At 45.2% G+C, this 72,089-nt stretch overlaps 1 long non-coding RNA gene and 1 pseudogene across 2 annotated transcripts; one reads left to right on the top strand and one right to left on the bottom strand.

Moving 5' to 3' along the window:
- Positions 1–34,451: 34,451 nt before the first annotated feature.
- Positions 34,452–69,793, top strand: LOC146193304 (uncharacterized). Of its 2 annotated transcripts, none has more exons than XR_014706435.1 (3): positions 34,452–34,608; positions 62,165–62,191; positions 69,474–69,788. It is a non-coding gene; the product is annotated as an uncharacterized LOC146193304 (long non-coding RNA). The 2 variants fall into 2 exon arrangements; XR_014706434.1 differs by lacking the exon at positions 34,452–34,608 and adding an exon at positions 60,265–60,363 and having other exon boundaries at positions 69,474–69,793.
- On the bottom strand, positions 52,969–54,215 carry LOC146193305 (uncharacterized; annotated as a pseudogene).
- Positions 69,794–72,089: the final 2,296 nt, after the last annotated feature.

Genomic DNA, 72,089 nt, shown 5'->3' with positions numbered 1-72,089 from the left:
TAAGGTTACGAAAAAGGACGTTTACCCTCTGCCCAGGATAGATGATGCCCTCGACTGCTTGCACAGTGCCAGATCATCATCATCGTCATCATCATGATCATCAGCCTGACTATACCCACTGCAGGGTGAAGGCCTATCTCATATTTCTCCATTTAACCCGGTTCTGTGCTAGCTGCATCCACTTGACCCTTGCGAAGTTCCTAATCTCATCCGCCCACATAATTTTCTGCCGCCCGCTGCTACGCTTTCCTTCCCTTGGAATCCGGTTTGTTATTCCTAACGACCATCGGTTATCCTCTCTTCGCACTACATGTCCTGCCCATGTCCATTTCTTCTTCTTAATTTCCACTAAAATGTCGGTAACTTGACAGATCGCAGTCGACGAACGGGACCGAGAGAAGACCGCCATCGTCACTCCCGATGTCCTCTACAAATTCAAATTGATGTATTTTGGCCAGTGTAATCCGCCCGCAACATTTGAGCGCATGGTGGACTCTCTTTTACGCGGCTTTAAATGGTCGACGTACTTATGTTACTTCGATGACGTCATTGCATTTCCTTCGACCTTTCAGAGCCATCTTCATCGCCTTGATGCCATTCTTGGAGTCTTCCGAAAACCTGGCCTTCAGCTGAACTCGAAGAAGTGTAGCTTCGGCCGACGTAAACTCAAGGTGCTCGGACACTTGGTCGATTCCCGCGACATGAAACACCATCCCGACAAACTTCGTGCTGTGAGTGCGTTTCCCACCCCCCCTCTACCAAGGACGTGCGTTGTTTTCTTTGCCTCAGTTCCCATTTTCGGCGGTTTGTCCCCAACTTTGCAGAGATGGCACGACCACTCACTGTTCTTCTGAGTAACGGCATACCATTTTGCTGGGGCCAAGATCAAGAACAAGCATTTTCTGCGCTCATTGCAGCCCTCCCCAACCCGCCCTCCTGGCACATTTCAACCCATCAGCACCAACGGAGGTACGCACTGACGGCAGTGGTAACGGTATTGGTGCTATTCTCGTCCAAAAGCAGACAGGTCACAATCGCGTCATTGCTTATGCCAGTCGCCTTCATTCTACAACTAAACGGAAGCATTCGATCACAAAGCGTTGGTGTTTAACCCTCGTGTGGGCCACTACTATGCTTTGCCCTTGCTTGTTCGGTGGCCCGTTCTCCATCATCATTGATCACCACGGCTGATGTTGGCTTTCTACGCCGAAGGACCCTACTGGTCGGCTGGGCGTTGGCCCTTGCGTCTTCAAGAATACACTTTTTCTGTCGTCCACAAGTCCGGCCGGCTGTACCCTGATGTCGATTGCCTGTCCCGCAACCCGGTGGATCCGCCATCTGAAATCGAGTGTGACGACAACACCTGTGTGATGTCCATCTCTGGCCTATTAAACATTCGCCATGTGCGGCGCTTGGATGCCAAGCTCTGCACCATTATCGACAGCCTTAGTACAGACCACTCTGACACTCTGCCTGCTTTGTATGTGCTCCTCAATGGTACCTTATATAGGCGCAATATGCGACCAGATGGCGCCGAGCTTCTACTCGTAGTCCCCGAACATCTGCGTTCCACTGTTCTTCAGCAGCTGCACGAGGCGCCCACTGCGGGCCATCTTGGTGTATCTCGTACGTGCGACAGCGTCCGCCTGCGCTTCGTTTGGCCAGGGCTCTACCGCTCTGTTCGTCGTTACGTGGCTTCTTGTGACCGATGTCAGCGAAGATAAAAAGCCCTTGGTTGTGCCAGCTGGATTCCTGCAGCCGATCGACATCCCAATAGACCCGTTTTCCCGAGTGGGCCTTGATCTCATCGGCCCTCTCCCTATGTGTGCTTTGGGAAATAGATGGATTGCGGTTGCCACGGACTATACAACGCGCTACGCTGTCACACGAGCAATACCCACTACCTCTGCAACTGTCGTGGCTGCGTTTCTACTCCACAATGTCATCCTACTCCTTGGTTCGCCACGCCAGCTGCTCACTGACCATGACCGTTGTTTTCTTGCTCAAGTAGTCGACGACGTCTTCCGGTATTGCTCCATTAAGCACTATTTTACCAGTGCTTACCATGCACAAACGAATGGCCTCCCCGAAAGCCTCAACCGCATGCTCACGGACATGCTATCAATGTACGTATCGGATCACCGCCATGATTGGGATATTACTTTGCCATTGTAACGTTCGCTTATAATTCGTCCCGTCGTGATACAATGGGCTACCCCCTTCTATCATCTATTCGGCCGCGACCTTCCCTTTCGTTTGACAGCGTATTGCCTCCAACCGGTAACGTCATTTCCTACATCGTGACGCCATCTCGCGAGCAGACGCCGCCCATATAATTGCTCGCCGCTGACTGGATTCCTTCCAAAAGTCTAAAAAACGACGCCGTGATACTCGTCATCGGGATGTCTACTACTATTCGGGCTCTCTCGTCTTCCTCTAGACTCTCGCTCGTCGATTTGGGCTGTGTGAGAAGCTCTTGGCGCGCTACACGGGCCCCTATTGTGTTTTACGGTCAGTCACTTCCGTTACATACGAGATCACCCCTGTGTCTCCACCCCAACAGTCAGCTTAGCCGCCTTCCGATATCTTTCATGTCACCGGTATGAATCCTTACTACTCCAACTGCAGTTCTCCGGCATAGTACGCACCGGAACTGTGCTTTTCGCGGCGGTGGTAGTGTTACATATACGCCGTCTCTGAAGGCAGAAGAAGAATGTCACAAACAGACACAGAAGAAGTGATAGCAACGATTGGTGCTAGGAGAAGGTTGACGTTACTGTGCTTCTGTGTTCTGTGTGCGATGTCATCTTGAACTAACCTTTTCGGACTAACCTTGTCGCGTAATAATATTACGGAATAACCGTGCGAGACATGTTCACTCTAATAAGATCATTCAGATTTTGTCTTGTACGGAAGATCTTACTAGGCATACAATATCCGGTACTTCAAAATGAGATATGGACAGATATACTGCCATCGGCGCCGATATGTCAACAGCTAGCTGCATCTGCCAACAGTTCTTATGTCTACTTTTATTTTGATACAAGCCAAATGTATGAAATATTCTTAAAGTATTGATTTCTGGCAGTACGACTATTCGGGTGAACGCTTACGAGAGATCGCCATTTTATGAATATTTAAGTTCGACGTTTAATTTAACCTGCAACTCTGATCGTTTCTTTATACTTCAATCCATCTCAGCATGGTTTAGCTCAATGTAAGCTTACAAGTTAAGAAGCTTGGCACAGAAATGTATATGCAACAATAATTTCCTGAAAAGTTGCAAGTAGGCCGGGGCTGGCCTGCAAGTTCCGTATTTATTTTGCACTAGTATCTGTTCCGGTAATACATATTACTGTAAGTCGTAAGATGGAAAAACCAGAATTAAACATCACAATACTTTCTCAAAATTAGTTGAAGCAGCAAAAGGAAGTCTATGCAAGGAAGTCTCAAGTCTATGCAATGATCCGTTAAGATTGCGTTTACCGACGTCAATTCTTGGGACTGCGGAAGTAATAAATAACCTAGCTTCTTCGGGCCCTTCAAATGGCGGAGACAGGTCCAGACCAGCAAGACGCTGGGTTCGCCGGCTATTTCACGATCGTTCGATCATGCTTCTGCTTTTGTTGTAGTTTATTTTTGCTGTTGTCTTGTTTTTGCAAAGGCAAGTGCTAGGAAAGAGGGAAGGAATAACTTTCTGGGACGGAATTAGGCGGGAAGACGAAAGAATGTGTGTGCTTCGCGTCTGGAAAAGAAGTTTTTTTTAATTTACTAGCATTACTTAGTCTTGGCATGAATGGGAACTAGAAAGTAATTTAAAAGTACTTGAGTTACTCAGTAAAAGTAATTGTAATGTAATTTAATTTCTTTTGTGAGTAGTATTGAGTAATGCAATTTAATTACGTTTCAGTGATTTTTCCAAAGTAATTTGTAATGTAAATTGTAACCTTTTCAGAAGTAATCTTGCCATGTATGGCGTATACAGGTTTGACTGCTTCCTCGATTTCCAAATAAAACTCAACTTCGCATAATGTTGAGAATAATGTCCCAAGTTACTTGAGGAGGCTCTGGTAGACTGATTTCTGTATGTTCTGTGTCCATATCGCCTACCACAAAAAGAGAGACAATGAAACTCTAAATGCGTTCTCCAATTCAGCAGTTATTGAAATGAGTTGAGTCCCACACAGTATTGTCAATCGACTTCACTGTGCAATTTACAGTCGGCAGGCACTCATGACATAACTTTCAGGTGAAGGGTAATAGTCTTGAAACGCACGAAAATTACAGAGAAATGTTGCAGTAGTCAAAAGGAACTTTTTCTTTTACGCGCAAAAGAGGGAATTCGGCAGTGAAAACGTTTTATTGGTAGTTATTACCTGATACTAATTAATAACCTGCAGACAATCAAAACTAAGTAAAAACAGAACTCAAAGGCGCCAGAAATTGGTGTAGATGCCCCTAATTTGGGAGATAGGAACCGGGATCACCATGTGGCTGCATTTTTCAGCATATAACTCACGCTGTTTTTGCGACTGGCAACAATGCACCTTGAGTGTCCAAGTGAGCTCTCTCCGCAGAGCTCCCTGCATGTGGAAAAGGGGGCTCCCACATATTTAAGTTTCGCAGCTGTTCCGCCAGTTATAGTTATAAGAATACACGTGCAACGGGCCAGGCAAGCCAGATATATCAAAATAGTAACGAGGAAGTTCACAACACATCCTAATCTAGTGAAAATATTATGTAATTTGAAACTTGAAATGAACTTCTCTTCAGCGCTGTTCCGAATTCCTTAGACAATTTTACACTTATCATCAATATCTATTACACACCGCACGAAAAATGAGGTTACAGCATCAAATAGCCCTGAAAATGTGTAATGACATTGTAAGAAGTGCGCTAAATATCCTGATGCCTAAAATGTCCGTATAATTATTTCTGAACTGTACAGGCATTTTCAAAAAAGCACGAAAAATATCTTTGAAATTTTGGTTTGAGAGTTTGGTTTAAATCCCAGAGCTTGCATAGCTTCGCAAAAATATGATTGTTTTGCGGCGTTCTTCCGCTTATTTCTGACCATAAATGTTAATTCACTAAATTTTGTTGAATTTACCTTATGAGCCCCAAAAGAGATATGCCAGACGAATATCTAGCTAGGAACTCACAGATTTTCCGGTATGTGTGATCTTACTGCTCGATCATACGTGCTTCTGCTGAACTATATTTGAACAATATTGTTGTAGTTTCGTCTACTTTAAGACTTTGGTGACCGTTATGCGCGTACTTTTATTTTAAATATAAGATTTAGCAAGAAGTCGGGAGATTCTTTAATTACCAGTGATGTTCCTTCCCTGAACAATAGTACTGAACACTTGAAAACAAAGTTTTAACATAGACGTTGTGCGTACTCAGGTTCACTAGCACTGCTATCATAGGGGCCAGTTGATCATATATGGAGACTTAAGCTCCACGAGCTACACGAGGAGACGGATGGAACACAACCCTCGAGGCAAGCGCTGTAGCGTGCCATGATACAGCTATCCCTCAGCTGTTATATCCTCAGCTGCACGTACGCATTCTTATTTCCTTCCATTCACTTCGCGATTAACGTAATAACTAATCCCTTAAAGTACCCCTGAAATACTACTTGCGGTAATATGTTTTATGCAAGAAATCCATAGGTGCGGTCTTTAAGAATACTCGACTCAAATTTGAAAGCTTTCTTTGGAACCTATAAAATACATATAATTCTTAAAAAGCACTCCTGGCAACCACTCGCCACCGATTTTTGCGCGCGCACCTCTCCTTGAATGCAACCGGGTCTTGCTCCTCTGGACACTCCCAAAACTCGCGGCATGGTGGAACGCGGTCACCAATTTTCTTTTTTTCTTGTTCGTCGACGTGAGCTTAGTGGAGAGGGGGTGAAAGAATCATACTAGAAAGCCCATTTGTTCAGTGCTAATGAGAGTAGCTTAATAATTTTGGGCTGCAGAGGCTTGATGAGATACGTGTTTCTCGCATGCTTTTTCTAGTTTTGGTAAGTAACTTTTCGTAAGCCCCTTAATTTGGGTCTTTATATACCACCTTTACTTATTATATACAGTACTAAGACATTGTATGTGAAGACATTGCGTCTGGCCAGGTACACACCTGCTCTTGATTAAACAATTAGAATGACGCTGCGTGCCAAAGGTGTAGCCCATCTGGCTCGGAATCCAAGGGTGTAGGTGCGTTTGATATCTATCTCAAGAAGGTACCACGTCGTCAGCTTCTGCCTCTTTTTGTGTCATGACGTCGCACAATATACAAATCAATCAGCTCCTTGCCATGACACCTGCTAAGTACCAGATTACAGAAGCATGCTCGTTATATATGTTCTTTTTACTTCGGCTGTGCCGAAAGAGACAAAAACCGAATTTTCTATAAATGTAGACCTAAACTTTATTGTACAAATGCTTCGAGTTCCCAGGGCGCGATTTAACAACCATTATTATACAACCAATGAGCACTACACACAAAGCCATGCAAAAATAACAAGACTCAGGTCACTATCATATTTGACGAAATCTCGCAGTTGACGCGGGCGAGTAGGGAAAAGTGTTAATTATGTTATGAAGCTGAATGACTAACATTCCGGCAACACTATTTGCACATGATCGTTTAAGTGGAGCTTTGGATGGCGTGCAACCAGATTTGCTGTAGGTAACCAGGTGGCGGATTCATTTTTTTGCCTTGTTGGGAGTACCTACGACTATAAATATTATCAACTTTTATGTGAATCAATGATACCCAATGGGACATTTCAGTTTATATGGGTTGCGTGAGACTTGCAGCATGAAGCTGTGAGCAACCGATTGCGTGGTCATATTTCGCAAGATGTAATCTCGTTTGCAGGCATCAGATTTTTTAGCGGTGCTCAAAAGCTGCAAATTTGACTTCTTTAGCTGGAAAATAGCATGCGTATTAACACAAAGGAATATATGGGCGCCCCGTCAGGAATCATCAGGTGCAGCAGTTGAGGCCCGTTGCGTCCGTTGAAGCTGAGCTTGATTTTCCAAGGTGGCCAGTGGCTGATTATTAACAGAAAGAGGGAAATAAGCATATTATGGTCGAGCGTTATTCGTCCACCAGCAGTACAAACGATAACGCTCGATTCGGAGTACATTATAAGGCCAAGATGTCACTATACCTTATGATATGGACTGACAAAAAACTTCAGCCAAAATATAGCGGTTCTGATGTTCTCACGTTCAAAGTGCATTTAGCAGAACGAGACGCGTGACAAAGACGAAGTATAAGAATTATTCTCTGCAGGAAATAATGTAACTGTAACCTAAAGACCACGTTTCTGTGTACAGATATGAGTGGACCGTTGCCTGTTTTCACAAGTTATGAACCTTAAACCCCCCTTTATTCAGGTTATTAGGAATTTTCACATCGTCTCGAGTGAACAAGATTGTTTTATGACAGTATATTCCGAATCTATGTGGATTTCGCTTTAATCTTAGTTTACTGCGCAAGGATAAGAGCAAGAACATCCGCAGTATCGCTGTCTTTTCTCTATGAGTAATTAGCTGATGGAAACACAAAGTAAAGGCTGTTACTACTAAAATGTTTTGATGCTCATAGTCATCTGATATTAGATTCCTATATATGATATAAATTTGTGTTGCTACTACAAAGAGACTGTCGCCTTTTTAAATGCTTGATTCTATAATTTTCTTGAGAGAGAAAGGAACATAATGTTTGTGCAGCTAGCCATTACAAATATATGGCTCCTTTCAAGGTAGTAGCGTCTACAGGGGTAAAACTAGCGTAATAGTAATGAACTGACTTTTGTGCATGGTGTATACAGAGTTGCAGCTGTCATAGAATGTGGATTTACTTCACGAATCATTTAAATTTTGTCGATATTTTTACATATCTGAGCAGTTCTTTTATTCTTGACACCTGCAGTATCTTCACATTATATGACAAAAACATTAAATTTAGAACTACAGTTTATTACGCTAAACTTATCATGGGCTTGTTTTTAAGAATAATTATATATATACATATCGGCTTAACTAAAGTAAAGCTTTATGCTACTCCACCACACCATATGTTGTTGCATAGATTATGTCGAATATTCTTGTACGGTGCTACATGTAGGTTAAAGTCACCTCTGTAGATTGTAGTTTATTAAAAAACCAAAGAAACAACTAACTATCTGTTACACATCCATGTAGCGTGGAATTATACAATAATTTGTTAAGTGTGAGTTATCTTATACATAATTTAAGTTATTCAATTATATATGACTAATGCTGCATTACAGGGTGAAATTTTATAATATTTCACATACACAGCTAACAGTAATGAACTGGGATCTACTATTATTTCCCTACAATTGCCGTAACTTTTCGAGCAGCGTCACTCTTCACAATACAGGTGCATATTACATGTAGTGTGAGGGACGCCCTTCCAGGACCCCACTTAAATTCTAGAAAGCGATGGTGAAATTTCCGGCTAGAGAAAATTAAATTCAGCAAACATGGGTTTCAAACTTTATTTACTTGTGATCGCGCTGATATGGCTTACAAATACCCGCCCAGATTGCGGCGGCGCCAATCGAGCGTTCCGAATGCACATACACCGACGCCATCAACGCAAACTAGTCAATGCGCCCCGCGGCATATCATTAAAGCGAGCTAGATATTTTTACTGCATATCAGTACCGTCTAGTACCTAGACAGCACCCAGATATCATCTAGTCGCCTTTTTTCACGTTTTTGAGAGTTCGCGGGCAGCTTATGAAATAAAAGTGGACACCACAACACCTCCGCGCAATAGCAGTAGGGTGCGCACCTGTAATCCTATATAATCTAATCGGGACACTAATATGGCTGCAATGCAGGATTGAATTAAATTATCGAAGTGAGTGGGGCTGGTCAGAGTTGCCTCGGTGCGTTAGGTAGGCACGGGCGTGGACCGGGATGCGAGGTGGGAGCCTTCCCGAGAGGGTGCTAAAGTGTTAAATTAGCAGTGAAGTTATGGAAAGGGATTCTTGCATGTGTGCAGCTCTTGAACGTAATTTCAAGGCATACTGGACGTAATGTATCCAACTATATACTAATTATTGCAAGTATAAAATTTATTTTTACAACATTTTATTCAATGTTAACTAAATAACGACTATTAACTAAAACACAGTTAGTTGAGTGCCAATATGCTAACATATGCTCTCCAAAAATACACCATTCGATGCTGCAGTATGAAAAATACGCGCGCATGTATAGAGTTCTATAGATTGAATTTGAACAATTACCACCTTCCGCTATTTGTATGGAATTATACTCGATCTAAGCTCTCCAACCATATTATGATGTAGTATAAACTTGTAGTATATGTAATATATACATAAGCTTTTTATTCACAGGCGCATAGTTCAAGGTAATTATTTAAGACCAGCAAATAGGCCAGGGGACGCCTTGTGTAATCACTGAATGAAATAGTGCTCTTTAAAATAATATTCAGGGCCTACACTTTATCTATTGCAGCTACGCTTGACAATCCAGTCCAACCAACGCGAAGGTTCAGCAGCGTAAAATTCATTTGTACTTACAAACAGCGACCAATATATAATACCTTAAAATTAAACCGATAAATTTATACTCAGTGCAATCTATTCAACGATATATACCATGATGCTGCTCCTTGATGCTGTATATTTTTAATGATTAACGAAATACAGGTATTTAATTAGGACCTACAATTTGCCCAATTTAGTTACTGTAGATCTTGTCTGTTCAATGATATATGATACTGTAGCATTGACGGCAGCGCTACAGCCAGATTATATATTGTTCTGAGGCCTCAGCAAGTCTCCTATGCAACAGAAACCCAGGGCAGTGCACTGCCTTCAGCACGGACACTGAGCACATTTTCTACTCCATGCCACATTATGAGTTAATGAAAAGCGTTCAGGAATGCATTTCGGAGCACAACGACGAAGCCGCATTTGTGCCCAGGTGTGCTGTATACGTTGGGTCATTTTAGGAAATACTCTTGTGTTAACTTAAATATTGTCATAGGTAGAATAATTGTTGTGCAGCGAACCGGTGTTCTTATCAGGCCATACCTGGCCCTCTTTCTTAGCAACATATTTCTGACCCTAAAAACAAAGCCAAGTGGGCTCATTATAGAAATATGTAGATATGCAGCTGACTATAAGGTATTCTCTTTCGAACCGGACAAGCAACGGATTGTCGTCAACATACTCAAAAGAAACCGTACCATCAAATCCTCGGACGATGCTACAAAAGTTTTCATTTTACACCTTAAAATAATGTACGTTGGTACCCACACCTTCCCGCATCATCTTACATAAGGGGAAAGTTCTGTCAGTTACTTGCGCCTATTATTCTTCAATGCCGTTAGGTGTCTAATTGTCATTGTAACGCACATATCTGCTAATCACTTGTAGAACCTTTAAAGAAAACACAGAACGCAGCATGAGCGCTGTGTTCCTGTGAAACAGTTATAAATGTATAGCATTGCAATGAATCCACCAAGGAAATGAAATTTTAGCTGTGCGGCACGATGCCCAGCCTGGCTAACAAAAGTTCTGCATGGGGCTTTTGCTTTATACCACATGCAGCAGCAATGCTCAGGCTTTGCGCAGTGCAGATACTGCAGTGTAGTATGAATTTTTGTATCTGATTGCCCCGACGATTCCACTGGTTGCACTGTTGCACATCTAAGACGTTGCCACTTCCCGCGATTCCAACTTGGGCTCGGGCTGACAGTCAGTCAGCAATTAGACCATTGCCGTTTATTGTCCGCTGTCATAACATCACCAGTATTGTGTACTGTCTTACCAGAGCATAAAGAAACTAGCTATCACTAGTGTGAAGGACAACAGCTTTTTCGACAGCTGGCAGCAGCTTTCCGGTGACTTTGGTTGCCATTAGTTGTGTGTTTACTCTTCAGGGCAGTTCCAATGTTTGGCCGACGACCTCTACACCAGACAATGTGTCCAGTAATGCTTACAAGTTGTGGATTAAGAACACTATTGTCCTCCACTTGCGAACATCACAGAAGCCTTCATAGACAATTAGTCTTACGAAGCGCTACATATTGTTAGACGTTGTTGTCCCATTTATATGGGTCCATTGCAGATGTAGGGCTACTGCCGGTGGTCGGCGACAACGGCAACGTAACGAGCAGGATAACAATAAAGAAAATGGTGCTAGGACCGAAGGCTCCGACGAAGCCTTTTCTGGGACAGCCGGCAATTCGCTTAAGCGTCTATAAGACTTCCGAGTGGTCTGAGTGGAATTCAGTCACCGCATATTCGCCTCCGGGTTTAATGAGCGAACTCAAGAATCTCATATACGTACATATGTGCGAACACCGCGAAGCATGCCCGACCTCCGCGGAGCGTCAGCGCATCCGGCGAGGCCGCGCATAGAAGCAAAGTGGCCCAAGCGCACAGGGGCTTCGGGGAAGTGCTTCGTGTTGTCTCCTACAGAACGGAATTGCACCGTATTTCTTTACCCTGAAGCGCACATAACTGTCTACTGGCAGCGGCCAAACGTGCCGAGATGGCGTTGACGCGGTTTATTCAAAGCAGCGTTTGCTCAGTCTTATGGAAGGCTATCAATTGGTCTCTCATACTAGCTTGAGAATATGAGATTGTCTATCCGCCGGCGCGGCTTATAGGCTCCTGCAAATGAGTGCTAAGCTAAGCCGCTAGTCTGCCTTAGTGAGTGGTGCTGATGATTTGACAATGCTCTTTCCATAACATCTTTATCGTCATCGTCTGACAATCGAGACGGTATTAATTTTAAAAGTACGAAAACCAGTTTTTCATTTCTTGCTTATTAATTATGCTTTCCCTGTTATAAAAACATCAGCAGTATAAAGACAGCGCGCTTTAGCGCTGCAGCAGACGACACGAGGCACCGCCTCCAGGCCCCTGTACACCTGCGCCGATTTGATTCGATGCGCAGCCATACCGGATGTCAGAGGAAGACTGTCAAAGTGTCAGAGGAAGCTTGTTAGAAATACTACTTTGTGCAGAAGCACCTCTATGCCCATTTTGTGTCCACACGGAACCTAGTCTACGAAAGCGAGTGCTTCTATGGCCGCCACTAAGAAACCAGGTGAGTCTGCAGGTATGTGTGTGACAGAGTTACATACTTTTGCCGAAAGATGCGACAACGGGGAGATGAAGGAGCAAACCTTTCTCTACCGTTTTGTAGTTGGACTTCGGATTGCAATGTTGTCGAAAGCTCTTCAGATGGATGCAGCACTGAGCTTTCAAAGCGCTCTCACCAAAACACGCCTGACGAAGCTGTGCAGCGACAGCAGCAGGATACAAGAACTCAATGACCACCGAATAGCCTCCGAAACTAATTCGGAGTGATAAAATCTATAAGCGTTAACATGACAAAGCATGCAGCGAAATACAATCAGCGCAGCCGGGCTTGCACTGACAATGACTTCGCGTGAGATATACACGCTGCTAAGGCTGTTACACGAGCGGGTGCTCACTCTGCTAGCTTCCGCTTGCTGTCTGCAACGCACTGCACTAATAACAAAGTCGCGTGCTCTGAGCGCCCTGGTCGCTTTCCCATGCATGTGTAAAGCGTTAATCTGAAGCGATAAGCAAACCATGGAAACTTGAGTCTTGGTCAGCAAATCAGAATTCTTGTCCTTGCGCACTTGGTATATAGCGTACCCATATGTGCGTCTTTCTTGTACAGGTATCGCCACATGTTATAAGTAAATAAAAACTGCGTTGATGGGAGGGAGTGCATCAGCTCATTTAGAAGCCTTAACTGCGACTATCTCGCACGTTAGCTCCCTGCCAGCGCACATTTTTCTGCGCTGATTGCAAGCGCGACATGCTGTGCTTTGTTCACATCCATAAAAGTTATGACCTTACCTACATTGCTACAAACAATGGGACGACAAGCACGCAACATTTCTAGACTTTCAGTTTATCAGAGGAAGTCTCGAAGAAATACCACGTTGTGAAGAAGCCGCTCATTGCTCATTTCGCGGCACCCGGAACGTATTGTACGAAAGCGCGTGTTTCAATCGCCGCTACCAAGCACTAGGCGAATCTGTACGTACGCTTGCCGACAGATGCTAAAACGGGGAGGTGAAAGAGCGGATTATTCTCAACTGTGTTGTAGTTCGACTGCGAGATTCAAATTGGTCCCGAGGTCTTCACATGAATGTAGCGCTAACTTTTCAAAGTGCCCTCACGAAATCACGCCAATACGAATTTGTGCAGCGACAGCAGCTGTACCTTCCTAGCAGTTTGGACCAGAAGAGCAGAAATTTCTGACGAGTGCTGCAGTCGACACTGTTAATAGGCGTACAGAACCAGGGAGTACGTAGCAACAACTTTCGGTAGGGACATTCATTTGAGGTTTACCTGCCCTGTCAGAAGGGCATTATGCTACAGGCGCCAGCGCCACGGACACTTCGCGACTGTATGCTCATGACCACATAATAACATGCAACCCAATTCATAGTCTTCTGAGGTAGGCATTCACAGTGCTTGGGATGAGCATCCGAACAAAACGGTCCCACGTTTGTGTGAGAGATTAGGCAGTGACGTCACCCAAAGCTCGCATCGTTCAGATGGCTCAAATGGTGCAATTCGCTTGGCTAAAGTTGACACGGGAGCCGAGGTAAATGTGATTTCTGAGTCATTTCCAAAGCTGCTGAATGCACTACAGCACATCGACATGGTTCTGATGGGACCAGGCGGTCACAGATTGGACGTGGAGGGACGGTTTACTGGCGACAATCTGTTAAAAGGTTGTTCAGTTACACAGGATGCTTTCGTTGTCAGTTTCGTTAGCAACGTGATCCTTGGCGCACCCGCAGTAGAAGCCTCGGCACCGTTATTCACTTATAAGGAATGCTTTTATTGTAAATTCGCTGCGCAATATAAATCTTGGCTTACCCGCATGGAAAGTTTGGGAGTGGTAAAGTTTGTAAACCAGACATCAATTTACCAGGCGATTCCGACACGAGGCAATTCAGACATGACGAGTGGTTTGGGAACCACAAAAGCAGAATAATGTACTCGTCGTAAACGGGACGTGGTGCCCTATTTCATTCAACTGCTCGTCGCATACCCATCTCGCTGCAAGGTGGCGTATAACAAATTCTTGAAGTGATGAAAAAAAAATGAGTAGACCATAATTTTTAATGGCCTATTCACCGCGAGATCGACCTAGAGGTGGCGCCACTGTCACTCCCGTAGTATGGATCGGCAGCCGGCGGCGCTCGCAGAAACGCACGCTGCGTAGGTCTGCTTCCGAGTTTGCGGCGGTTTTGTTGGCGATGAAAACCTGTCTTCTGCAGTATTTCTGCAATGTTGCAGAAAAAAAATCCAAGGATTTCCCCAATACAGCAGAAGAGCGGATTTTAGGAAAACAATGCACGCAGCCACCAGACCTCTAGATTTACTTTGCACGTTTCTGGCGCTGTACCGCGCTCACGCGAGTAATGCTTGGGCCTGCCTAATGACAGCTTTGTTTTTCTTGTCGACTTTTAAACAGTTTGCGCGTGTCTCATGCGAGTGAGACCGGCGAAATTAGTGTCAAGCCCACGCAGATACCTGCAGTGCATTAGATTGAATCGAGAAAGCGTGGTTCATTATATCGTACTTAATTGACTCGAGGATTAAGCAGGTTAAATGTAGCACTGGCACGGCACTACATGGCGAGTTGCTTTAGACTGAGTGCACATCAATTATGGCCCAGACAACCACGCACAAGTATTCCCTGAAAATGAGATCACGCCGACACTGTAACACAGGAAACCTCGCCGCACAGGAAAGCTGATTGTTCAAGTGTACAGCGCTGAGTGGATTGAATTTGCCGAGATGCTTTTTGAGGCCACTGTCATAGAATGTGATAGTGTATTAATGCATGCGCCACTAACTGTAAATGATTTCCTGAAACCGAGGAAAGTATAAGGCATTTCTGATGTGTGTGATGTTATTATATAACGGTAAATTAGTAGCGTAATTATTTTGTTTTGTAATGCCAATAAATTTCACCGTGTGAGAACTTTTACACACTTGACAGAATTTACAATAATCAGCGAATAATTTTCAGTAACGTTAAATTGCAAGCTACGAATTACTCACTGCGAAGTCATCGTTATAAACTGCGCATGGGCACTGTCATGTTCTGGGAAGCAATTTTACAGGCTGAAAATTTCTTTATCTATAATTATTTAGCAGTGACTAAATCTTATACGAAGTAAAATATTAGGGTTGCTTCCGAAACAGATGCAGGATATAAAACTATTCCGAAAGAAATGGAGGTCAGCTTATCATGCGACTATAAAGATGTATTTATTCCCGAACTGAACACTGATATTTAAGCCCGCATGAAGCTGTTTTACTCCCCTTGTCAGAAACGACGAGTTTGTTCGGAAGACAGCACTTGGACGAAAAGAGATTATAATGTTTATAATAGGCTACCAGTAAAGTACATTAATCTAGGTGTATTATGTAATATTTAGGGTAACAATTAAGTGCAGGGAATATGTTTCCCAAACATTCGAGCATTATCTCTAAAGCAAAATGTGCTCACTAAAACTTTTACGGGTCCACAAGAGCCTTCAACAACAGAAAAAAAAAGAAAAGAAATGCATATGGGCCCGGGTTTAAGGCATGAAAGCAGCGTCGGCTATGACGGATGATCGCAGGAGCTGGTTTTGGTGTCATTTTTTTTTATTATTAACACCACATTTACCACGTGGGATTGTTTATTGTGCAGTCAAATCCCACAGCAGAGGAGCGCCTTTCGAAACGGTTGTGATTGAATCCCCCATTCTCGAAATCAGCAGTCGAGCGCCCTTACCATCGGGACACCGCGACAGAGGTTTGAAAGCAAAAAAAAAAGTACTCGCACAACTGTATCGTGCATACAGAAGGCATAGAGTGGTCTGTTCAAACAGCATTCTGCTATATGAAGCAGTCTGCGGTGGCATATGTTTTAGTAGCTGGGGTATTGTAAACAGAAACGGGAATATGCAATTTCTGAGCGTTTGCATTAACTCTTATTGACGGCTGCGACCTGTTTTGCTTTGACGTGGCGCCAACGAACGTACCACTTCGTTTGAGACACCGCGTGTGAAAGGATCTCAAGCGCCGAAGACCGCGACGGATGATGTCCATATCCATCATGACATATACTCTATACGGATCAATATTTTTTCTTGTAATGAAGCGTGGGATGATAGCCTGTTCACATGTCTCTTTGCAAGAGGCAGATAAGGAGACAAAAGCGGGCAGGAACCGCGAAACAAACAAAAAACACTCCTGTACACACCGCATGCGCGCACGTAAATTACTGCGGGCTGGCACCAGACGCGAAAACGCATCCACACTGAGTAGGTTTCGCCGCTGAGCCGCATGGTGGCGACTCTGCTCGATCTCGAGGCCAATAGAGTTGTGTGCAGGCACAGTCCGCGTCTTGAAAGCCATCTGGCAAAGTGTGAATATGTATTCACGTAGCTGACTCAATTGAACAAATCTGTGCGATGTTAAAGGCGTGTGCTTCCATGGTTGATGAGGCACTCGCGTGGCTCAGTGGTGCAGACATGTTTTCTAATCTACACGCAAACTCTGGTTCCCACCGAGTGAGGTTAGCAACTGACTGCAACTGTTCATTATTTTCATAACTCTGCTTTGCATTTATTGCTAATAACGTCTTCCAATTCGCACACATTCGGCCGCAGAGTATTTTCAAAAACAAATGTATGAGATTCTTGATGAAATTTGAAGGGTAGTGAACCTATTAGACGATATTCTTATATTTAGCTGTTCTCAGAAAGAGCATGATGATCGAGTGTTCCCCACCTTGGAACACTGTGAAAATGGCATCACACTGAACACACAAGAGTGCCTGTTCAATAACAAAGAGCTCAGTTTTATGTGCTGCCGCATGAGCCAAGGAGGCATACGCCTGAATCCAGCGAATGCAATTGCAGATTCAAAGCTGCCATCCACCGTTCCAGAAATGCGCAGATATTGGGGTCTTACTAATCATTGTTCACAATTCATTCCAGAGTTAGCTGAAAAACTACGCTTTTAAGCCAGCGGTTGCAATAGAACACTGAGTGGGCCTGGGCAGTGACTTCGGAGAGGGATTTTGGTTTGGTTTTATTCCCGAGGTTGAACGTCTCAAAGCGACTCAGGCTATGAGAGACGCCGTATTCCTAGATTCGACCCCCCCGGCAGGGTGTCGCGGGGAAATTGATTTTGATAGCGTGATTAGTGCCATCTGCTAAGGTAAGTGCATGAAAAAGTATGATGCACTACGTCCAACGATTTTTACGCGCAAGCCTTTAACGGCTCGTAGCATCGGCCACGATTAGGTCACGCAATTCCGTCAAAATATGGCTAATGTGACCTTTAATCCAGTTAGGCGGCAATTTCAAAATTTTAGTCATTAGGAGTCTCTTCAGTTAAATTGATGATGTCATCGACGTACTCAGTAATTTAATAGTGTTGGTATATATAACTATTTGGTCAAAAATTAGTATTTAATACTATATGTGCAATTAAAGATCTCATCTGCACTGCGAATCAAACCTCCATCCCTCAGCTGCTCAGCCGAGCGCTTTAACCAATGGCGCCGCGCCCGAGATTGCAAAAAGCAAATCATAATTCTTCTCCACCGTGAGGATGAGATCAGCGATGGCAATGACGTTGCGATTAGAGGAAGACAAAGACATCATTAGCAATGATAATTACTGTGCGTCCAGTTGATCATGATAATACGAGCAAACATGATGCACCGTAGGCACCGGCAATGATTAGGCTTTCGCATTCTGTAGCGTGGAATTCACAGTATTCTCGAATTTTTTTTTTATGCAGATGCGTCATCGAACCGCTTGGGGCAACGTAATCAATTAAGTGGCCAGTTTTTGTTTTTTGGTTATTGACGCCTACTGAGATGGGCTATGCGAAAATTTAAAATGAAACTTTACCAATAACAATGGCTGTAGAATGTCTAAAAACCTACGTGCATGGACTTATATTACTGCAGAAATAGATCCGAAACCTTTGGCTGCCTTGCTAGGAAAGACGCCACTTATACTGGTTCTGTCCTGCATTCAAAGCTTTAGACTACGGCTAATGAAGTTCAATATCGGGGTGCTTTATGCCCCAGGCTAAAATCTGTGAATAGCTGGTGCACTCTACATGGCATCAAGGCTAGGCCAGAACTCTTTCGGTCAATGAAGTAATGTGTTATGTTGCCGGCATGCTATCTGAATTGAAAACGTTGGAGCAGTTCGTGCTAGTAATGGAAGAACAGGCGGAAGACTAGACCTTCTGTACATTGTGTTGCTATATCTGTGACCGATGGCCTTATCTACATACTGGCCTTTTTGAAGATTTTTCGGCGAGGTTCCTTAATCTTCGCGCCACTCTTAACGATCCAGCGAGCTGTAAGAAGATACCGAGCCAGCAGAAGGAAGAAGAGAAAAAGGAATTGTGAGCTCGTGAGCGAGGACGCGGTTGTGTCGCCATCTTGACAAACCGAACAGATTAAATGCAATCTTTCTAGACACCGTCCCAGCCCCAGTCTTTGGGTGCGTGCTAGTGATCCATTTTTAAATATTTTGGTGCGGAAACTCGGGAGTCTTGCCTGGACCTTACGAGGAGCCTCGAGTGCTGCTTCCTCATGGATAGGCTGAGATCTAAGCGGACGGCTCGACGGGCTCAGGACACCCGACTTATCAATGAGGCAAGTGCTCTTTTGCCAACCGATTCGGCGACGCTTAGCCAACTGACCTGCCTGTACGAACGACTGAAGGTCAATAATGACGAGCTGAAGATGATTAACGACGAGCTCGAGGGGCACATGGGTGATGACGAATGCTTCGAACTAGAGTACGCGACGACCATCGAGAGCGAAAACAGCGCTACGGTCACGCTGACAGACCTTCTGAGCCATCGCAGCAATTTGATGTCCACAATAACATCGCCTTCTGACGCAGCTGATCGAGTCAGAGCTCCCAATTCCGAAGATCCTGTGTCAAGCTGCCTAATCTCACTCTAGCACCTTTCGCTGGGGATCTGAGACGCAGGATTGTTTTGGGAGCAGGTTGACTATGTTAATCACCGCAGTGACTGTGACAGACAAATTTAAGTACGTACGACTTTTCTTGATAGATAGTGCGGCTTCAACCATCGTGGGCCTTCCGATAGCCGAGGTGTGCTACATGGATGCCATTCCTATGCTTAAGAAACGGTTCGGCGATAAAGCACGCTTGGAGCAAGACTACTTCTCCAGACTTACGACTCTGCCAGCCATACGTTCAATAAACGAACCCACTGCTTTCCGAAAGTTCTACAAGCAAGTACTGTGTAACATTAGAGAGTTGGAGGTCTTGGGCGTGGGCAGAAAATCTTTTTCTGCGATGCTTTGCGACTTCCTAAGAACGCTCCCGCGTGCTCTCGTCATCCATTATCACCGTTCACAACCAACTGGTGTGGCAGCCGAAGTCCCTGATACCGCGGCAAGTGGATTGGAGCTAGATCGCTTGCTGGCGTTTCTCATGATTAAAATCGAGAGCTTGGAGCAGATTGTCTACAAAGCCCCTGGGGACTCGTGAAAACTGCCAGAGACACGGACGCAATATCATGCCATCAGTACAAGCGAGCTCCTGAGCAACGACCGACGTCGTCAGTTCTTCATGGTCAATCCACAAAGATGGCTGAGACCGGTGTTTCTTGCCAATCAAGCGACCATTTGACTTTCTTATGCCGTGTGACCTGCTCTTACCAGACAAGAACGTCCTGTCAGAGATCATGCGATGCTTACGTTGCACGACCAAAGACCACCATGCAGATATAAAACCCAGCTTTAAACAAGCTGTACCAATGCGTTAACGCGGCCTAAGAGTAGCGTATCTGGCTCGCGGTCTAAGGGAATCAATGAGTATGATTCCCATTTAAAAGCAGATACACAGTATGACACTACCTGCCAACTTGCCTCGGTCGTACCAGGGGGCCTGTGGCTCGCACAATCTGCCGGCGAATCTTTGCCGGACAATTCACCATCCACTACCATGTGCCAGACAGGTGTGCAGAAGTTGAGGTAGAACACCGTTACTCATGTTCTTGTACACTTCGTAAGAATCGCATCCGGACTGGGTGATGTCTTCCGTTTGCCCTCATCTACTGCTGCAAGCAACTCAGGCATGGAGAACGGACTGGCAATACCATCGGTGTCGTCTGCTGTTGGAAGTCTGCCTATGTGTGGTGAAATCCCTTCATCGCTAAAAATGATAGTTGAGGAAGGGAACACATCATGTTTTGGAAAAAAAAACTTCCGTGCCACTTCTCTGGCAAAATTGTCCGGAGACAAATTAGCAGCGAAGCATGCGGTAGTCGCTGCGTCGGGACGATGGCGACCTTATTCCGTTGCCCGGAAAGTTCGCCAGAGAGATGCATTTGATGAATTGTTATTAAACTTCTCGCACCAAGTATACCACTGCCATCGTGCTATATCCCGTTTGTACTTGCGAGCCTTAGCTGTAATATGGTTCACCCTTGTACGTGCCTGAGCTGATGTAGGGTCTCGTGAAGCTGCCAGCTCGGCTTGTCGGCGAGCAGCCCACAAGGTTAGCAGACCGATGTCAGGAACCGGTCGATCGACATCTATCCATGTACTAGTTGTAGCCTTGTCTAAATCGCATTTTATGAGGTCAACAAGCAAGCGTGACGACTCCACTGGCAGATCTTGCAGAATAGTGCGGAAACTATTCCAGTTGACCACCGGCATTTACGGCATAACCGGCGGGCTCCTGATAGATGAACACCAGTGATGATTTGGTGATGGTCATTCCCCAAGCAATCAGGTTAATTGCGCCACAAGAGAGTGCCAGGGCCAGACCACCACGTCAGATCAGTAGCATATGTGGCAGGGCTGCTGTTGCAAACAGTGCACGTTGCTGTACCGGGATTGTTCACAAGAGTAAAAACGCACCAGGGAAGGCATCCCGCACACGCCCACCACGAGGGCTCTAAGTAGGATACCCCCAATCTTGGTATGGAGCATTGAAATCGCCTCCGACTGGAATCGGGCAACTGGGGTATTTCCTACGCACAGTTCACAACCAGCTTAGATGAATACGTGAGGGAGAGCCACCTGCTGGCCTGACGTAAAAAGACACTGCCACAACTGTTGCCTTTGGCAATTTAACAGCAACTGCAACGACCTCCTGGTATGAGTTGTAAAAGTTTTCCATAGAGCTGCACATGTGAGCGAAACGTGTCTCAACATACACCGCCGCCTTTCCTGGAGGGGAAGCAGTATGCACACGGCGGTCAATCATCGATGGGGACGTGTAACCACAAAAGCCTGGAATTGTTGGCAAGGCGTTGGTCTCCTCAAGTAACAGGGCCCACACTTTAAGTTTGTGCAAACGAAGACGGATTTTGAGCTCCCTCACTTTCGTGGAGATGCCTCTGCATTTCCATTGGAGCACACCAGAAAAGCTTGTAGAAGCCATCTTTCGTTAGCAGTCCAAGCGTTGCAACAGAACATGATTATTCCATGCGCAGCGACCACATTGATACAGCCCCTTTTGTGGAAATTGCTCAAAAAAGAAATAAAGCTGTGACTCAAGACAATATTATTTTTAAAGTTGCTAAGCTGCATATCGCATCTACTGCTTCCTTGTGGCTCTAGCAGATCAATCATAAAATCTAGTGCATTCGAACTAGACCACACCAGTGAGCTCGGCCCCAGCTGACCAAGAGGTCAGTGTAGTCTGGGAGTGGAGTGGAGCAGCAAAGCTACACCCAAAGAGAATGATTGTGGCTCTTCTGCAGGCTCACTGCATGTGGTCAGCGCATACTCAAGGGGTTGTGGTGGTGCAGGGCTTCGCTGCTCCACCACGCGGTATGTCGGATTATCATTCGAAAGCGATGGCGCGCTGCTGCTAAAAGCGATACTTCAGTTCTTTTTTTTACACTGCATATACATAATATACACAACTTGCGCTTCCATCTTCAACACGGAGTTAGAGCTTGAGAAAGCAGAATGATGGGTGTCCCAGTGTACGCCAAATGTTGTTTATCTTCACACTTTTGGACGGGATGTTCAAGAAAGGTGCACTTGTAATGCATTTTCCCCTCTAGGTCTGCCAGCTTCAGGCCTACTTTGGGCATTAGAAGCAGCACCTTATGTTCAAAATCTGTGCTGATATTGATTCCTACGTGTGTCACCTGCACTGATTCAGAGCGTGCTTTATGCGAAGGAAAGAAGAAAAATTATTTTTCTTTTTTATCGTTCCTCATTTTTCTATTATGACATACTGATAATTCCCTTAGACCATTGGTATTGCTCCAGTAGGGTATTCCAGGCCATCATCGGTATGATCATCGCAAAGAGTTAAAAAGAGGGTGGTGGTTAATTACAATCGGTAAGTGTAAACCACTAGTGACTTCTGAAAGTTCTTACTGAGTGTGTGGTACTACAATTATCGAAGATTACCACCATTTGATGCAGTACCTCATATCCTAGACCCATTACGTTTGTTATATGTTTCATTCACTAAGAGGCGAAAATTGTGCAGATATCTCAATAACCTCGCTATATAACATGCTTTTTGAAAGTGTTGGGTTCTTCATGAAAAATTCTGTACCGAAATCACTGAACCCCCCAGGAAGCAAGGAATGTGGGGACCCAGTAGGTCCGACGTAGGCTAGTGGGGCTGGGGCAACCATCATAGAATCTCTATCGGTCCCCGATGGGGCAAAAGTGGGCAAGCCCCATTCGGGCTTGCCCCTGTTCCTCCTTCATGGTATCCTATAGCGGCATTGCTTCGCCTATTCCAGAGCACATTTCTGCATTCAGACCACAAGGGTCCCTTGCCGGATATTTGAGGGCAATCCAACCTAAATGTGGGCTTTTTATGGGAAAGCCCTCAGAGACCCGAAATGAGGCCACCCCCATTAAATCTTTGTGGGACCAACATCGGCTGTAGTGGGGCAAAAAAAATGGACATACCCACATGCTGCCCCAGTCGGCCCCTTGTAGGTTATTTGAGCGCAGGGGAAATATGAATAATAGCTCAATTTGGGCAAGCCCTCGGGAAGCCGAAATGAGGCAGCCTTAGCTAAACCGTTTTAGGTCATGCATAGGCTCTAATGGGGCTGGAAGGCGGGCGTGCCCACATGGTATCAAAATCGGTCCCTTGTCTAGCAGGTCTCTCACAAAAGCCGAAGTCAGTTACTCGACGACTGAGAAGGAGTGCCTCGCGATCATCTGGGCCACTTCTAAGTTTCGTCCATACCTATACAGCCGACCATTCAAGGTGGTAAGCAACCATCAGGCGCTCTGCTGGCTGGCTAATTTGAAAGATCCCTCCGGCCGCCTTGCCAGATGGAGCCTACGACTTCAAGAATTGGACTTGACCGTAGTCCATAAGTCGAGCCGGAAGCATTCCGACGCAGACTGCTTATCACGCACTCCCATCGACGCTCCCCCGAAGGACGACGACCACGACGCCTTTTTGGGACTGGTAAGCGCCAGCAGTTTCCCAGAACAACAGTGATTAGACCATGAGCTGAAAGCGCTAGCCGATTACTTAGAAGGAAAGACCGCGTCCCCTCATGGTGTGTTCAGGAGACATTTATCTTCGTTCGCGTTAAGTAATGGCCTCCTCGTCAAGAAGAACTTCGGACCCAACAGGACTGCGCAACTTCTTGTAATGCCTAATAACCTCCCGCAGGAAATTCGGCAGGCATTGCATGAAGAGCCCACAGCAGGCCGTCTCGAATTTGCGTGCACGTTGCGTCGAATCCAGGAGAAGTACTACTGGCTGCGACTGCCTGCCGAAGTTGCCCACTACGCGAAGACATGTGAGTGCCAACGACGCAAGGCGCCGCTTATAAGACCAGTAGGACTACTAAACCCGATTCCGCCCCCAGACCTGCCTTTTAAACAAATTGTCATGGATCTCCTCGGTCCCTTTCCAGCTTCGTCTATGAGTAACAAGTGGATCATCGTGGCCACTGACTACCTTACCCGTTACGCCGAAGCAAAAACACTACCAAATGGTACCGCGGCAGAAGTCGCCAAATTTTTTGTCGAACAAATTCTTTTGCGACGCGACGCCCCAGAAGTTCTCATCACGGTCAGGGGAACGGCGTTTAAGGCATATGCAAGCCATCCTAGAATACAGTCATACAAGCCATCGAAGAACAACTGCGTACCATCCCCAGACCAATGGTCTTACCTCGCCTGAACAATTCGCCTGAACAAAACGATCGCGCACATGATCGCCATGTACGTCGATGCTTAACACAAGACCTGGGACGCCGTCTTGCCGTACGTGATCTGCGCGTATAACACGGTAGTCCAGGAGACGACCAGAGCGACCCCGTTCAAGCTTGTGTACGGCACGGAGCCAACGACGACGCTCGACGCAGTGCTGCCGCACGTAACCAAAGAGGACAACCTTGACGTCGCCGCCTACCTGCAGCGTGCAGAGGAAGCCCGGCGACTCGCACGTCTGCGTATTAAAGAACAACAGCGCGCCGACAGCCGACGATACAACTTACAACGGCACCACGCAGAGTACAACCCAGGAGACCACGTGTGGACTTGGACACCAATTCGCCGTCGCGGACTACGTGCAAAGTTGTTGCCTCGATACTTTGGGCCGTACGAAATCATTCGCCGCGCAGGACTACTGTCCTATGAAGTCATTCCTGACGAAACGTCAGCATCACAACGGCGACGCGCACGCCCAGAAATTGTACATGTACGACTGAAGCCATATTACGCGTGTTAAAGAATCTGTGGTGTTTAAACTTTGCATTTTTTATGTTTAAGTTGCTTTGTTTTGGAACATCGAGGCGATGTTTTTTAAGGGGGGAGTAATGCCGCGAAACCTTCAAAACTGTATTTGTTGTTTTTTAACAGCCACCGGCATGCGGCCCTATCACTGTGTTCTGGCACGCGTATCAATTCTGTATCTCGTGTCTGTACATGCTCGTTGTCGAGATGCGACGCTTTATCAGTTTTTTTGTCGCGAAAGATGCGCCAAGATCTGTCTCGAAGATTCCGATCACTTGCGTATGGTTCCACAATGTTCCAAGGTGTACTAGCAGCAGTTCGCGACGTTATCTGGATTGTTTTGAGCAGCATTTAAATTGAGCGTTGACGAGTGTGACGGCCATTCTTTGTTCGACAATCGACGAGCACGTTTGTTGCTATCGCCGCCGCCGAGTTGCTTAGTTCTTTTGCGGGCGCAAGTCAGCCTAATAAAGAGGTAATTTCAGTACCATCAAGCCTGCGTCGTTTGGTGTCAACGGCCTTGTCACCACTGCTTGACAATATGTTCTGTCCATGGTGGCTCAATACGTACTTAGGAAGCCATTAAAATGTCATAGCTTCAGCGCAAGATTTGCAGAAAAGGTCCTTGTTAGGGAACCAATAGAACAGCAGAGAACTAAACCGTGGCTCAAACTTCTCTACAATATATACTACTCCCTCACTGGAATTCCACGCGAAACATACATCGAAACAAAATCACGTTACGTGAATATAAATGCAGGACCCCAAGCAGCACGCCGTCAGTGGACCGCCACAGGTCTAATATTGGAATATATTGGTCCCAATTATGGTCAATATTGGCATCTGATTGGGGCGCACGAAGATTCAAAATATGTGCCAACCAATTAGATTGCCTCTCTATGAAAAACAGTATTGGCATACTACCTTGCTTACTGGCATTCAATGGCACTCAATGACTACTCAATATCTACCACCCAAGCTCACTCACTGGTTGTTATATCACGGCTATCCCGCCAAGCTCACTGGCCATCTGATATCTTGTATCTATGCTTATTCACTGGATATTCACAACTAGCATTCAGCCAGATTTATCGGCTACCCAATATTTACAATCCAATCTTGCCCAGTGGTTTTGCATTATTGGCACCCAGCCAGAGCAATTGGCAATCCGGCACATTATAGTGCTGAATGTTTCAATAATCAGTACTACGGCTAGTTGCTATTTTGTGCTATAGTTAATAGGCAACTACAAAGCCATCCCATACATATGCAGTGCTGATATTTTTCAGGTAGTTTTTTATTTAAATAAAGCATGCTGAGATTATCAATGCGCAGAAAATAATACAGCTGAAATGTTAATTGCATGGTGATTTATTAGGTGTGCATGTATTACAGGGCATGGAAAAAATTAGGCACAACTCTTTGACTTCAGTGTTCCTTTTGTTTTGCGTCCCTTGGCAAGGTGTTCTCAGGTCCCAAGTTTTAGGAAGGCGCTGAGTTCATCACAGCTTCTTTTGTGGTCGGTTGTAGGGGCAGTAGCTCACAGCAGCCTTTAAAGATATGGATTTGAGCAGTGTGCATAACAATGTATTTCCTTTTGCAGATGGCACCTGGAAATAAAATCAACATTCATAAATTCCCATTAAGAGAGAAAACTTTTGGAAAGTGGAAGTACAGCTAGACCATGGAGTAAAAATGCAAAATAAAGCACCCTCTGTTGGCCCTCAGGCAACTTTCTTGTCTGGTTTACTCAGGATGAAATAAGTTGCATACTCGGTGAGGCCGGCCATAATAACTTGGTTACATTGGTCGCGACATCTGGCAGTGCACGGATTCCCATGTGGATTTGTTGTTGACGCTGGAAACATAAAACAAAATGATATTTGCCGTTATCTATTTGTTAAACGGTAGTCAGTGCTTATCCCCTTCTACTTGTAGTGCCTTTGTTATCGAAGACCTGTAGAAGAAAGACGTCGTCATAACTGCATGCTTCAAATCAATAGCTTTCCATTGAATAGTTTTCGTTAGTGTAGATTGCCGCAAGAACTAAAAGAAACTACAAAAGAAAAAAGAGACGCTAAAAATGATAGCCGCACTCCGACCGCGGCTGCTAAGATTAGTATATACCACGAAATTACTGCAAACAGAACATTTTAAAATTTGTCAAAGCTACAGCCGAAACAACGTACGACACAGATGCTTTGGGGTTTGTATGTTATACTCAAATTGAAAAAATAAAGAAATCCGTAGCTTATCATCACCTTTGGTGTGGGAACAAGTTGTACGTGTGGGGAAGTATAAGAACTATGGTAGCAACTGTAAATAAGAATCTCCTTTTCAGAATTTTTTTATAGAGTTCTTCGCGTTGACAGTAGAACATCTTGCATGTAGAAGATAAAGTGTCATGTTTCAGGCGAGCCCCTTTTCTCTGCGCGATATAACAATCTATAATTTTGAATAAGTGCATTTATGGACGAAAAGATTTTTTTTTATATTTTCGCCAATAATCAAATTTAGCTGTGAGAATAAGTGCGTCGTCAGATTTTCTTTCTGGACGCTTTTAGCTTTTAATATTGATAGTAAAAGTGCACCTGCTGGCTATTTTATGAGACTTCTACTACTCCGGATAAGCACAGGAGAAAGATCAAACACGTGATAAGCTACACGTCGTGTAGACCATTCCAAACGCGCATTCATAACGGCAAAATACATTAAATATTCGCTCGCAACTAAAAATCATGTTCCAGAAAGCTCAACTTAACTCTGAGTTTTCAATACAGTAAGTAAAAGAAACTGATCACCTCAGACACACATCAAGCGCGATGAAGTTGTAACCTCAAAAATCACTCAAAACACGCATCATGCTTTACAGGGACATATTTTTCTTTCGCAATACAAATTGGCCACCTGTGCGCCGAACATTTTGTCTTTGTGACCAGAGCTTACGCATACAAAATAGTGCGTTGAAAATACAGTTCAGAATTGACTGGCGTGGTGCGGTCGAAATAAATGACTTTCCGTTCTCGCAAGTATATCAGTTATTGACATGGTGATCAAAGCTGACAACATACAGCACCAAATCATTCAAAAAAGGTATCTTACCGTACGGCTAGAGCAGATTCGCAGACCTCAGTTGCAAAAATCCGAAATGATTGTTGCCACGCAAAGTACATTCCTATGATCTGATGCTTTATTACACCTGGTAAGAAAAAGTAGCGATCTTACAACAAGACAAAGCAAGAAATAATCTCAGAAAGCTCAATTATGAACAAACAACTTAGAATGCTGGTGGTACTCACAGATATCCTCTTTCAGGCATGGTAATTAAAACAAATTGGAACTTTCATAGGGCTTGTTTTTTGGGTTCTGCTGTCCAAAGCTGCGGCAGCTCGAGCCACTCGAGCGGGTGGGGATTGTGTGACCGGCCAGACGCCTCTGAATCAGCCGCTTGTGTCGAGTTTCGAGGCACGGTTGGAAGGGGGCAGAAGGGTCTTTATGTTTCCTCTCGCTCTCTTTTGCTTGAGATCTGTCGAAAGAGGAGGCATAAGCTCGAAAGGGAGTGAGAGAAATGAAAGAGGTCCCGTAGGACCGCGCGAGCCCAGAAGGCTGCCTGCCAGGAAAGTTGGCTCCCCTCATCCCTCCCCACGTTCCATCTCCCCTTCCCCCGGATGCCGCCACGATATTAGGCCGGCATAACCCGCGTCCGGTACCCCCCCCCCCCCCCCCCCCCCAAAGAATATCCCTCAGATCCTAGAAGAAGAAGTTGGCGGGAAGGAAGAGAAGAGTGCGGCATGAGTAGAGTGAGGGGCATTGTGAGCAACGCATGCCTAGTCGGGAAGAAAGCAAAGACATAGGCCGCTGCCCATCCGCGATGACTGCTTCACGGGGAGAAAAGGCTACAAGATATGAAGTCGAAAGTGGTTTGGAAAATTGCTTTTGTCTAGGCCCTCGGGCGGAGAGGCGAAGAAAGGACAAGGGTATGGAAACCATGTGTTCTTTGCGCCAAACGTGTGAGGAGGAATGCGCAGAGTTTTGCCCTCGGCTTCGCTAAAACAACTAGATTTGCGTTCGGAGCTCTCTGGTCGCCTCGACTGTTGCCTCGGTATCGTTTTTAGTGGCATGATAATTTCGCTACATTTTTGTTTGTTAATGCAAAATTTGTTTTACCTAAGTGTTTTATTATTATTCACATCGCTAAAACAATCTTCAGTTCTCACGGAATCGTTGTCGGTTCGAACAAATCGACATAATTTTTTACTAAAGATGGCACACAGGTTCATGACGGAATGCTCTTGAAACGTCACAACGCGCAACTGAGCGATGTAGCTGCCCGTATACTTGCTGTATTCCTATTAAGGAAAAGAAAAGCGAAAACGACCATAACTACGGGTACTTCAAGGTTAAAATTCCCAAGTTATTAATTTTTTTTTCAAATCAGGTCAACATTTAAAGCAAGAAAAAATCCGCATAGAACTAAGCGTGGGCATATACAGCAGCAAGAGATACAAAATACTCGAGGAGCTAAGATCTGAAGAACTAAATTGGCAGTTAAGAAAGAATAGAAAGAAAGCAAGGGTCAACATTGAAACTATATCTAGGAACTTGGGACAAGGTGTAGTCCTCAGAAAGAAGCGCAGTAAAATCATCTTTCAGCCCGCGGAAGCTGCGATTGTGAAAGCGGCAGAATATTTCAGAGAGGAAACCTAATTCTCTATCATGTGTCAAATACTACGAGAGGGGTGTTCTCTAAAAATGCCACAAAACTGCTTAAATAACGCACTCGCATTACTTTTAATATATATGAATTGCCATTGTTTAGTGGTTTGGAGGGAAACACCTTCGGTGCGGTGATTATATGGTTGGATAATAAGGCAATGAATGCCTGAAGAATATTTTCTGAACAGGCCTTAGGAGAACGCTGTTAAATGCTGTAGTCAAATGCATCATTATGAGGCATGTATTGCAGCTTTAGAACAAAATAACTTCCGTAAAGAGCATCGTTATTATGCAATTTCAATTTTGTTACCATATATGCTGGCGACACATGAGCGCGCATTCATTGCACTGTAGGTAATTGTTTTAAATATAATTTTTTTTCGCTTACCATTCCGCATGTAGTGCTGTTGATTTTCTTTTATTATCTGCCACATGCACACAACTTTTTGCAGTGTCCGATTTACGTCGCATTAGAATACAATCCATTCCAGGAGAGTTCAGATTTTTGTTCTTTTCAAGTGAATTAGCTAGACATAGTGTAGAATATATGTTGCTTATATTTTTCTTTGAGCTGAAATATTTTATGCAGTGCTGCACCAATGGCCAAAGTCGTCCAGTCCTTATCTGTAGGTTGCTGAAGCCCTCAGCAGAGCGCAAAAGAGTACAGGAATAAGATGCGCATTTGTGCTTAGTAAATATTAGAACTCGAAGTCCTTGAAAGCAGCCTCAACATATCTGTCTATAAGAACAGCTAGTACTGAGGCGTGTTATAGTCAGTGCTGATGCTGAATGCCGGAAACAGCTAGCGTAATGGCGAATCATGCAGTGAGTGCTTGATTGGCTAGCGCGATCGATTTGTCCCACCTTTGCATAGCTTGAACATGTAGGGTTTCTTTCGATCGCGTAAAATAAGGCGGAAATAATGATGCTACGCGTGCGTGTTTCCAATCATGGACAAACGTTTACAAGATGTGGATTCACCGGATCGTTTCTGCATTTACTATCCAAACGTAACCACTGGTGTTTGTTAAAGCGACTCACACGTTCTATTGCGTTCTTTGCATTTGAGTACCTTGCGTTTCTTGACTGCCCAGGTGTTTTTTCGCAAACACGCATCTAATAAACTTTTGCTTGTCAGATGTGTGCTCGAGCATGTGCGTATACTTGTTTACTCGTATGCGAATATATAGGCCCATGGAACGCAATCCCGGTGCGCGAGAGTTGTGCGCGAGATGTGTTCAGGATATGTGCATCGGATCTGTGCACTGATGTGTCTATCACTTTCAGTCATCCTGATTTGACGAGATGAGAAAAACAAATCGGCTCCACCGGGAATCGAACTCCTAGCCTAGCTAGCGTTTTAACAACTGCGCTAAACCCTGGATCGCGAAACTAGCACCATATATAATTCTCCTTGTCTACCATTGAGGATAGCGACGGAAATGATGCTGCAATTAGTGATAATGACAATGATGACAGTATCAATGATAATGACGCTGCGTTTAGTTGATAACGATAATGATACGTTATGCACTGTATGCAGCAGCATTAATCTCGCCTTCGCAAATTTCTGCAGTGTAAATTCCACGTGCTGTCAGAATTTTATCAACACTTGGCTAAAGTTTGCAACACTATCTGTGTTAGCTACGTCCCCGCGTGATGAACATCCGGCCCTCTAGACTGGGGGAATTGTCTCCAAAATATTATACGCAGAATTTAAAAAAAAAACAAAGAATTGTGCCTAAAATTGTAAATGAAAGAGTACTCTACCAAAATTGTCAAATATGACCACAGGTCATCCGCAACAATTAGCGAATCACGGAAAATGTATTCAGAAAAATATATTCTACATTTTCCGTGATGGGCGCTTCTTTGCATTATGTGTGGTCAGCTCAGTCAAACAATTTTAGGACAATGTATACATTAGTCCCAATAAACATCATATATATAGTGGCCCAAATTACATATGGCATATGAATATCTTCATCAGTTGAACGTAAAGTGACATTGGGGCCGTGGAAAAATTTAGTTGGGACGAAATTAGCACAAAAAATTGTCATATTGGGATACATGTACATAGAAAAATGCCTGTGTCGGTCAGAGCTGCTTCTGCTGTTTTTTTAGCGCCGCCACAGTTTGAAATGTGCAATGGTGGTCAGCCATCAAAGCTCATTAAACAATATTGACAGCTAGAAACCACGATATATACAATGTTGGGATGCCACCAAAGCTATTAGGACAATGTTGAGCGATCTATGTCAAGATATATTCCATGTTGACAAGCCATTCATACTGGCAGAACATTATTGCCCAACCTATGCCATTAGGGTGCAAAGCTGGCTAGCCATCACAGTCCATCGAACAATATAATGCAATATGTAAACATTGTTGGCAGGCCGCCATGACAGGCGGCTCACTATTGGCCAATATATGCCAAGATTAATTTATTTCTGACAAGGCAACCATAATAGCCGGACAATATTAACCAATTTATGTGATTATATGTGCAATGCTTGCCAGCCATCAAAGCTCATTAGACAATATTGACCACTATAAACCAAGATATATACAATGTTATGATGCCACAAATCTAGTGGGGCAATATTGACCAATACCTGCCAATATATATTCAATGTTGACAAGACAGCCATATTGGCAGAAAATTATTGCCCAACCTATGCCATTATATGTGCAATGCTGGCCAGCCATCAAGGCTCATTAGAAATTATCAACCAGTAGAAACCAAGATGCTACAATGTTAGGAAGCCACCAAAGTTGGTTTTACATTATTGACCACTGTATGCCTAGATGTATTCAGTATTCAGAACCAGTTGTTATTGACCGGAAAATATTGACCAGGTTATACCATGGTGTTAAAGATATTGGGAAACCCTTGCAGCTGGTTGGCCAATAATGACTAGGTTGTCTCATTTGTATACAATAATGGCAAGCTGTTCAATATGCTTGGGGATTATTGGCCGCTGTTAGCCGGTTGAATGCCAATAATGGATATGGATGAAGTTCAGTGGGCCAATACTGGTTTTGCTATAGCCTGGCTGCGCATTATTGGTAGCTCATTGGCACCATTGGGCCACTTCTGGGCCAGTAATCCCCAATCAATCCCCATTATTGGGCCGATGGCTGGTGCTGCCTGGGAAGACAGCATATAGCAACTTTTATTTCCCGAAGACCATTTGTAAATGGAACTGTTTGCAGGCAGCTGTCATGGTTATCTCACAAAATTACTCTTTCGACTCCACTTTGAGCCAAGTCACGTCATTGCACCGTTGGATACGGCATCGTTATATGCTCGCTGCTGCAGTGGGCCTTCATTCATGTGCAGTATAGGTGCGCAAATTCCACATTTCAACTTTTGATGATCTGCACTTTTGCATATGCAGGTGTACTGCGCTGGCTATTTGTTCTTGTTTTTCATATTTATTTGGCGAACAACGCAGTTGACATTTTTCTTAAATCATAAATTCTATCACTCTTTTTTTTTTGAACAGACACACAAGTGTATTTACCGCTGAATGCCACGGTATCCTGTAAGCTGTGAGACATAGAAAATACAGACATCGATCATCTACACAGACTCCTTAAGTGTTTTAACGTCCCTATCTTTTTGAAAATGGCATAATAAGAACCCAGCCCTGAATTCTCTTCATAACACCCTTATTTCTGCGCCCATAAAGGCCTCAATATAGTCCGACGTAACGCACGCGCGCGCGCACGTCGGCCTCCGCGACGTTACGTCGGCGAAAAACCGAGGTCTATAGTCGAACGTCACGACGTGATGGACGTAGCGAACGCGAGCCGACGCGGCCCAACGTCGCCGACGCGCAAATAGAATCTCGCCTATTTCTCGCCGACCGCGTCAGCCGCGTCGGCCACGCATCCCAGCATTCCTCACGCGCAGTGAAGATGGCGGCTTGCATGTAGACAGCGACCACGCGCGCATTTCAGACACTATTGCGGAAAAGCTGCTAGAAGGCATTCGAGGGCAGCCTTGCGTCTGTGATACCGAGCGGAGTGACTACAGAGACGTTCAGAGGAAAGAAAATTGCCTGGGATGCAAACTGTCAGTAGAGCGGCCGGGCACAGCGGTGAGTTCTTCGCTGCGGTGCGTGTGTCATACACGTTTTAATGCATTGCTCTAGGAGGTGTAACGATGGTGTTGTTTCACTTACCTGCAGTACATTCAGTGGAAGAATACCAAAATCTGCGGAAGCGGCTTCGCATAGAGTTGTGACCTGTACACGCCGGAATCGAAGGCCGTACTCGATTTGGCCACACGGAACGTCAGCGGCTCAACAACCAGGGAATTCGCGAAATTTATGGAATTCTACAGAAACTGCGGCAGACCGAAAAAGTGATCCTCATTACTGTGTAATCTATAACTCTTCTGTATTCGTACAGATACTTAAATTATGATCAGTTTTCAGTAAAACACGCACGTACACAATCATCGTTCCCTCTGTAGCCGTCGTCGACGCGGGCTCAGACCGTTGCTGGGCTGGACGTCTCCACGGCTGGCTGTACATGCTTTGTGCAATTTGAACATTCGCAGTAAACACACCGCATCATTGCCTTGATCACAACAATAATTAGTGCCTCGATAGGCAGCCAGTTCGTCCCTGTAGGTTACCTGTCGTCTGCTCGAAAATGCACACAGAAAACGTACCAGCCCTCGAGGGCGTCTTGTGCGCATGCGCGACGCGGCACCTGGCACGCCAGCTGCGCCAGACTGTAGAAGCGGCAGTTTTTTGACACACCCGTCGTAGCCGACGTGCCGTGGCCGACGTCGCCGACTCAGCGAGTCGCGTCGAAAACGTCGGACTATATTGGGGCCTTAAACTAGAACTTAATATTACACTGTGCTGGGTCCCAGGCCATCGGTCTATCCCAGGTAATGAGGCAGCTGATAGGCATGCTGTATCAGCTGTCCTTCGAAGCACTACAAATATTGACAAGTTAACATATCAGAACCCCAAGCCACACATCAAAACCATGATTCGACAACAATGGCAAGAGGAATGGGACACAGCAAGTGAGTATAAACTACACATAATAAAACCAAGGATAGGAACTATACTCTCGACAGAAACAAGACAGATTAAAAGTAGCTCTTTGCTGGCTGAGAATAGGTCACACATATACAATACATTCATACCTTTTAATAAACTCATAAACTCTCCTGCACCACATTGTTCGAGAAGCGTTGACTGGCTAACAGCGATCCATATTTTAATTGAATGTCCGAGTCTTGAACAGCAAAGGAGACATCATTTTCCCGAATTACAAAAGAAACAAAAATCCACAAATCCCTTCATCTTTCTTGGTGATAATCATACGTTTCCTTCAGAAAGAGTTTTTAAATGTCTATTAAAAGGAGGCTTTTTACATTGAATTTTTTTATCAACGTGGGCGTCAGGACGTTTCTTTTACTTGGATGGCTTCCTTTTAAAAAAATTGTTGCTGAGGCAGCTTAGCCTCTCAACATTAACAAATCTTCATTGAAGTTTTGCTCAGACCACTATACACCGCAATTAAATGTCTTTGTACCCTATACCCCATTGTTTTTAGATTACACACTGCGAAAGAACATTTAGGCTCTATACACAACTCTTTTTAAGTACATTAAACATCACACCTCGGAAATTTTATGGACTTCAGTTGACACTTCATCTTGTGTTTGGTTTTCTTTGGCCTAATATGCCCATGTGCCATAAAAATCAGGCCATCATCATAATCATCCTTTTGTTTCCGTTACTTTGTGCATGACGTTGCTGCTGATGCTTTTTTACTTTCATTTATATGCTACGTTATAGGTATCACCTCCCCCTAATGTAATGTCAATGGAGCTGTGGGTAAAAGATAAACAGTTTCAGCATCGCACATTTAAACCGGCCAGAATTTTGCAGGACTGCCTTGTTCTCTGGATTCAGGTTACATTGCAATGACTGCGTGAATATTTTCACTATACCTATAATGATCAGTCAGAGACGCGCTTGACAATCCGTTATTGGAAATCAGTTTTTTGTGTTTGCGGGAAATATAGGACATTATTGATCTTAATGTCCAGCTTGATAGATTTATTGTATACATATCGCCGGATGTACAGCTCGTCGGCCAAGCCATGGTAATGCCCTCACAAGACAAAACACACAACTAATGGAAAACAAAGAAAACTCAAAGCTGTTGCCAGCGATCGATAAAACTGTGGTTCAAGATAGTTGTGAGGGCTAGTTGCTTTATGCTCTGTTGAGGCAATAAACAGTACTGGTGGTGTTATCACTATGGACAACTTTAAACCGCAATGATCCAACTGCTTTCTCTGTGGCAACGCAGCCCAAGTTAGAAACTGGGAGAATGGAAATGCCTGAAATGGGCAGCTGTGCAACCAGTGGAATCGGTGAGCCTATCAGATACCAAAAATTGAGAAAGATCTGCAAAATGTGCACTGCAGAAAACTTGAGATACAGCAGCACGTGGTATATAGGGAACTTCTTGTAGACATTTTTCTAGAGAGGCTGGGCTTGTGCCAAAAATTGGCAATATCCTTTCCTTGGCATGCGTTCGTTGCAGTGCTATATATAATTATGATTGGTGTATAGGAAATGGAAGGGGCAGTATCTGTTACCGTTTTTCTGTGGACACTTGACCGCGCCGTAAAGAAAGGATAGGAGGTGTAATGAATGCGGAAAGTGGAGCCATAGTGGAGGACTACGGAGCAATTTTGACCACTTGGAAATGTTTAAGTGCACTGCCATCACTGTGCACACGAACGCCTCTTCATCTAGCTTACGTATGCTTTTGGTTGGACTCCACGAAATGGTGAACAGTTACACCCATCCATGCCAAGATCTTGTTTTATTGCGAAAGCAATACTACTCTAGGCTCCGAACCTTTAGCGTAGCGCTGCTGGTAGCCCCGTCTTACTCACCTGACGCTGTGACGTCACACCCCACGTGACACTAATCTGAGAGCAGGGCTACCACCTGAAGCGGTCGGCAAGAGCTGCCACATTGGGTGTCTCGTTTCACATGGGGCGGTTATGTCAGAATCAGCCTGCTAGGACCATGACATTCACGCTACCCCTATAGGCCACTAAAACCTACAGGGGCTCGGTTAAAGCGGGGCTTTATATGGGGGCTGAGGAAGAAGAGAAGAAGAATGCTCGGTCACCCACAGCTAATGCTTTCGCTCAATATTTGGTTCTGCAGCGTTGAACCCTTGTAATTGTTTATTCTTGATTGTAAATTGATTCATAAGAAAGGAATTGTATGAAAGAACGGAAGGTGGGAGTGAAAGATTTGAGAGTGAAAGAGCTCCCATAATGGAGGGCTCCGAAATAATTTCGGCCACCTTGGGACGGTTAACGTGCACTGTCTTTGGATAATACAGAGCTACTTCTCTCTTTAAAATAGGTTTGGGGGAGCCAGGTGGAGTATACTTTCGATGGACACCACGGAATTGTGCTCAACGGCTTTTCATTACATTGAGGCCACTTGAAGGTGAAACATTGTTTCATTCGAAGACCGGATTTTACCGAAGTGAGTGTTTTGCCTTATTTGTACATTGGTTTATAAGAAAGGAAGGGCCCACTATCTGTGTCAGGCCTTAGGCACGTCATGCGTAGCTCTGAGCAGGCAGCAGGGCAGTTGATAATTCTCTCTGTGATAATAAAGGGTAAAATTCACTGGCTTCGTCAGAGGTCCAGAGGGTGTCATTTCCGGGTATTTGGATTTTGTTAGAGGATGTGGCGAGTACACGCCGCTGGCAAGCGCCTGCGCTCGCTTCTTCTACGTCGCACACCTGCTGCTTCTTCACACACGTGGCAAACTTTGGTCGTACCTGTTCATATCTCCACAAATATACACTGAGCGACATATTGAAACCAGCTTTCCTGCACACTGCCCTCAGTTCCCTCCACCATCACTACCTGCTATCTGGCTCACCTCCTAAGACTTCCCCTTTCAAAATTCCCATCGCACGTTTCTGTCATTTAACACTGGCTGTTATGTTCTTGAGATTTGCGATAGCATTGGATAAGTCGAACACTATGCTAGTGCATTGGTTGCATTTTCATGTCCTTAGACAGGCACAGAGGAGCTAAACTACATGTAACAGTGTCTGGCCTTGCTTAATCGAGCTTCCTGTTTGTTAACTAGGTTATCTACGAGTCTAACTCAGCTTAGCAACGCAGCATAGCCAAGCATACAAAGCTCTCTCTTGCACATTGAGCTTGGCGTGCTAGGCAGCACCAATTTTTCCTCCCATTAAATATGAAATGTCATGCACATCTCGACAGCAGTTAAGCGCTGTTATTAAGCGGGATATTAGCTTCCACGAAAACATCATGCCAGTGGCGTAAGCACACGGCATAATGCATAATCTGGAACCGTGTCCTCGCAATCGCTAAATGAATATTTCAGCATATTTCAGAACGATAAAAATATTTTCTTTTAGAGCGCGCGGATGTCGTCCTTTAAGCGCGTGAGATGTCCGCGAGTATGTCAAGGTTCACTTGAAACCTCAGCTTGTTACTCAATTTCACATTCTAATAACTACAGGTTTGCGCTTAGCTTCACTTTCTTCATTATTTCTTCTAACTCTTTTGCATGTTTGTGCATTTGTCACAATTTCATTCCGTCATAATTTGTATTTGCTTGTGTTGTCCCCAACATCTCTACTCAACATGCGAGACTGAATTGATTTACACGAGGCACCAGAAACTAGGCCGAATCAGCGGAACAAGAAAATTATGTCTACATTAGAACCTACTAAACGTCCTCAGTGGCGAAATGAAGTCATCGCGCGAGTCAACTGCCACGTGTCGTCGACACATCTCGCGCAATCTCGCGGAATGCCGGCTACATATACCACGAACACGAGATTTTCACCATGAGCCTTTCACGGTTAAGGGTGGAAACGTAGCAACAATCTATAACAAACCACCTGATAGCAGTAATGGGTAAATTTGTTTTCATAAGCGTTCTCTGATATTAACAGCGCGTTTACATGTTACATGTTCCGTATGCCTAGTTTAATTGCAGACGCATCATCATCAGCCGGACTATACCCGCTGCAGGGCGAAATCCACTTCCATACTCCTCCACCAAATCCCGTCCGATGTTAGCTGCATTCACTTGACCTCTGCGAATTTCCTAACGTCATCCGCTCACCTAACTTTCTTTTGCCCCCTGCTGCGCTTTCCTTCCCGTGCGGACACATGCCGAGCAGTAATTGCGTCTTTTTGTGAATACGTTTAGTAGATTTTCGCTAGCATTAGCGTGTGTAGTTTCGTAGAAAATATATTATATTTCACTAATCCGTTGTTATTCACTAGCCTGCATATATATCCGCTCCAGGACAGAAACCCTTAACATTGTAAAATAAATAGTCGTACGAATTTATAGTGTGCACGCGTTTCAAGGCGTTGTGCGACAACGCACGTGGCTCCCATAAACGGCTCGCGTGCCAGGTGGCCTAGCCCAAAGGCTCCTCTCGCGCCACTGTCGATCTCCTTCTTCGGAATAATATGATCAAGGCTTTAAGTTGGACTGGTTCGACTTTGGTAAGCGTAATTTAAATTAGCGAACAAGACAACGCTCATGCTGCGTCCGTTTTCTGTACTGTCCTCTGAGCGAATCAAACATCTGTGCATCACAATGAAGCTTAGATGCCGAACGGTATAGGAAAATAATGCGCATAGCAACTGAGAGATCTAACTCCCCTTACATAAGATGATGGGGGCAGGTACAGGTACCATCATACTTTGCTGTAAGCTGTACAAGGGAAACTTTTGCAGAATTGGAACTAGGATTTGTTGGTTTGGTAGCGGCTTTGTCAGACGTAATCAAGCCAAGGATATTATTGTTCTGTTTAGCGAAGCCTTAAGGCCCTTACTTCTTCAACAGTATCTGTACAATAAAGAAATGCTTTTCACACATTCCCTATCTTATATCTGACGTAATAGTTTCACTAGATAGCTGACAGAAGGAACTGTTTGTTTACTTGTTACTGAGGAAACGTGGAGCTTGACGTACAAAATAACATCGCTGACGAGCCGCGCCGTGTGGCCAACTGCGAGCTTAATGTGAGAAATTATTTTTTTATTTTGCACCGACTTCGCACATCTCATGGGAGCCTTTTTCTTGGCCTAAATGTAACCATTCTTTACCTGGTAAGAATCGAGTTCTCTGTTAGTATAGCAGTGGAGCACAATGTTCCCTGGGGGACCGAAGTGTCACTGCAGTTTTTCACCTGGCCACTATATCGGTATTGACACTGTCCCTGAAGATCGCCATGTGGCATTGAAATTAATTGAGCAACTATCGCGGACGCCCATGATCCCACGTAGGAACGTTTTGTGCAAACAAGAGCAGATAAGAAACAGATGCAATCGAGCACTTTCTGGGGCCATCTCCAGCCTGTGCGCTAAATATATGTGGAACAAAAAGCTCTTCTCTATGGCAGAAAACCATGCTATTGCCGCCATTATAATAGAGGAAAATTAAAGAATGTGAATTTGTTTATACTAATAAATGTAAATCGACCATTTCACTTAAGAAATGTTCTTAGCAGGTTTCAAACTCATGCTTAGTCTGGCTGCGTAACTGTTCATGGGCCTTCCGTTCTATAGAAGGAGGCCCAGAAATGCAAGACTGTCGGCTTTACCTCCCAGAACAAAGCAAAGTGGATAGAAATGCCAAACATGGAAAGGAGTGTAACAAGTAATTAGTATACAGAATGAACGAGAGGAAGATGGCTTGCACGGTATAATGGAGAACTGAACAAGGGTAAAGTGGGTACGCCTCAGTCTGCAGGTCGAGTATTAAAGTACAGTCTACAAAGTAACGAGCGTTAGCAAATATGTATCTGTGGAAATTAAAGATAAATTTATAGAGCATCAGCTTTAGCGCATTACACAGCAAAATAGCACGCCCAAAAAGAATTAAGTTGAAGATTATTAACTCTGTTCTATGTTTAGTAAATATACTTTCATGTGATGTGCGTATATATGTGCGAACAGTATACGCTGCTCCAATTTCAGAAGGTAAAATATTCTAGTAGGAGATGTCGGGGTACCATATTATGCTGTTCCAATATTATACTGCAGCAATCGATTGAAATCTATTGAAATCTTTTATTAGTTGTCGCGTTCAACAGCCGCCAGCACGCACCTTTTTGACTGCGGTTAAAGCTCACTGAACGATCCTGTACAGGCTCGTTTTCGCAAGATGCGACTTCATTACTTTCTTTGTAGCGCGAGATGTGCTGATATTTTACCCGAGTGAGCACATGTCCAACTGCTTCCTTAACATTCCATAACTCTCTAGGTACCTTCAACTGGATATATAGAGGCTCGTTCCCCGACCTTTGCCGATTTTAAATTGAGCATGGCCTACCTCTGTGGCCATTTGCAGCCTGACGGCCCCTGGGCTCATTTGCTAGTATCAGTGACGCCGGATTGCTAAGCGTTTTAGCGGGCGCAAACACGCCTACTAAAGGGTGATTGTTTCGTGAAATAAAAGTCTCTTCGGCTGTGGACTACGACCTTTTCACTACCACGTGACATGCGGTGTAGATGCTGCCTTTGTGTTTCGGACCTTCCCTGCAAAACCAAGACAACACTCCTTTCTTTCACCCTTGGGGGACCAACATACAGGCCACCGGACAGCCGCCGACTCCAGAGCTACCGCCTGAACACGGGTTACCGCCGCACCCAAGTCAACCGCGGACGGACGCCTCAACAACCACAACATCCAAGAATCAAGCGTCTGTTTTCTTGATCTTTCGGCAGCTTCCATAACCGCCAATTTGCAATAGAGCACAGGAAGAAGCTTCGGAAGACTAGCAATTTAAATTTATTTCGCTCACAGCGCACAAAGACAGGACTAGAGACGGAACACAATTTTCCGTCTGCAGTGCTGTCTCGGCGCGCTGTGAGCTAAATGAATATGAACCAACTCGCACAAATTTCCGCTTTACTCATAGCTATGTAAAGACGAAAGAGTTGCTACAAAGAAAAGGTGAGAATGCAAAGAAGCTCCGAAACGATCTTTACACTGAATGGAGCCGCTCCGACGTGGTGTGAAGAGCATGAGTCCTGAGAAATTGTGTGGTTGGAATTGGAGAAGGAATTATTTGATGTGTTTGCATGAATTGGTGAGGAAAAAGAGAGATGAGGAAATGCTCCTTCAATCTAAGATCCAGCAGCCTAATTGTCCTCACTCACGGACACTGTTATTCCCGAAGAAAGGAGGAAGGTTTTCGAGGGGTAACAGAAACACCTTTTACGAGCCGTATCAGGAACTCCCGGAAATCAGTGGCAAGTTCATTCAGGAAGCGTGAATTTTTGGCTCCCGAACCATATTCATGACGAATAAATATCTCTGGCGAATGATAACATGTGGGATATCACACGAGAGAACGTCTGAGAGGAACTCCGCCGGCTGCTGCGATCTTCCAGAGAGCCCAGGTGGCGACTATATGAATGTCGTCCATGAGAAGATGCGTGGTCGTTATGCGACATCTCCCACGGCCCAACGCAAGACGCTGCTGATTTGATATATGCAGACACATTACGCTGATCCGCAAACCCTCCTCGACGTGGACTAGTCACTCCCGAACGACGCCCAGTATGCTTCCACTGTGGCGAGGTTCGACAGATACTTCACCGCTGCCCATAGACGGAATAGAGTGCTGGTTTCGCCACCGATGACCCACGATTGCGTCCTGGTGAGCGAGCATAAGTAACCAGACGATCGACATCCTTTGCAGGGAACAGCATGCGTGGTCAACTCACCGCCGGTCGTCTGCCATCTGGACGCCCTCAGGGTAAAACGTTTTGCAATCAAGATCCCTTGCCCCCATAGTAGAAAATGAAGACCGCAGCCCCTGTATGTCAGGTTAGTCAACAACGAAAAGACGAAGACCGTCCACCGCTGACAGCTAATGACGGTGAAGTAGCTACAACACCACCGCACCACAAGACGGCATCAACGAGTAAGCGACCAGAGTTCAATCCAATACCATCGCCCGGAAACATGGCAACATTGCGGCCCGGACGCGACCAAAGTACACGACAGGGACGAGGTCGGACATCGAAGCCAACGCGTAGTGCAAGGATATCAACTAGTCACCTTGACGTTGGTGTTGACAGTCGACAGTTATCCCTTTAGGGGACACAGGAGCCGACAAATCAGTCATCAGCGACCGTTCGCCTCTCGCTCAAGACATTTGCAGCCACTTGACATGGTCCAGAGATAAGCACCGCGCTGGCAAATTTAATACAATCTCGGGGCAATGCACTGAAAAACTGACAGTAAAAGGACTTACGCATCCTCCCGGCTTTCTGGTCCTACAAAACCTCTTGCGAGGCGTTATTTTCAGTACGGATTTTCTCTCGGAGCGTCAGATCATCATCTACCTTCGATCAAACCTCATCACACTCTCTACGGATATCATACCTACCCTTACGACTTCGACATATGATGTTGCTCTGAAAGTCCTACGCTGAGAATTCAACGTGCCTCGCATTCAAGCGTCGTCAATCGCGTGGGGAGTGCGGGAATCAAAATCATCGAAGTCGAAGGAAGCACCAAGCTGATCTTTGAATGAGGGCTCGGCACCGTAAGAAGCATCGCCATTTTTTTACAGAACAAGCTAATGTGTCGGTGATGAATGTCTCCGAAGAATACCGGCAATCTCAATAAGGGCATGAGGGTCGCTTTTCTTGATGTATTAGCAGACATTCGAGATGTATTCACCCTTCAAGTCCAATACCCTGGAAGATGCTGCGAACCAAATTCGTCAGCCTATGTTTGACATCAATCCGGATTCACTTCGATGCCGAAAAGGCCAGATTCAAAGTCTTCTTCAAAGCTACTGCAAGTGCTTCTCGTTAACAATAACGGTGCGGTAAACATTACATGCCAAGCACCGCATTTTAATTGACGAACAGGCCCGACATCTGCGCCACCTATCACTAACCACTAGGCCCTACCACGTATTGCCACGAGAACGCCAACCACTCCGCGAGTAAGTCAGTGGAATGCTTCGTGCCGACGTTATACAGCCATCAAAGAGCCCCTTGGCAGCTCCAGTCATTCTGGTGAAGAAATATTGCACAGCTTGCTTCTGCGCTAATTGCTGGCACTTGAAGGCCATAACAAAGAAGGTTGTTTACACTCTCTCCCGCACTGACGACACACTGGATCGACCCTACAACAATAAGTACTTGTCATCAATGGTTTTAAAGAATGACAATTGGCAATGTGAGGTTGACGAAAGAGATTGTTCTAATACCTAGGTCATATCAGACCGCACGTCCTTCGGCGTAAATTCGGGTTCAGTATAAATTCATTTGCCCTCCACTCTGAACAAACTACGTTACGTTCCAGCGAGTAATGGATACAGTACTAGTTGGCTTCAAGTGGCAAATTTGTCTGGTGTGCTGAGATGACGTCATTGCCTTCTCTCCGAACTCTGAAGACAACCTTAAACCTAATTTTATTAGCCTTCAAGTGTCACTCCGCATATGAAGAGTTGTTGCTTGATCATATTGTAAATAAGGGCACAGTTTCCGCCCCCCCCTCCCCTATGCAGAAAACAGCTGTGATTGCCCACTTTGTGCAGCCTGATAACAAGAACACTCTGCCCCAATTCGTTGCGCTTATGAGGAACTTCTCTCATCCAAAAACTATATCACAGCCTAAGAAGGATGACATATCTTTTAATGGGGAGCGCAGCAAGTAGAAACAGTCCACGAACGTAAGCGCAAACTACTGTCCCCTCCTCGTCTAAGCCACTGGATAAAAATGACGAAACAGAAAATCACATCGATGCAAGCAGTGTAGGCTCAGGTGCCATTTTCATTCAGAAGAGTGCTAGACAATAGAACATTATCGCGTTTGCTAGCATGTTCCTCTCAAAAGCTGACGCCAGTTATTCGACGACCGGGATGGAGTGGTTCGCGATCATCTGGGCTACTTCGAGCTCCGTTAATACCAATACGTTCGACCAATCAGAGTGTTAATTCATCAGCAGCGCTGCTGGCTGGCTAGTTTGGAAACCTTCCGGCTGCCTTGCGCGATGGAGCCTAAGTCTTCATACATTTGACATTCCTGTAGCCTACAAACCTGGCCGTAAGCTTTCCGATCCAAACTGCTTACCACGAGCCTCCACTGACATTGCCTCAAAAGGAAAAGACGTGTTCTTGGGACCGGTAAGCGTCTGCAGTTTCGCACTACAGCAATGCTCGAATCTTCAGTTGAGAAATCTTATTTCGTATCCAGAAGGCAACAACGCTTCCATACTTGCTGTCCTATGAGAGAGTTATTACACTTCACCTTCCGCACTGGTGTCCCCGTAAAGAACTTCGCACTCCATAGAAATCCTCATCTTGTTCCCAAAAATATTCTGCAAGGGTACCACGATGAGTTGAAAGCCGGGCATCTAGGGATTGCACGCATGCTTGGCTGATTACGAGAGAAATATTATAGAATGCAGGTAGCTGCTGTCGTCCGAATTTACGTGAAAACGCAGTGAGTGCCAGCCACGCGCTAAACCCCTACGAGACTGTTACTCAATTCCATACCACAGTGAGTGAACCCTTGCAAGAAATTTGCATGGATGTCTTTATCCACGGGTAACAACTAGACCATTGTTGCCACCCACTACCTTACCCGATACGCCAATGCAAAAGCACTGCTCAACGCTGCCGCAAGGGAAGCTGCCATACATTTGTAGAACAATTTTTTTTGCAGCTTCCAAATGTACTCATCTCAGATTGGGGAACAGCCTTTGCACCTGAGCTGAAGCAAGTCATCCTGGACTACATTCATGCTAGCCGCCGACAAACAGCGTACAATCCGCTGGCCAATCGACTCACACAATATCCGAACAAAACTATCGCCGACATGCTTGTCATGTATGTGCACACTGAACATCAGACATGGGATAACATCCAGCAATGCGTGATGTCAGCATCAAACAACGCCATTAAGGAGACTCCCTGGTCGATCCCTCTGAACTTGTGTACAGCAGGCAGCACATGACCCCATTCGACGCGATGTTACCTCATGTGACGGAAGACGACAGCGTCGACGGAATTGCCTACCTTTATCATGCAGAGAAAGCCAGAACGATTGCACGGCTGTGCAGTAAAGATCACCGATCACCTGACGGCTGACGCTATAAATTATGACGACGCTCAGCTGCATAAGCGCCTGCAAACACAGCATTTGTTTGGGCGCTAAATCGCCGCCGCGGTCTCACTGGAAAACTTTTATGCCGATAGTTCGGCCTGTACAACGTCCTGCGCTGAGTGGGTGATCTGGACTACAGAGTCATTCCTGACTTTGTGACAGCATCCTAGCGGCGCCCTGCGCACCAAACAATGCTGGATGTTGTGCGGCTTACGCCACTGAGGCCATTGAACAATGGCGGCAATCTCTGATAGGTAGGTAGGTTGGTAGGTTGGTTCACAGGAAGGGAAAGGCGCAGTATCTGTCACACTTGCTCTGTGGACACCTGAACCGCGCCGTAAGGGAAGGGAGGAAGGTGGGAGTGAAAGTGGAAAGAGAGAAAGGGGAACCGTAGTGGAGGGCTACGGAGTAATTTCGACCACCTGGGGATCTTTAGCGTGCGCTGACATCGCACAGCAAACGGAAATATTTATTTTCTTAGTTCTTAAAGGCATCCAGCACGCTGCCTTAAAGTAATTTTAGCGCAAAGAATGGTCTTGTTCATACTCGTTGTCACGAGACGCTATTTATCCCTTTATTTTTACTGCCAGATGCGCAGAGATTTTTCTCGAGTTTTGGCAACTAAGCCCAACTTTTTCATATAATTTCGGACTTTTCTAGGTTCATTCGGTCAATTATCTAGACGGTTCACCATCGACTTGAAATTGATCGTGCTTGAATTCTGCTAGCAATCCGTAGTCAAACAACTTCCCAGCACGCTTGCCGTTACCTTTCGCCGGGTTGATTATGTTGTTACGGGGTATATGCACAGTCTGAAAGCTGCCCGCACCACTGAGTATAATCACAGCACAGATCTCAGCGCTCGTCTGCGTCTTCTTCTTCTGGAAGTCTGTCGCACTTCTTTATCCACAGCACGACCAGACAATGCTGCTAATTAACACAACCCTCCTCGGAAAAAGCACAGTCCCTGTGCGATCTACATTAGTGAAACAGAAGGTGCACGTAGGGCTTCAGACGGGACAAATGCAATATTTCGGAGGATGGCGCTCTGAACGAGGATATCGAAGACACAGATTCAACTTCGTATGTGACGTCGGTCACGAGTTGAAAAACTCGGTAAGGGCCTATGCAACGGGGCAAATGCTTTTCGCACAACCCCACTCGACGGCACGGGAGCCACATTAAAACGAGAGATCCAGGAGTGCAGTGAAATCCCGTTGGCGACTGTTGTACCGGACGTTTTAGGAGTCTTGAGATGCAGAGAGCCTGGCACGAGCTATTCGGCGGGCATCATGAGCGCGGGCAACGTCATCTCTGGCTTAAGTACTGGTGGCGTCTGCCGCGGGCAGTGAGATGCCGAAGGGCAGTAACGGGTGCCGGCCAAATAACAGATAAAATGCAGAGTATCCAGCGGCAGACTGGACAGATGAATTGCAGGTGAATGCCACAAAGAGTAGATGAACGTCCCAATCCCGGTGGTCGTGAGATACATAAATGGCAGCATTTCTGAGGATATGATTTAGACGTTCCGCGAGGCCGTTGGTTTGGGGTGATAGGCGATGGTGAATTTGTGGCGGACGGAGCAAGAAAGGAGTTCTTGGACCACTCGCGACCGGAAGCAGCGGCCACGGTCAGTTAGTAGCTCACGAGAGGCACTATGATGTAGACATGTTTTCTAGAAGGAAGTCAGTGACATGTGGGGTGCAGCTGGTAGGGATGATCGAGTAACACCTCACTGCGTAGCGTAATCGGCGGAGACGGCCATCTATTTGTTTCCTGAGGCTGAAACTGGGAAGGGGCCAAAAAGGTCAAAGCCTATACGGGAAAATGGGCCAGTAGGTATGGGGATCGGCTACAATTGGCCTAAAGGCAAAACTGTGACCTTATTCCTAAGCTGACACAATTCAAATTCGGCAATGTACTGCTGGACGGAGTGGTAGAGCCCCGGCCAGTAGAAACTTCGGCGCAGGCTGTCGTATGTGCGAAAGGCACCCAGGTTGCCAGCCATGGGAGCATCATGGAACTGTTCAAGGATGATGGAACGCAGATGTTGAGGAACGACGAGCAAAATGTCTGCGCCATATGGTTACATATTGCTTCGGTATAGGATGTTCTCGTGGAGTACAAATAATGCTAGGGGTGTATGGGTGGTCGGAGGTAAGACGGAGGATAAGATAATGGAACGAAGGATCTATGTGTTGTTCATCGGCAAGGTTATAAAAGTCCGAGATAGACAAGATACATGCTTCATCGTGAGAGTCGCTGGACTAGGCGAGTAGGCGCATCTTGGTGAAGCCGGGCGGACTTGTACACGACGGAAAATGTATATTCTTGTAATCGAAGTGCCCAGCGCCCCAAACGGCCAGTGGGATCTTTGAGGGAGGAAAGCCAGCAGAAGTTTTGGTCTGTTATACCAATAAATGGGCGGCCAAACTAATAAGGGCGGAATTTTGTAATAGCCCAAACAAGTGCCAGGCACTGTATCTCTGTGATAGTATAGCTGGACGAGTATAGCTCCAATGCCATGACCACTTGCGTCGGTGCGGAGTTCAGTATTGGCGGATGGTTTTAAATGGGCCAAGACGGATGGAGTAGTGAGAGCAGCAATAAGTTCCGAGAAAGCTGCAACTTGTCCAGGCCTCCAAGAGAATGAAACGTCTGTCTTCGAGAGATGGATGAGAGGAAGAGAAAGGGCTGCAAAATTCGGGACGGATCGTCGGAAAAAGGAACATAGGCCAATAATGCTTCGAACATCGCTGGATGAACGGGGAGTGGGAGAATCTCTGACGGCACGAATTTTGTCGGGGTCAACCTGAACGCCGGCAGCATTAACCCAGTGACTAAGGACTTTGAATTGTCAGTGACCAAAGCTGCACTTTTTGGAATTTAGTTATTCCGGCGCGCTTATTCGCCGCGCCGGAATTTAGTCCGGCGCGGCAAATAAGCGCAATGGTTGTAGAAAGGCGAAGGAGATGGCTTTGAAACGTAGAAGACAGAACTGTTACGTCATCACGATAACACAAACAAGTGGTCCACTTGAAGCCTCGGAGCAAAGAGTCCATTAGCGTTCGAAGGTAGCTGGGGCATTGCAAAGGCCAAAAGGCATGACTTTGTATTTATAGAGGCCATCAGGAGTGATGAACGTTCTTTTTTCATTATCTCTCTCGCCGACAGAGATCGGCCACTAGCCAAAACGTAGGTCGATGGAAGAAATGTAGTTGGCTGCTTGCAAAGTATCAATCGCGTCGTCAGTACGCTGAAGTGGATAGACATCTTTTTTGGTTATCTCATTTAGGTCATCATCATCATCATCATCAACCTGATTATGCCCACTGCAGGGCGAAGGCCTCTCCCATATCTCTCCACTTAACCCGGTTCTGTGCTAGCTGCATCCACTTGACCCCTGCGAACTTCTTAATCTCATCCGCCCACCTAACTTTCTGCCGCCCCCTGCTACGGTTTCCTTCCCTTGGAATCCAGTTTGTTACCCTCAGCGACCATCGGTTATCCTCTCTTTGCACTACATGTCCTGCCCATGTCCATTTCTTCTTCTTAATTTCCACTAGAATGTCGTTAACTTGAGTTATTTCTCTGACCCACTCTGCACGCTTTCTATCTCTTAATGTTACCCCTGCCATTTTTCGTTCCATAGCCCTCTGGGTTGTCCTCAACTTAAGTAGAACTCTCTTGGTTAGCCTCCACGTTTCAGCCCCATAGGTGAGTACAGCCTCTCATTTAGGTGACGGTAGCCAACGCAGAATCTCCAACTGTTATCTTTGTTTTGACCACACAAGAGGGGATACTCAGGGGCTACTGGAAGGCCCGATTATGTCGTTCGCCAAAATTTTCTCTACTTCTGTTTGAATGGCGCGTATCTCGGCATGCGAAACACAATAGGGCCACCTGTGAATAGGACTGGCGTCTCCGGTGGCAATGCGCTGACTGACAATTGTAGTTTGACCCAATGGGTGGGTACCGAAGTCAAAGAGGTTAGTGTAGGTGAGGAAAAGCTTGTTTAACTCTGCGGAGAATTCAGACTGGAGATAAGCTGCAATCATGCTATTAACAGAATCAGTGCGCAATGTAGACGACGAGGGAGGGGTTGCAGGAACGGCATGTGGATAATCTGTGGCCAGAGTTGAAATGACACAATCGGTCATCGGGGATGGCACAGCTAGTGAAATTCTCTCGGGCAGAACTCGAGTTGACAAGCTGAAGTTAAGGACCGGAAGAGTGGTACGGTTCTGGGAGATATGCACATTTAGGTGAGGAATAGTAACGTGCCGCTGCAGGATGACGTCAGTGATGGGACACGCTAGATAGTCGCCGTCTGGAACGGGTCTGAATGAGGACATAGGGATGTAAACGGCAGCTTCAGGAGGAAGGCGGCAGAACTCTGTTGATTGAAGGTGGGGTGAGCAGGAGGGGTCTTTATAGCAGAGCAGATGGTCCAAGGGAAGTAGGCTGGTAGCGCAGTCAATGAGGACAGAGTGGGCTTTTAAAAAGTCAATGACAAGGATAACGCCTTGGGGCATTCATGTTGGACGGTGAACAACACTGGGACAGGACGTCCACCAACGGTAACTTGTACCGTACGCATGCCAGCCACGGCAGCACGGCTGCCATTGGTGACGCGAACTGTGGCGAGACGGCAGGAATAAGGACTTTCTTGCGGCGACGGCGAAATGAGGGGCTTAGAACGGACATTTGGGCGCCGGTATCAATGAGAGCAGAAAGGGGAACACCATCCACAAGGACGTCGATGCGATTATTTTGTGTGGCAGTGGTCACCAGAGGTTTTTCACTCCAGGTTACAAATGCAGCGTCACCTCCGGGAGCTGCATTGACAAGTTTTCCGGTATGTGGCGGGAATAGGACGGTGACGAACTGCGGCGAAGAATAGAACGCGAGCGTCGGGTTTGCGATGATGGTGAAGGGTTGGCAGCACGAACAGTGACACAGGGGTTAACACGTGTCTGGTTGAGGCAAGGTGAAGAATAGTGAGGGGCATAATCTCCGCGGCGGTCGACGTAGCTTAACTGACGAGACGGCATGCACAAACGGCTACGGCAGTGACGGGAAATGCGGCCCAAGCGTGAACAAGTAAAGCAGACCGAGCGATTGTTACGGGTACGCCATTCCTTCGGATTACGGTACAGATATCGGGGCGAGAAACCGGCATTGGATTAAGCAGCTGCAATCACTGGAGGGGCAGATCCGGAATCCACAGAGTCGGTGGCGCAGGTAGAAGGGAGACCCATATTAACAACCTCTTGGCGGCCAACAGCCTGAATGAGTGATATGGTAGCTAGGGTGTTGTCGGGTGTATGCGACAGTGAAGCTACAGGCGTCATTGCCTCAAGCTCTTTGTGGACGATGCGGGTGAAAGTACTGTTATTAGCAGGTGCTCGAGGAGTCGGAAGATCGACACAGGAGGAGCTGGCAGCCGTGTTCGCCATCCGGTCAAAACGTTGAGATATGTGCCTCTTTTTTCCTGCTCGAAACGTCGGCACACTTGTAGCACAGAGTCCACGGTGGAACAATCCCTGCACAATAGGATGTTAAGAGGGCTCACCAGTGCCAACGTCCATAGAAAATACATGGTAACTTTCAGAAGCTCTAGCGTGTCCAAATGCGGTTAAATTTTCATGGGGTTTGTGGCAGCGTTTTCGTCTTTAGAGAATAGAGGAAATGTTGCGGGGAAATTTTATTTTTAAGGCTTCATTTTATTTCAAATCAGAGACAAATATTCCTAAAAATTGCGTTTTTAGATATGTCGGTCTTCCTTGTCATCTCATAAAAAAACTAGGCTAAACATCAAAATTTCCTCCGCAACATTTCCTCCCTTTTTCTTTCCTGATTGTTAATCTGCAATTTTTAACCATATCGAACCTATTGTTAGCGTTTTACAGGTTCTGAAAGTTGTGAATGCATTTTCTGCGGGAATTGAAGTTCGCGCCAAATTTAACTATTTGCGTCGTGGCTCCATCTGGTGTCAAACTGTTTAGACAATACTACACTCTACCACCAACCTCTTGCTTGTCAGTGTTAGTGCGCGCATGTTTTTCTCGAAACTTTGACCAACTTGACTTCTTTCTGTCATTTTTTCTTGCTTGGGCTGTGAAGGGAGATGCCAGGCGCAGTCAAGAAGAACCCCTCCCCCGCTGCCCGAGGATATAACATTTTTCGCACCAAAGCATAAGTGACTCACAGGGCCATTTATGTGGGAGAACAGCATTGTTCCCACCCCACCAAAGGTGTGCAGTGGTTCAGGCGACCTATAGTAGGATACAAGTGAAGGCAGGAGCAAACATCCTTGGCACCTATCCATTGTGCATGTAGAAGAGGCGCGACAGGAAAGCAAAGGAGATGAGCCTTTGTTGGCTTTTGTGCCCATGATGTGGGAAGTGGGCTCTTGAGCTCTAATCACCTCGCACCCTTTCTTTAACATCCCCCTTCACACCTCCGCATGAAAAGCGAACATCCACTCCCCACAGCAAGGGGACAGAATCCTGTCTCCTTCCTTTTCCTGCCTAGCCTCTGCTGCATTGCCCACGGATCGGTTGGTAGCGCCAGCTGAAAAATTAATCCAGCGAGCCCTATGGTACCTATGGCTTCAATCAGGTTGGAAAGGTCTATACACGCTGACATCTCCCCAAGGCAAGGGGTGAAATAACCATTTCGTTCCTTTTCTTGTCTAGCCTCTGCTGTACTGTAGCTCCGCCCTCATGAGAACTGGTCGAACCGGTCCGTCGTGTAAATAACATGACCTCAAAGGCGAGTAGCCTGGCAGGAAAAATCATTTAGTTCCACTTCTGAACCGGTTTCGCTAAGTCAAGCGTTCGACCACTGCTGTTATTCTCCCATTTAGAGCCGGCTAGGTATGCGCCGCAGCTAGCAGGACCTCCTGCACCACGCTGCAAAATACACAGCGACAAAAAAAATGCAACTCGAAGTAGGGCGCCTACTAAGCCTTCCTTGGAAATTATATGAGGTAAGGAATTTCAGCTTGCAAACCAGTCGGAATTGGTTGGAAGATTTCCTTTTAGGGTTGCTGCCCCGTTTTTGCCTACAAAAGATCATACGCGGGTGGCGTGGCCACCACCCCTCTTTCCTTCTGTTTAGATTTCATTTTTTTATTTGAACAAAATAAACCAGTAGCAAGAAACCTGTTCCAACACATGATCGTGACAGTGACAAAAGGAAAGGGGAAAGATGCTCTGTAGTCAGGAAGGGTGTCCTAGACGATTTCTCGGCTGTCTTCATTTTTAGTTTTTGCATTCAAAGATCGCTTGAGTGAGCGAGTCATCTGTGCTTCGACAATGTAACGAGGTTCGCGAATTGGAAGGCCACGGCTTCTTCTTGGGTCCACGAGTTCTGGCAGCAAACAGTGCATATAAAATTTTTTGAGACGTGGCAACATCTCGTCCTCCCAAAACGATTCATGCCTGGAAATCACCTCAATACTCATGCCATTTTTAGTCCAGATTACAAACAAGCACTTCTGACGGCGAGCAATATTGAGCTGGCCTTGTACTTGGTACCAATAATTGCTGTTAGTCTTCAGCTGCTATCTTCCGTCCTTGCTTTCGACACAGCAGGTTATTTTTTTGGCGCGAACTCCTTCTAGTGGAGTAATGTCCCTCGCTGAGTACGGACACTTGACTTCGACGAGGATGTCCTCCCCAATGAGTCCGTCAAGGGAAGCGCCAAGAAAGGGGTTTTCCTGGTCAACAAACAGGCCGCACTCTTTTACCACAACGTTGCATTCCTTCTCGATTTGCTTTAGTGCTAAACACTCGTGGTCCTTTCCGTACCTTATGGCTTCAGATGTGATTTCTTTGTACAGGATATCGCCAACTGTCCGCCCACATCCCGTCGTTGCTTTCATTTTCCACACAGCGCCAAACAGTGATGCTGTCAATCTCTTTCGCCTTTCCTGCTTCCATAGAGTGGATCCACTTTGCTTTGACGTTGCTCGCTGCAGGTCTTCAGTGTTGTTTTCCGAGAGCGAAAGCGATTTCAGGAAGTTGTCCTAAGCAGTTGCAAAAGCATCGGGCTCCATGTCTGGTAGGCCGTAGTCAGCATCGGCACCAAAATGTAGCTCTTTATCTCTGCGCTGGCAGCGTGGCGTGGTTGACAGCTTCTTTTTCGGTAGCTTTCGCCTTGAATTCTTCTTGGAAACTGATGCCTTCACAAATGATGCTGTACATCTTCCAAGCTGCCCTCCGGAAATCCTGCGCGCTATTTTTTCGTGGTATGTTCCTCGGCAGTTCACCGATAAAGACGCAGCAAGACACCTTGTCTTGTACGATCCTTTAATGGAATAATTAATCCGCTTTCCGCCTGCAAATTTTGACACAACGGAGTTATGATGCTCGGCAGCATTATTGTAGACGTCCATTATTAGGCTCGCAGCGTTTGCAACCACTCTGCTCATGGCCACACAAATGTCTTCAAATATGCCTTTTTGAAGTATTTCGGGAAATATATTTTCTTCTCCCGCTTTGCCCCCGGAACAGAAGTAACCAGCGCAGTTGGCGTGGTCTCCAAACACATGATTTGGGTCGTTCTTTATATCCTTAACAAGGCGCTTTACTTTTTCAGAAAACGATGCATCTTCAGAGCCTCTAACTTTTATTGCTGTTGCAACACCATGCCGCAGGCGCACAGCTGCTTGGAGAACAGAGTTTTTTACCTTCGGGGGAAGCTTTTCCAGCCGTTTCTTCTGTGCAATCTCTCTTATCTTTGAGGCATAGTTGCGAAGTATGTGGTTCCTGCACTCAATTTTTTCAACCCGCTGGTTTCCATATGGTGCTGCTGCTATGATAGAGCGGTAAGTGCTCGAATCACCATCAGCGATAGGTTTTGTATACTTGATGCCATGCAGTTCAACGTTTTTCTTGAAGCCTTCAACCACAATAGCTTGCTCCATGCTGGTTGAGCTTCCGTGCCAGTTCTTGTGGCACTGATGCTGTTTCGGGGTGGCATCTTGTGGAGTACGAGCACACATTGCGCACACCTTGTTTTTTACGCCAAGGTACAGGACTTTTCCAGTTCTGTGACCAACGATGGCAGCCTGAAAGAGTAACACTAATATTGGTCACAAAGCTGCCCTGCTGATTGCAGTGCTTATTGCTAGAACAGATAGGTATTTCAGCTTATCATGCAAGTTGCGACTCAAGTGTTACTTTTTAATGACCTTTTTCGATCCCAGTGATACCTATCCCTGTTGTCATAGATGTTCAACATTCTTTTTTCTTAATTGTAATGTGAGTATTTGTAAAAAAAAGGGAAAGTAATATAATCATTCAGGTCCGTGTGTTTGCACGTATACACACGTAGACTCAAGCACACATAACATCGCTGGCAGCACTTTTGTATTCACAATTCTAACCATCGTACACTTGCCCTCTTCGTTGACGCTAGACGATGCAAGCGAAACCAGTTTTAGTGCTAGGTTATGGAGGTGTGGGCAGCGATCAAGACAATGGGGCAGTGGAAAAAGGTCAAGCATCTTTTTGCACTAAGTATAAAACATTTTCATGTATAAAATGGAGCGCTTTTTGTTATTATCGGAATTCAATAAATTTGTGCACTCACCACTCCTGACGAAGCGTCATATTTGTTCTTGTAGGATCTTTTTGACCACGCTCCATCTGCGATGACTGCTATCGTGGGTATGCCATCACTGTCAATGTCTCCATATTCTCTTGCCAGCCTTGCCTCTTCCGCGCCCGCTTTATTCATTTCCTCCCAGGCGGCTTGATTAATAATTTGTCCAACGTCGTCTTCTATTTTTGTGTAAGTGTCCGATGACATTCCTGGGATGTTCATGGACGCCAGCAGTTCGTTGAGGTTTGAGAAACCGCAGCCGATTGACACTATTCCACACACTGCTGCCGTGTTTATGTCGCCGCAGCCGCTGGAAGCTTGCGCGTCAGGTGCCGAGTCGGTGTGGATGACATCCTTTCTTCGGCACATCCTGCATACAAGAATCAGCTTACTTCGAAGACCTTGCTTTCTTTCAGACACACAGTCCATATCCGCCAAAGTGCAGTTGAAGGGAACATGGACGGCGGTCTTTTGCAAGCTGGTCAACAGGTGCTGAAGGTTAACAATGCGTCGCCCTTGTATACCAGCATTCGCACTGACGTCCTCTTCTGCAGTGGGTGCGGAACCTCCATTAGCAACATCTTCGTCGGACTACCCTCTTGCGCTCAATACTGAAGATGACCGGGTATTTCCTGACACCTCTACATCTTTGATGAAAGCTTCAACGTCTGCCGGCCTGGGGCTGTGCTTGATGGCTTCTGGTGACGAAGGCTCTTCAGCAGGGTGGGAAAGGTAGCTGCCACAGCGAGAATAGTGCGTTTCGCTCCTAGGTGGGTCATTATCCAGAGCTTGCCTCTTTCTGGTGTTCGCAATCAGTGCGCCAGCCCGCTTACGCTTCCCGTACCTGAAATTCTTTGCTGGCATTTTCTGCTGCCTCGTTGCCTTCTGGTATTCAAGTCACTTGATACTAATTCATTGTTCACTAGACTGAAATCACAAGTCGGGCGCAGCGTTGCGCGAAAAACTGTCATAAGATTATGATCAAGAATTGAACGAAACACACATGTCTTGTTGGTACGAAGGAGCGGAAGATATATGTGTTCGGCGACGTGAACGCTGGCAGGCAACTAGGCAAAGTAAACGGTCATACACTCGCGGACACCTCTCTGTGGCTATGTAACCGAGGCAATGCTGGAAAGGGAAGCAGACAAGATTTTGTGCACTAGGAGTTCCTTTCTTTTCTTTTATCTGGCTGAAATGGATTGTTTTCCAGTAACCAAAGGCTAATATGGGGGAAGGTTCCCTTCACGCGTTTTCAACTCTGTCAAAAGATGATTCACACCTTTCTCTCTCCCTAGTCGAAACCAGCCCTGCTTAGCACTGCCTGCCAAGAATCCTCACCCTACCACTGTAAAGAGTAGTAAACCGGTTTCTTTTACGAGTTAACCTCCCTGCCTTCCTCCTCATCTTCCTTCTCTTCCTTCGCACAAAAGATGGGAGGGGGCATAGGCGACCCAAACTGGAAAACGCTACAATGGTGCGCTACTGGAGAAAAGGACCATTCTCTGGCCCCCACTCCGGTCCCCAAGGTTTGGCAGCATATCAACTGAAAGTTCTCGGCTCTACTTTTTTGTACGCGGAAGAAGTAACACTTTCGTGTCAAGGTGTAATTTACACACCTGGACGGGGAATAGAACTTTCCTCCCTTTTGTGGTGCTTAAGTGCTGCCATCTATGGACAAAAAAAAGTTCAAATCTGAGTTGCCTCGCAGCTGGTGAGCCCTCTTAAAGGCATCGTCGGCAATGCCTTTAACTATGTGGCCGACTTAATCCTCCTCAGGCATGACGTGGTCCATGTTGCGGCACAGGGATAGGACGTTCTGTATATAAGACTCTGTAGACGTTTGGGCGTGAGAGGCTAGCACTTTTTTGACAGCAAGGTGGCTGCCAATAGGCAGTCAGAACAGGTCGTGGAGATTCTGCTTAAAGATATCCCAAGATGTGTGGTCATGTTCATTAGTTTAAAACTACACCCGCGCGGTCCCAGTCAAGTAAATGACGATATTCGCGAGCATAAATGTGGGATCTCACCTGTTGTGCTTGCTGACGCATTCGTAAGGGCCAGCCACATCTACGTCGTCGGTCTCAGAGAAGGTTCCTTGATCCCGGCGGTGGGCCATGATGACAGCTGGTGCGGCGGCCGCAGATATAACGGCGCCTGTAGTCACTGTGGTGGTACCGATGTGGCGGCCGCTACGTAGATCCAGATTGTCACAGGGATCGAAGGATTCACCTCCACAAAGAGATGTTACGGTGAAGATTCGCAGTCTGGCAGCTGTCCGCCCCACTGTCGATGATTTTTGTTGTTGTTCTCTAATTTGATGGCACATACACAGGGGGATTGGCCAGAAATTGGGGTCCAGATATATCAGATTAACACAGATCTCAGCACTCGTCTGCGTCGTCTTCTTCTGGGAGTCTGTCAAACTTCTTTATCCTCAGCACGACCAGCCAATATCGCCAAGTAACAATACCTTTTGGGGGCACCGAATGAATGAAATTTATTTCTGAGAAATACAAGTCTGTTCGATTGGACCCTACGGCCGTGTCACTACCATGTGACAATTCTTTCTTTAAATCAGGCAATATGAACTCATTATTTAGCTTTTATCGCTCTTTCCTTTTTATCCTTTGTGTTATTTTTGAAGGTTCCTTGCTTCGGAATTTCTTATACAGAATTTGTGTCCCTTTATCGAGTTTGTCTTACTATTAACCGGGTAATCGTGATCCACGGTCAAAACGTTGCGGGCTAGTTGGTTCATCGCAAGGGGGAACAGTGCAAGCTACACACAGACAAAAAGGGGAAGACGAGACACACACAGCCCTGATAAACATTTCAAATTGCCGTCCTTTTCGCATACACTAAGGCTGTCGTCCTCAGTTTAACCCAAACATCAGTTATTCGGCATGATCCGGAATTTCCCTACATTTTCTTCTATTATCCTTGATAATTTTCTTTTCCACTCTATATTATGTAGGGACCTTATCACACTCTGGTCACTACATCTCTCTTTTCCAATAATTTCCACATCCCTTGTGTGTCAAGCTTTGAGTACAAAATGAAATAGAACATTTTTGCGGGCTAGTTGGTTCATTGCAGATAAAAGGTAAAACTGATAGGAGGTAAAACTAAAGGTAAACTTGTCCTGTTTGATTCGCGCAGTATTACTTTGTATCTACCAAACGAAGCCCCTCGCATTTCCCAATTCATGCATTTCTAAGCCCACTTCCTCTTCTTCCGCTTGCTTTAAGGATACGTTCATGATTTTGTTTCTTTCCCGGAGCTCTGCTTATAAATGTCGCCTGTTATTTGAAGAATCACAAATGGTTTACGCGCCTATGTCACAGTGGTGGCTTTTAGTGGTGCACAAAGCAGGGAAAAAGACTGCACTCCTCCCTAATCGACTTTGTGTGTTTCAGATTGCAGTCCTGAAGTTGTGCCCAGCCCCATAACATGGCGGCTGGGATTCACTTGAACATCTGCTATACAATATTTACCCTCTACTTCCTATAATGCCTGCATCTTGCCTACCTCGTGATTGAACTCTTCGATCAACACAATCTACAGGTTCTTCTTTTTCTGAAGGGATTGCCGATTTTAAGGGTTGATAGAAGTTATCTACTAATTGGTTATCATCAATACGTGTATGTGCGCAATCCTGTTCAACCTTTAATACGTTCCGCACTTTTCGGATTCTCCTGAAAGCTTTTCCACCCGTTGCTCGCAATATCGTACGCCAAGTGCATTATTGTAAATCATACTTGCCAACTATATATTTACTCCTTGGAGCGCCGAATCTTAAGCCGGGTTTTGTAAGAAAAAATACACCTTATAGCGCCATCGCCTCTGTGAATAGAAAAAGAATTGCCTCACTGATCACAGATTTGTTTTTAATGCGGTTTGTATATTTCTCGTTGTTTCTAGAAGTATCAATTTTAATTAGGTTTTACTTAGCTGCTCTTTTAGATTTGTACAGTTGGCGACACGGATTGAGACGTCCAGGAATAGCCAAATATAAAGCGGCATTCTTGGTGGTAACGTCAATCAAAGACAAAAGTGGCGTTTTAAGGTAGCGACACTTTTGCGCTTAAGAATTCGGAGAGCTTAAGAGGACCTTCAATCTTCACTTACTTCCAGCATACATTTTTTTTATATCTTTGATAAGTGTGACCGGTTTCTATTTCTTGACACATTGTTCAATTGTGGTTTCATGTTGCGTTCCCGGTAGCAATAAATAAGTAGAACTGAAGCCATATTATTTCACGCCAGGGTATGCTTTGAAAGTTTTTTCACTGGCTCTTTCAGATTTAAATGTGATAAATAATTCTTCCTCCTGCCAGAAGCTGCTACCGAAGCCTAGCACGCATGATATAACAAAAAATTCATTGCCATGTCCTTAGTAACCGTTTAAAAAGAGACTCTATACTGCTTAAATACGGAAATAGCTTCTCACTAAGAGTTGTGCATTATTGATGGATCCTTGTTTCATGGTTCCAAAGGTCATCTCAGTTTTTCTAGCAATCTTTATAGCACCCTTATCTCAGATGAGTCATTATTACCTCATTTGAAACGCTGCACAGAGCTGCTATAATATGCACATCCCTCGATGGAAATAGGCATAAGAAAAAATATCGGGCCTTATTAATAATAATGCTGCCGGGCACAAATCTTGCACGCGTAATTGATCTTCATTTTGACAGCGCCTAAGTTGAGTTCTTATAACGTTCGAAGTCAAAGTTTTCGGAAATTATACAATTTGGTGCCACAAGATCAAGAAATGCATTATCATTATTACTTAATCATAATAACGCTGTGCTAGAACAGAGCTCGCAAATAAATAGACCTCCCGTCTTCTTGGCACCAGCCAGTAGCTTGGATTGTGAGAATTCGCACGGAGCTACACTAAGAAGTGCATACCATTATCATGGCATCCACTGCTATCATCCTCATTATTTTCGTCTTCCTCCTTATAGGTGAATTAATCTGCTTGACCTGAGTTGTTTATATATTACTCTTATACAGGGTATTTCACTTAACTTGAACGAATGATTTAAAGAAGCCAAAATTGTAGATGTATAAGACCAACAATATATTATTTGTCGGTGTGTTGTGCTTCTTGGAGTAATTTATGTTCATCTCAGTTAGCTAAATAAATATATAAAGTACGAAAATTTTCATTATTCGCTTTAAACCCACTATCACTTCAATAGCTTGCAGAGGGGTTAAGAAACAGCCATCGAGGTTGTTTATATTACTTACCTCCAACGTGATCCCATTTCTTCCAGCACACAAAAAAAGGCCGCGGAAGACGAAAAAGCAACAAGTGACTGGAGCCTTGCTTTGACGCATGGAAGCGTTGCCAAACGCGTTTTGAATTACGAAGCGCACACGTTCCTTGTCTCAACGTTTCTTGTTCTTTTGTTTCATGGTGCAGCGCGTAAAATGCGCGGAGGCCGCTCATATGGGCACGGAAACTCTGCAGGGTTCGTTCGTTCGAATGTAGTTGCGAGCGCTCAAATATTGTAATGCACGGGCGCAGTCACGTGCGTGGCATATTTCAAACATTTCTTAGGGCTTTCTTCCAATGCCGAAAAAAACGATCACGTCTTAAGTACGTTGGTAAAAAAACTGGCAATACTATTGCCAATACCCCCCCCCCCCCCCCCCCCCCCCCCCAGCGTGGTGGAACCCATTCGGCCCAAAAGTGAATAATAAATATTGTGCAAAATTTATCCTATTCAATATATAATCCGGAACGTGAAAATGTTTTGAGGAAAGCTACATGACGGAAATCACTATGTGCTGATTTGATCAAGCTTTGATTCGCCGCTTCTTTTAATCCTTTGTTCAGGTTAGGGTGAAGCGCCCTGTATATTTGCTAGCTGAAGGATGGTGTTCTGTTTGCTAATATAACACCCTTTTCAGTGGATCAGGCGAAAGTTAATTCAAAATTATGTTGTGTAGCCGACACACCAATAGCCGAACATTCTTACCGCGTATTTCTTTATCTTAGCTTTATCTGGCACATTACAAAACCAGCAAACTCGAACGCGTCAACACTATTTATTTATAATGCGTCCTGAACGCCGAGTCAGTGCAATAACCAAAACAAAATTCTTTAGGTTACGCTGAGAGCTCTTGGCGGCAGTATATGTAATGAAAAAGATTTTCTGAGGTGTCTAATGATCTTACTGTGTGGAAGACGTAGCAGACATGTTAAACTTCCTATATATCAGACCTAAGACACCAAGCTGACTTTTTCATAAAGACATGTGAAGTAAAGTCGCTCTATATTTAAACAGTAGTTTTATATTTCTCCATCAAAATACTTTTTAGTACCAAGGTCATTGACGGGATCCCATGATTGTAAGTTCCTGACGCGACATACTTTATGCTTACATCGAAGCGGTATCCGTGATCGCGTTATATATGCTCCTGCGGAAGCAAGCTGTGCGAATAGATCTGAGTGCACAATCCTCAAAAGCGCTAAAATCACATTTAGGTGGGCGGATTTATGAAGCCGCATGGAAAGTGTTCGTAGTAACAGCGGCTGATAAGAATAAAAAAAAATGCTTTACTTCTGCCTGCGCATTCCAAACAATTTCCACTAACCGCTAACTCCTGGTAACTAACATTCATATGCTTATTGAGAAAACAACAATCAACACAAGCCTGGACGCTAGCCAACAGTATTTCAGTACTTTATTCGAAGTATAATTAAGCATATGGCGTCTTGAGAGTAATTGGTTCTTCTTCCTTTTCCGGACACTATAGGAGCTCCAGCGCTACACGATGCAAGTGGTAAGTACCCGCTACCCTTTAAGCGTGGCGTGCCTTGAACTGTAATTGTATCCTTCCCAGACACAGAATTAAGACCTGGAAGATTACTGAAAGAAGTATTATTAGCACAATATAATTATATTAATTTTACTGAGTAGTACAAAGCAATGCTTGCGTAGATCTTCCCTTGTCAATATAGATAGATGTATTTATTGAAAGGAAAAGGCAGAGAGGTTCGCCGGAATAATTCAAATCTGGCCTGCTACTCTGCACTGGGGAAGGGGGAGGAGAGAAGAAAGAAGGTCATGATGGGTGACGATGTGGAAGAAGGCATATGAAATACATATACAGACACAGTAGCTTGTTTTTGCAAGCGCGAATCAAGTCCGCTGGCGCGCAAAAAACGGCAAAGAGCACCCACTGCCTGGACACCCTTCCCCTTGTCCTGCCAAGCACCCAGCAGCAGTTCCTCCGACAGAGGCCTCTTGTCTAAACGCTTCAAGGAAGCGGCTAGCACACTTCTTCGCACGCATACGCTGGGCACGCCAATAATATATGGTCCACAGTCTCTGCGATGCCACAAGTTGAACATTCCGGCGAGTCCATATGTCCACTTAAATGTAAGTACTTGTGCGTGAAAGCCATGTTTAAACGAAGTCTATGTAGTAAGCATGCCTGATGACGCGGAATATCACGCGGAACATAAAATTTTAATGTTTGATCAAGCCTTTTTATACGAATGTGTCGGGCGTCTGGCTGGGCCCAGTAAGCTGCTGTAGCATTCTTCATACAACTCGTAAGAAGGCACGTCGTGTCCGCTCTTGAAAAAGGCACAGCTGTTTGGAGGCCATTGATGAGTGCGATTTTCGCTTCAGCATCTGCCTGTTTATTTTCATGGAGCCCGCAGTGAGCAGGGATCCATTGAAACAATATCCTGTGGCCTTGCAGCTGGGCAGATGAGAGGAGCTCCATAATGTTTAGTGCCAGGGACTGATAGGCAGTGTGGCGCAAGAAGTTTTCTAAAATTTGTAATGGAGTCTTTGAGTTCGTGAATATACACCATTTTTGAGGTGGTTCCCCACATATGTAGCGAATAGATTCCCCAATGGCTACAAGTTCAGTAGCGGTTGATGTAGAGGTATGTCCGAAAAGGAAATGCAGAATCGTTTTCTGAGTCGGTATGACCACAGCTGCAGCGGATGCCTGTGCTGACACAGATCCATCGGTGTATACGTGAATATAATTGGGATATTCTGACCAGATGTGCGCCAGAGTAAGTTGCTTGAGTCCACTAATTGACACCACTGATTTCTTAAGTATTCCGGGAACACGAAGGTGCACCAAAGGTTTATCCATCGTCCATGGTGGTTGTGCGGGACGATATGGGAGGGCATATCCTGTCGGTACTTGCGATTGATAGCAGCGGAGTGCACTTGTAAAACTGCAGTCCGGCCTATCATCCAGAATCTTGCTGAGTGGGTGAAAACTGGTTCTTGTAAGTGCTCGTAAATATACACGAAGTGGTTCGTGTGACAAGTATATGGATATTGGGCGAGCATGTGCCTCTTCAATTGTGCCTTTGTTAGAGGTGCATCTAGGCAGTCCAAGGCATATTTTCAGTGCCTGCGATTGCACGCTCTCTAAAGTCCGCAAGCATGAAATGCTCATACTAGAGAGTACTGGAAGACTGTACCACATGAAGCCAACAAACAGAGTCTCGTAAAGCCGTATTAAGGACGGCTCAGTTGGACCCCATTTGATGCCAGCTATGTAATGGAGTACGTGGCAAAAAGTAATTAGCCTTTTCTTCACCATGGTAATATGTTTCGACCAAGATAGTCGGTGGTCAATAATTACTCCCAAGAATCTGTGCCTGGAGACGTATGGTATTACGACTCCATGTAGAGTAATCGGGTAGCGGCTCACACATTTTCCTGTAAACGCAATCACTGCACACTTTTCTGCCACTAAGAATAAACCTGTGGATGTTAGATGGCAGTTCACTCACCAGGCCAATTAGCGCAATGTTAAATAAAGTCGGGATGAGGACTCCTCCCTGTGGAACTCCATGGCCGACCTGAAAGCGGGTAGTATCTCCTTCAAGCGCAGTCATGTAAACAGAGCGGCCACTGAGATAGCTTACAATCCACAAGTACAGCCGGCCACCAACTCCCACGTCGTCAAGTGTATCAAGAATAGAATCATGGAGGATATTGTCGTAAGCTCCCTTTACAATTAAAAAGACAGCAGCTACTAGTCGACGGTGACGCTTTTCGTGTTCTACTGTCCCCACAAGGTCGATGACGCTGTCAATGGAAGAGCGTTCGCGGCGAAATCCAGTCATCATATTCGGATCATATTCGGACCTGGTCCTGATTACTTATTCAATCTTATCAAACCTAGGCAAGGATGGTAGAACTGCACTACTTAATTATTTTATTAATATATGGGCTTCTAGCACTGTTCCTGAACACTGGAAGATTAGCCGCCTGGTTGCTCTTTTGAAGCCTGGAAAGCCTCCTCTCGAACTTACCTCATACCGACCAGTTGCCCTAGCAAGCTGTGTTGGAAAAGTTATGGAGCGATTGGTGCTCGCAAGCCTTGAGTGGTATCTAGAGAGTAATAATCTTTATCATCCCTTGCCAAGTTTGCAGCTTCTGCTGGTTATCTTTAAATACGCTCCCTTTGAATTTTGGGAACTCTGTCCCCGTCTCTAGTTCCCGCATTTAAAAAATAAATGTCTTAATAGGCACAGGAACTGTATAATAAAGAAATTATTTTCGAACACTCATTGCTTCAGAGTTGTTCATAACTGCAACGAATTGTGCTTAGACGCCAGGCCTCATTTTGTATTGTGAAAGCATAAGGTTCAAAATAACAATTTGCTACACATCTGAAATTAGGACTAATTGAGGAAATTTATACACAAAACTATTTTCCTATAATATACAGTTGCCTTAAGCTTTTGTGCTGAACGCAACACGTGATAATCTTTGACAGTTCCACTGGAGTGCGAACGTAATATCTAACAGAGGAAATGTTTGCTGCGCGTAGGAAACTTCGACAATTCCTGTTATAATTCTTACGACCGTCTTAAAATAATGTAATATTCGTTTATAATAAAATGTGCTTGAATACGTCTACCTTACTTAACGAAATTGACTTCAAAAATAACTATTTCCGCTAACCTCATTAAACGGAGTTGAGCCCTTAAACTGAGGTCATTCTGACGTCTCCGGTTTCCAGCTTTACAACAATTTTTCAGTGTTTTTTACCTGTATTATTTTCCTAAAATCATCGTTAAAAGTTGACTAATATCTTATATGGATTTCTTTTTAATGCTTTCTTTACTGTAGACAAGAAAAGCACATGTTTTTGGAGATTGATTGCAGTGACAATAAAAAAAAAATATTAGACAATTGCAGAAAAAGCCTTATAAATTTGGGCATTTTTCTAAAGTGTAACGGGCAATTAGTAGAAGTTCTTGAGTCATGGTAAATAGATGGTGTAGCCTTTGTTGTTTTCCGTTCTTTTTGATGGCGGGTGTGGATGTTCACAGCTCCCCGAGATTCAGAACACCTGTCATGTACAACAGTCCACCCTACCTCCCCCAGAAGAGGGCTCCTGAGCAAACTCAGAACTTTACATAAGTGGCATTATAAGCACGTATGTTTTAAAAATGGGATTCCAGAAAACGATGTCCTTGAAATCGACATCGTTTCGTCATCCTCTACTGGGCCTTACTGTTTCGTTTCAGTATTATGCAATCAATACAGTAAGGATGCTGCGTTTTTTAAGGATTTTATGCATACGAACGCAGCTGATATTGCGCGGTTTAGCTGCCTGGTGAACTGTCCACCGTACCTTTCAATGCCACATATAGGTGAATAAAAGCAAGAAACAAATAAAAAATATAAAATATGAAACGTGCCAACTTGCTATAAAATGTTTGCACGTAGAGTGCTTTAATTTCTCAGAAATTATTGAAGCGAATTGTGCTAAAATCATAGAAGCGCATACATCTGCTCGTAAGCCGAAATTCCGTTCTTCCCTAAAAGCATCATAACGAAATATTCATATAGAAAATACTGGACGAGATTTGTTTGAATCATTCTTATTAGCTCCAAAATATTCTTCACATACTTTTAATATGCCGATACTGTGAATCTATATTGATTGTTTATTCCAATGCGCTCAGTGTGGTTTGGTTTGGTTTGTGGGGTTTAACGTCCCAAAGCGACTAGGCTATGAGAGACGCCATAGCGGAGGACTCCGGAAATTTCGACCATCTGGGGTTCTTTAGCGTGCGCTGACATCGCACAGTACACGGGCGCCATGCTTTTCGCCTCCATCGAAAAGCGGCCGCCGAGGCCTGGATTCCATCCCGCATCCTTGGGCACAGTATATAGTCGAACGCCGTAACCACTGCGCCACCCCGGCGGGTTGCAGCGTGTGACCACTGATTACATTCTTTTTAATACTTACTTCTTTTTAATAACGTTGTTTATGGCCTCACGGCATAATGGAATATGTAAAGAAATTAAAGGGGGTATTAAATGAAAGAAAAAAGGTTGGCTGTTGCAATAAAGTTCAAGAGAGAGCCATGATAAGGCCCTTGCGTCCATGCAATGTATGAATATGAGCTGTTCGGCGAAGGGCCCATTACCGTCAGGGGCCGAATTCTCGTCGGCTTGAGTGCCGGGTAGACCCACAAGTGGTGAATATCTGCCTCGTGATCTTCTGACTTGCAGACAGGACCTCCTGGACGTTGATATAAATATCGATATTGAGGCCATGTTCGTGTCACAGCTGGTGTGAGGGCAACCCAGGCCCAGATCCTCCATAGCGCAACCTCCTCAGCGCGGGTAAGACCGCTGGGGAGGGTTACCGCACACGGTGGGACAAGAGCATGTATGCGGCGCCGAAGGTGCTCCTTTCTTGTGAGAAGCAGAGTGGCATCATCCATAGTGAGGAAGCGTGTCATTGATGAAGGTAGGATCACCGGGGGATTACAGAATCTTCCGAGGTTTGCGAACCGAGTAGGTCACTTGGGACCCACTCAATTCGAATGGTTTGCGAGATGCGAGCCGCCAGACGATGTATATTCTGGCAGATTTCTGGATCGCGAGCAACTGACACGTCGGAGCAGACGTATTACTTGTAGGACGTCGGCGCGGATGAACATTTTGGCTGTAGGTAGTAAGGTCGTGGCGGAGAGAAAGCGAAGAGCCTCTTGGACAGCAGCCAGCTCAGCAAAGAAAGAAAAGGAGGTTCTGCAAATTGATATCTGGATGAGCTATTTAGCGCCGGCTTACAAGGACAATGAATTGCAGTGGTCGTTTCACATCCGTCAATGCTGGCCTCTACATATGCAATTATTGAGCCTTGGGGCAGCTTGGTATATTGCTCTGCGATCCTTTCATGAAGAGATGATGCCGCATAGATGTCGTTGGTCTATGAAGGTCATTAGGTACACTACAAATTGTTCTACTAGCAACATTAGGCTATGTGGACGGAGTCTGGAGTCGGAAATACCAATCATTCAATTCTAAACGTCCTTTCGTGCTAAAGCCCCCGCCGCCATTGATTTATGAAACCCAACCGAGACAAAGAGATAAGCTTCCCAGGCCTCTGCAGGGCACCCCTGCATCATCTCTGTAGCTGGTTTAGTCCCGGGCGAAGCTGCCAGTCTTGAAAGCTCCGCTTTAATATTGCCATCTTGATCTCATCTGAAAGATTCACTGCAATCGTAATTTGGTTGTTACATCGTAAGAAATATATTTATTAAAATATTATCAAAGTTTATACCTAAACTGTGCAGTGAATTCCTCGCTAAACATGAAAACACTTCGCAGAGCCGAGCTTGCAGGAAGCTACATAAATCAAAATTTAGATAAACGAGCGGTAAATAGTGATTACACACGCGTATAGGCAGTTAGCTAGTGTAAAACGCCGCTTAATGTATTGGCGATTTATCGCATTTAAAAGGCGACTGTAGGTAAAGAATCAAATTTACCGGCTGAGCTGTCAAATCGTTTACTATGCAAGAATTGGGCATTCTTCATTTTCATAGATTTTATTTCAGTCAACACTTCTTGACAAATCGTAACGAACAAATGAATGAGTATATGCTGGCTCAAGTTGAATGATTAATTTCACTTGAAACTGTGAGAATGCATACACAAGTGAACGAGCATACAGAGAATAAATTGACTACGAATGAAGATAAATGCCTTTTATTTAAGGTGCTTAAAGAGCCAAACTGAAGAACGAAAGTGGAATACTGCATTCATTGTTTAACTTGGACCTGTAATTCTTACTTGAACGTAAACACTGCTCCAACATAAACGCTTATAACACCACGGAGTTTCGCTCATTGCTGTAACACATAAACACCAAACCACGCTTTACCTCATTCTTCCCGGGCAAAGCAGCTAACTAGCAAATACATTTCTTCTCCAGTAAATGCTCCACCACCTCCATTGCACATCGGTACCCATCGCTACTTATTTGCCCAATAGTGTTTAACCCAGTTCCTAAAGTGCATTTTCATATGTCTAAGCAAACATTTCCCGCCGGCAATCTCCTTCATTGTGAAGAACACCACAGCAAGACGAAACACACGGGGGGGAGTACGAAAGCAACACAAGCGCTGTTGTGTCACGTCAGGAGGGCAAATAGTGTACCTGGGGTGTAAAATTAAAATCCAAGCCTCGCACGCACACACAGACACACGCACGCACGCACACACATACACGCACACACACAGACGTATGCGCTCACGCGCGCACGCACATAGTGATGATGGACCCAATGATGGAAGGAATGCTTAAGTTGAGATGATGAGAAAGAAGGCTTTTGTTGTGTCTTCGTTCGTGCGTCCCGTTTTCCCGAGCTCTATTCCACTATATTAAATGCCAACTCACACCAACCATAGCCTTAAATATCCAATCTTCTTCATGCCTTTACTTGGCCTCACACAAACAAAACGCTAGAGTCTAAAAACAGTATTATTTCTTCCGGTTAACTGCTATAAATTACAGGTTTCATTTTTTTAAACACAATAGCAAATAGAACTCCACAAGACCCATTACTATACATCATGCTCATAACATTTCATATAATGCAGCATTTATGCCCCTGAATACATCGTTTCTGCCTTTTTAATATTGTTTCTGCCTAGAAAACATTCTGTAAAATACTTTGTATTGTGGTACGCATCCTTTACGTTTCTGCAACACGCCAAATGTCTACAAAACCAAACACATATAGTCAAGAATTTTTTTTCTGTTTTTCTACGCAGTGGGACTCAATGGCTGCAAACGTCATGGAGGAAGATGTGTAGCCGAAGGGCTGTGCTTCACCAGCACAAATAAGCGCTGGATCTGTCCCAACAGAAAAGTGTGCTGTGTCGCCTTGTCCTAATATACTATCGTCACGGCAAGCACTCCGAGACTGTACAGACCTATTGACACAAGAATGAAGCTATTTTAGTGCACCTCTTTCTGCAGTAAGAAAACAGGAAAATAAAATAAAATACACCTTGCTTCACAAGCATATATAGGAACTTTCAAATTCCGGAAACACCATTCTCAATAATGGTCCATATAAAGAGGGCGGTATACATCCAATCCAGATATAACGTTTGTTTGCAACATTAAGCTTTTCAAATACCTGACTGTTGTATCAATGTTTAGAACCTGCAGGCAGCTATTTCTCTACATTTAAGGGCGAATGTATCCGATACAGATGTAACTTTTATTTGGAACATGAAGCTTTTCAAATACCTTTTTGTTGTAGCATTGTTTCCAACCTTCAGGCAGCTATTTCTCTTAATCTACGGGCAAATATATATTTGACAAGGGTTACAATGAATCCGAAAAAGTAGGCAGCTCGGCATAAGACACAAAGTCACAAATACTCTTTCTAAACGTAAATTCAAATACCGCGTCTTTGGCATATAAAATTGTTCCAAAAACATACAACTACACTGGATCAAATTAAAGGCAATACATTAATTGGAGCAAACATGTTTTTATGTTGAATGCTTCGAATGGGTTCCAAGTTGTAACAAATGAATTACCGATTATCGGTTAGCTCGGAGTCGTTCCGTTGAAAGTCAGCTATATAAGATTGGGTAAGGGCCTCAATAAAGGGTAAATAGTCAGCTATTTCAAGTGTAGCGCAATACACGGGCGCGCTTGACAGCTATATTGCAGAAATCCTAGATGAAGCGTCAGTAGCAGGAGCTAAGACCTTTTTTCCGTGAAGCGTTGAAACCTTGAGACTGCTGCAGTCTTGTCGGCACCACGAAGAACGCCTTGTGCACTGAGAACATGGCCGCGAAAGCGACAATGTTTGAGAACGAAATAAGGTTTTCGGGCTTTAGCGTTAGTCTTGCGCATTTCAGTGCTAGAAGCACAATGCGCCAAGAATAGGCGAGAAAATGACATCATCTAAGCACGACTACCAAGCCATAACTGAAACAACAATGTCCATCATAGGTTAGCACGTGGCCGGCACAGAGCAAAGACTAAATTGTAGCATCTTAAACTCCCATAGTCAATTGAGCGACATGAATGCAGTCTTTTCTAGGTCTCTCTGATCCCCCTCTATCTGCCAGTATCAGCTTTTGAGGTCTAGTGAGAAGTAGCTCATGCTGCGTAGTCCACCGAAGGCATCATCAATCCTGGGGAGCGGATACACGTCCTTTTTGGTCACGTTATTTAGTTTCCGGTAATCGACGGAGAATAAGAAAGCGCAATCTTTATTTCGACAAAGGCCATTGCAGACGCCCATAGGCTTATCGAGGTCTGGAACTCATTTTCGGCAAGCATTTCATCCACTTGCGTTTTGATGACTTCACGTGCCTTAGGCAAACATGTTTTGGGATCAGTAGTACTTGCGTGCGAGCTAGTTCGTTAGATGGCGAAATCGGTTGCAAGAGCCGAGAGAAGATTCCTCTGATCGGGCGTCACAGCCGGGCTAATTTTTCAGCTTCAAAGAACGCCGGAGCGCCAGCGGTGATGGACTCACTACCCTTGGGCTCCGCAATTTTCTTATCGTAACCACGGACAGTGCGACTCCAGCGTACTATCATCAATGCTACTGGATTCCTAACGTCATCAGGATCCTACGGACACCATTGCGAAGTACGTACATCGAGTTTTGACCATTTACGGTCGATTTGTTCCGCAACCACGCCGTATGCTCTGCTAGGCCTATCGCCCCTCGCCGCGGCTGCGCCGCCAGTTGCATCGGGCGCCAAGCCAGCCCACGCACCGCTGCCGCCATGAAGGTGACTGTGGAGGGCGTAGTACTAACGCCCGAAGCATTTGCAGCAAGTGAATGGCTAACTAAAGTGAACAAGCTCCGGGAAGCTGGAACAGTGAAGGCGACACCCGCACCCGAAGTTCCCGGCTCTCAGGATGGAACACCAGCGTCCCAAGCGACCCCCGATTCTCCGGCCGATTGTGAAAAGGTAGCAGACGCGCTTACGCCTCGCCAACGTGGACGCCATCTCGCTAGACGCTCGGTAGCTTCCAAGCAGCCCCACCTCACTAGCAACACGCTCAAGCTCATCGTCCGGCCAAGAGGAGGATTACTACTCTCCAAGACAACTACATTTCAACTGCTCGAAGAGGTCTGCACAGCAGCAAACTTCAACCGCGATTCCATCCGGCATTAGGACCTTATACAAGCCAAGTACCTACAAAATATTTTTGCCTATTGCACACCAAATGTCGAACGCGCTGAGCACCTCATACATCTTAAAGAGCTCGTTATCGACCAACGATCGTACGGGATATCAGTGTACTGTGCACTAGACGACTGTTCAGGAAGAGGAGTGATCAGAGGGGTTGATCTCCGTCTCGATCATGCAACTATTCAAGCAGAACTACTGGCAACCGAAACACTT

The sequence above is a fragment of the Amblyomma maculatum genome, chromosome 4, assembly GCF_055883805.1.
Source record: "Amblyomma maculatum isolate TAMU_Amacu chromosome 4, ASM5588380v1, whole genome shotgun sequence".
Taxonomy (NCBI): Eukaryota; Metazoa; Arthropoda; class Arachnida; order Ixodida; family Ixodidae; genus Amblyomma; species Amblyomma maculatum.
The sequence above is the reverse complement of the archived record's forward strand: the minus strand, read 5'-3'. Positions and strand labels throughout refer to the sequence as shown.